The sequence below is a fragment of the Pinus tabuliformis genome, chromosome 3_1, assembly GCF_031772625.1.
Source record: "Pinus tabuliformis cultivar Carrire ecotype Pingquan chromosome 3_1, CPIR1, whole genome shotgun sequence".
NCBI lineage: Eukaryota > Viridiplantae > Streptophyta > Pinopsida > Pinales > Pinaceae > Pinus > Pinus tabuliformis.
The window spans coordinates 218,644,180-218,716,268 of NC_142301.1; the positions used below are offsets into that span (position 1 = coordinate 218,644,180).

General features: G+C 38.6%; 2 protein-coding genes across 3 annotated transcripts; both read left to right on the forward strand.

Annotated features, from left to right (window-relative positions):
• The first annotated feature begins 9,816 nt into the window (after positions 1-9,816).
• LOC149186578 (uncharacterized) lies at positions 9,817-42,111 on the forward strand. 2 transcript variants are annotated; one of them, XM_089411038.1, is made up of 8 exons: positions 9,817-10,090; positions 10,780-11,160; positions 11,277-11,385; positions 39,695-39,762; positions 39,894-39,950; positions 40,564-40,779; positions 40,926-41,189; positions 41,448-42,111. In XM_089411038.1, the coding sequence occupies exons 2-8, from the start codon at positions 11,062-11,064 to the stop codon at positions 41,583-41,585; spliced, it is 951 nt and encodes a 316-aa protein (XP_089267164.1). In that variant the 5' UTR covers positions 9,817-10,090; positions 10,780-11,061; the 3' UTR covers positions 41,586-42,111. The 2 variants fall into 2 exon arrangements, with proteins under 2 accessions (XP_089267164.1, XP_089267165.1); XM_089411039.1 differs by having other exon boundaries at positions 10,786-11,160.
• LOC149186579 (uncharacterized) lies at positions 36,492-38,322 on the forward strand. The gene is made up of 2 exons (XM_089411040.1): positions 36,492-37,579; positions 37,707-38,322. Exons 1-2 carry the CDS (start codon positions 37,121-37,123, stop codon positions 37,908-37,910), a joined length of 663 nt encoding a protein of 220 aa, XP_089267166.1. The 5' UTR covers positions 36,492-37,120; the 3' UTR covers positions 37,911-38,322.
• Positions 42,112-72,089: the final 29,978 nt, after the last annotated feature.

The window sequence follows — 72,089 nt, forward strand, 5'->3', positions numbered from 1 at the left end:
GAACTCAATAAGCTTAACGAGGTAAGAAACCATGTTAATGCACTGCAATCATTTCCCATACACTCATATCGCCATGATTACCCTTTTAAGGCGAAGTGTTGAATCATGCAACCATCTAACATAACCTTGCATGTTGCCTTGATATTATGACATTATACAAATCAAAATGTCACAAAATATGCTTTGAAAAATCACTTATAGCTCACCATGTCACCTTGTGTCACAAGCATACAAAACCGTTTTACATATCTTTATTAGAACTTACACCCATCAACTTAATTAAGTAAACACACAATTTATTAATTTTTTACATTGCAAAAAAAAACAACTTGACATTTTCAAGAAATGATCATATTTTCATATTCATATCTCCTTTCGATCACTTTAATGATTTTTTACATTTGAATAACTACGCACATATACACTTGTCTAGCATATGTTACCATCTAGGTTTGGTTAACGGGGAATTGAGGGGGCAAGATGGCACTAAGATTGGGGTTCTACAAGAATGCCCCTGAGCACAGGAAGCCAGGGAGTCGGGTATTCAAGGCTCACTGAGGTGAACTAACAAGGCCTGTTGGCACTAATTCGTCATGGCAATTGAGGTGGTGTGTTATAGATGACCTGGTAGATTATGGGACAACCAACTAGCTGTCCCCGCAAGCATTTAGATTTGAAAAAGGGTTTCATGAGACTTTGGGGTGTGTAAGAGAATTCGCTGTGAGCATTTATACACTTGAGGTACTAAAGGATGTACCCTCCCATGTGACTTGGCTGGCGAAAACTCCTTCCGTATGTTGGACACATGGCACCGTGGATTGTTTGGATTTTAGCCATGAAGGATGATCCTCATGGGAGGTGGTACGATAATTGAGGATTAATGAAAACTCAATCGGTTCATAAATGTGGCCATCAATAAACAAACTAGAGAAGGGAAAGAAAAACACTAGTTCAATTTCTAATTTGGATAAAGCTACATGCAAATATTTTGTGTGTCAAGCAAGTTATAGGAAGAAACGGGCCAATACGTGTGTCAAGGCGACAAAATATGCTACTCGTTTGGTTTTAGGAGAGGATGTCCCAATGGATCAGTTACTCCCCCTATCCAAGCATGGGCTGGTTGGGAATTTTATGAACATGAGGGCGACAAAGTGATGTTTTATGGAGTGGGTGAAGCCAAATTGGGGGCCTTTCCTAGGTTATGTACCCACTGTTAGTCTCCTTACCAATGGATGGATTTGTGCAATTTTTAAGACGAAGCAAGATATAGAAGCAATAAAGAATAAAGCCTAGTTATGGCGACATTCAAGCTTGGTTTTGAAAAGTTGGAATTCAACCTTTAATGCTAGGACAAAGCCTTTTCTAATTCAACATGTTTGGGCAATGTTATCGAGTTCACATGTCTAGTTCTATATGTGAGAATTTATGGTCTGACCATTTATTACATTAGGGAAATTTGTCTATTTCGATGATGATCTAGTGCATGGAGTTAACAAGAGGGTGGCAAAACTACTAGTTGAGGTGGACCTTAGTAGAGGCACTATTGTTGATCTGAAAGTTTTGGGGCAGGATAGGTTAACAAGAAACCATTTAACTACTTACACATCCCTTTCCATTTCTCCTGGTGTCGGGAAGTCGGAAATGTAATAAAAGTTGCCCTTATTACTCCAGTCATATTACTTGAAAGACAAAAGGGGTGACCAACTTGGGATGCTTAGGATGAGACTCCAACATGAAGACAAAGATAGAGTTGTTCGATGAGTCACCTGGTTTGGAGTCAGCCTAACAATTATTGGTAACAAGGACAATTGAGTCAGACTCCAAATTGGTTGAGGTTGAGCTGAAGCAGAAACAATCAGTGCTCATGAGTTTGTCGGATTCTTCAGACGGAGCTAAGAAATTAGGTATGGAAAATGTCTTTCCTCCATTTTCTTCCTCTCTTTTTTGGTTGGTGGGTTCACTTAGTTTGGGAGGATGAGGTGGATTGAAATAGGTGTCCAGTAGTAGAGGTTATCGACCATTGGGGACAAGACGGTTTGAGGTGGGGGTGGATACCCTTTCTTATTTAGACACTGCAATTGGGGATGTGTTTCGTCTTCTAGTCCAACTGAATGTGGGGTAGGCCCATTGACAAGACTTAGGTTGATTTGAGGAAGGTGGTTTCCCTTCTGATGTCACAATTCTTTTCATGGAATAGTTTATATAAACTCGATGTTAGGAGGAGTTCCATTATTCTTGATGAAGGACTCTCTTGAACACGACCTTTTGTTTCACTGCTTTGTAGTGGAGACATGAAGTTAGCGCACTCGGGCCCGTCGAGAGCTCTGCAATCCAAGGCGAAAATGGATGAGTTTTTAAAGAAAATATGGTATCTTAATGCCTGGAATGTTGGAGGGTCAAGTAGCAGAGGATTTGGTGGGGACTTGACTATTTCGCTTGGTAATTTCAAAGATGTAACATAATTTAATGAACCAAAGGCAAAGTACCATAATCCTTTGCTTAGGATTTTGACTGTTCAAGGCTCCTTCTCACCCAATCCTGGATTCAATTTTAGGGCCTCTCGGGACTGAGGAGTTTGGGACAACTCTCAGTCGGGATTTTGAAGTGGCTTCACCTATGCCTCATGTTGGGGATGGTGGTGTTCAATAAGTTCCCCATCTATTTTCTTCTATATGGGAGAGGGATGTGGGGAATACATGGATTTTCATTCTGGAGATGAAAACTAGACTTGAAAGGGTCGTGTTGTGGAGGCTCGTGGACGGTTGGAGGGCTTGGGATCATATTTTAAGAGGCATATATGAGGCACTATAGTCTGAAAAGTTCTACTACTTTATTTCGAGCGCTTAGAGAGACCAAGCTTGGATGTGAGTGGTTTGATGTTGCTTATCACTTGGAATGTTAGTGGGGTGGGAGGGGTCCCCAAAAGAAAGCCCTCAAAAAGCTAATACAAGAATTTAGGTAGGAAATAGTTCTTTAACAAGCAAACAATATTTGATGGTTTGAACGTTATCAATTTTCTCTCAAGGTTTTTGTCAAAGTGGTAATTTAGTTCAGTTAATGTGGCAAGTCTTTCTGGAGATCTTGTTACAACTTGGAATGAAGGCATAATGAATGTGGTCACCTTTACTTCTTTGGTAGAGATACACTTAGAAGGTTACTCTATTTGTGATCAGTTGAGTTTCAAACTCATTAATTGTTATGGCCCATATAATAATCAAGAGACCTTTTGGTTATTGATGAAGGATTTGAGCCATCTAAATGATCCTTGTTGTATGCTGGGGGGGGATCTTAATCTAATTGTGTCAGATAAAGAATAGTGGGGCACACATGCCTATTCAAAATCACTCTCTCCTTTTTCTATTGAGTTATTTGAATATTTTGGCCCAGTTGATGTGGAACTTAGACCACTTGGACCGATCTGGATAATCAAACAGGCTAGGGAAGTTGGGGTCTCCAAGCATTTGGATATATTGTTGGTCGCGAAGAACATACTTTCATTAGTTGAGCCATACAAAAGATGGATAGTGAAGGCAGGTCTCTCAACGAGGGTGTTTGATCATTCTCTAATGGTTCTACAACTGGGTAAACTTGAGAGGGGGGAGAAAGCTCCTTATAAATTCAACCTTACTTGGATCAAAGGGATATCTTTTGGGGAGCTAGTAAAATTTGTGTGGAAGAAATTTGATCCATGTTCGCCACTTACAACAATAGAGCATATGATGGAGGCTCTTAAACTAGTAAAACAACGAGTTATTGAATGGGACACAAGGAAAAGGTTTGAAAAGGAAAGGGAATTGCTATCTCTAAATGAGTCAATATCAATGTTATTGAAAATATGCCCTTCTGGTTTATTGGAGGAACAAGAGTTTTTGGGGTTAACACAGTGGGAGGAAAAACAAGAGGTTGTCTTGGTGAAGGAAGAAGCGAATTGGAGGATGAGGAGTTGAGCTATTTGGTGAGCTAAAGGGGATAAAAACACTTTTTTTTTCATAGATTCCCAATCATAGAAAGGCGTCACTACTGTTCGGGTATATAAATCAAAGGATGATGGCCTGGTATCTACATAATGGGACCTGCAAAATGGGTGGGGGTTAAACACTTTCAACATATCTTCAAGGAGCTTGCAGTAAATTGTATCATGGAACAAATGAATGTTGTTAATGCATACCCTAGACTTTTTGAGTTGGTGTTTAATCAAATTCTTTTCATGGAAATAACACAAGCAAATATTCTCGGGTGAAAAAGAAGGCTAAGAAATCAAAGAGTCTTGGCTCAGATGGGTGGACGATAGAGTTCTTTCTAGAATTTTTTGAGCTCCTAGGGGAAGACCTTGTTAGAGTAATGGAGGAATTAAGACTGGGAGGGAGAATTCCAAGGGCACTAAATGCCACCTTTCTTACCCTCATACCCAAGATTTCAAATCCTGTGAATTTTGATGATTTTCGTCCTATTTCATTGTGCAATTGTCTTTATAAAATTAACCTGAATATTTTAGATAACAGGTTAAAGGATTTTAGCTGACAGGTTAAAGGACCATCTCTCATAAGCATTGTCCCCATATTAGTTTGGTTTTCTGAAAAACATGCAAATTCTGGATGCAATAGGTGTAGCACAGGAAGGACTCCATACTCTCAAGACAAAGAAGCTAACTAGACTTGTACTAAAATTGGACCTAGTCAAAGCCTGTGACAATGTTAATTGGGCATTTCTCTTACTCATTCTTCTTCAAATTGGACTCTCATTGGAAGTGGTAAATTGGATAATGGCACGTGTCTCATCAACAAACATTATAGTATTGGTTAATGGAGTTCCATCAGATTTCTTCAAAGCCTCGGGGGCATTAGGCAAGGATATCCCCTGTCACCATTTCTATTCTTACTGGTTGTGGAAGGCTTGAGCTTCCTAATTAAAAAAGCGGTTAGGAATGGACACATCAAAGGAATAAAAGTCTCAGCTCTGATACATCTCCTTCATCTTCTCTTTGTTGATGATGTTTTGGTTTTTGGACATGAGACAATGGAGGTGCATCTTTGAAGTTTGGAGTATCCTAACTTTTTTTTGCAGAGCATCAAGGATAAAGATCAGTTCAACAAAATCCTTTGTACTATATAGTGGAATTTCAGACCACGACCTCAATAGCCTAAAATATTTTCTTCCATTTCAATTTTGGCCAATTGAGCAAGATTTAAAGTATCTAGGATTTCAACTCAAGGTTAACAAATATAAGGCAATAGACTAGAATTGGTTGGTGGGGAAGTGGAAGCCTGTATCACTGACTGGTGTAATAAATTTCTTTCATTTGGAGGCCATTTGATACTGGTAAAATTTGTCTTGGAAAGCATTTCGATGTATTGGCTCTCACTCTCTTGTATCCCCAAGATGATACTAGAAAGAATTCAGTGACTTTGTTTCTTATTTCTTTGGAAAGGAGGAAGACATGTTGGATATGCTTTGGTTAATTGGAAAATAATAGTTTGGCGAAAGCGAATTGGAGGTTGGGGGCTAAAAAATATCTTTACTTTTGTGATGGCGGCAAAGAGCCTCTAGAGAGGACTTTTTGACACAAGTTTGTGGGTGGGGGGGGGGGGGGTGGGGTGGGGTGGGGGGATTATCAAAGACAAGTATATCCCACAAGGGGAACATGTTTTTTTGGCTAGGCTCCTATCAAAGACCTTCAAAGGGCTCAAATGTCTAGAAGGCTCTGCTACAAGCAGTCCGAGTGGTGCAAAAGCAGACGGTGTGGCAGATTGGGGATGGGAAGAGAGCAAGGTTGGGGTGGGATTCCTAGTTAGGAGATCAACAAAAAGGCCAGTTGTCTTATAACCTTACACTAACTTTGAACATTAGAGGCCTTATTTACCATTCAGACATTGCCTTATAGGACATATCAACAGGATTGATGAGGTGGATGTTGAGGACCTACTTGGGATTGATAGGTGCACTATTAGAGTAATGGACATGGGTTCTTTTATTACTCAGATAGAGCGAGATTTGGCTACATACTGGATAAGATAAACTGGTTTGGAAAAGGAAAAGGGAGATTGGACAGGTCAAAACAAAGTTGTCATATCTAGCTTTGGAAGAGGAAGAAGGATTTAATCAATCCTACTATTGGTATAAGATTATATGGAAATGGTCTAGTCCTTTTAAAATACAACTTTTCTTGTGGCTTGTGCTACATAATAAGGTCCTTATACAAGATAATCTACATAAGCAGGCTTGGATAAGAGGGTCCTGGTGTGCATTATGTAACCAAAACAACGATTCAATAGATCATCTTTTTGTCTGATATCTGTTGCTTGATTAAATGCCTGGATTTTTTTAGCAAACATTCATTTGTGGCATGTTTTGAGAAGTGGTCGGAAAAGGTAAGTAATTCACCCATACAAGAATTGCCATGCTTTGTTTCTTGGTCCCTTTGACTACACAGGAACAATTATTTTTGATGACATTAAGCCTTATTCAAATCTTTTCATCAACAATGTCAAAGCGAGCTTTCATCCTCTGGAAGACCAAAGATTGTTGGGCATGAAATGTGGACCACATTTTTACAGTGCATGGCCTTGGGGTTTCTTTGATGTAGCCAAATTATTAGAGAATGATGTATGTGGGGCCATGGTAGTACTTCACTTGAACACTGATAATTTATACTGGCTAAGATTAGGAGGGGGACATAGGACACATAAAAAGGTGTAGCTTTTAAGTCTTTGGTGCATCCTTACCTTTTGCCAAGGATAAGGGCATTACAGATCTTCAATTGATTAGGGACTCTTAAGTGGTTGTGGAATGGTTCAATTAGAGAGCTTCTTTGAGGTATATGGTCTTGCAACCATGGCAAATGAGAATTCGACGTCTACAAGAGTCATATGATGGCATCTCAGTTTCTCACATATAAAGAGAATACAATGTGGAAGCTTATAGATGCTCTAAACAGGGAACAACCTTAGTTTCTAATTGGCTGGAGGTAAGAGAGTTTAACACAAACTTTGCCTTTGCCCCTTATACTACTATTCTCTTCTAGGCTAGTTGGGTTGTTTGTTAAAGCTTTGTTGGGCTAACATTGACATAGATAACTCTTTTAGACCATTTTATTTTTTTTCGAGGACTTTAATACTTAACTGAATTAAACATAATTACTTAAAACTAAATATATGTATACTTTAATTCAATTTTATTGAATAACAAATATTAAAATTGAATTACACATATATGATTTTTTTTATGAGGAAAAAAATATTATTGTCATTACTCATAATGGCACATCGTATATACACCTCTTCATCTTAGGAATAAAGCAAGTTAAAATCCATTTTAGTGAAATAAAAACCATAAATGCAATAACAAAAACGTGTTGTATTTAATGTGAAAAAATGCAAAAATAAAAACTAAAAAGCAAACCATGCTGATGATGCAACTTAATGCAAATCAACAAAACCGCATTAATGCAAATCGACAAAACCGCATTCAAGGGCACGAGAGTTGGTCACATCTTCATGATTACAAATGTCCAGTGAGCCCTCTGTCATCTTCAACAAGTATGGAAGTCTTTTGAAGAATTAACTGCAAACAAATCTCAAACGACCAAAGATTCGCCTGGAATAACTTCTGACTGCCCCACGCATTGTGGGGATTCTGCCAGTTGGCGATCAATCATTGTTACAATTTCAGCTACAAAAGGCTGTCGAGGCTTTCAACACGCAGACCCAAAACATCGGAAGAAGATTCTGCAGAGGCTTCTATGGATGGAAACAATGCACAATGCTTCAAAGTTTGACCTGAGAAACACAAAAACCTTGAGGTACTAAGTATAGCGTTAGATTAACTATGTTTTAACGTAATTGTATGAGAAAATGTGTAATAATTTCAATGCATTTGGATCAGTTCTGGAATGAAATTGAATAGACACTGAAATTGCACACCCTGGCATTGCTTTTGCCATAGCATATAACTTCATAGGAATGATAAATTTAGACTTTGTTTTAGTTAGCTGTTGGAAGCTCTGCTCTAAGTATTTAACTGGCAAAGATAGATCTGATTTTTCAACTTGTACTGGTTGGTTCGAAATGCGTAGACAATGATTCTCTGAATGTGATTTACGCCGAAATTTCTTCTTATAATTGTTATGGATCACAGAAGCCTCAATTCAACCAAGTTAATTTTTTTTGACTTTGTTTGTTATGAAAAGGTTTTGTCTAATTATTATGGGTATAAAAAATGTTTTGTCTAATTAATATGTACGGTAGGAATTTTGACTATTTTTTTAAGAAATCTTGATCTTTGTGGTTTAAAATAGGTTTTAGATTCCTGAAAAAATGTTTGATACTTGGATTTTAGAGAGTTCACAAGTCAAACTTGTGATTCCAACAAATCCCTTGCCTTAAGCAAACTAAACAGGAAAATAAGTAAGAAAATCTTTCCAAACTTATAACAAATTCATGAAAATATGCAATTCTAAGGAGCATTCATATTTAATAGTTTTTGCTAGAAAAATACCATTTTGATAAAATTCAGTGGAAATTTTAGAAATTCAAATTAAAATGGTTAAACTTTAAGATTTTGTGTGCATAAATATTTTTAATGGTGCAGAATCTATTTCTATCCAATCAAAAAAAACAAAACACTCTTTACTAAAATTCTAACCATTTTTAGTTATCAGCCTAACTTAACACTTCCACAAACAATGCCCTATTCAAACAAGTCAATAGTTTGACGAGCTCTTTGAAAAAAAATCCCCAGATTTTAGCAATTTTCCACAAACAATGCCCTATTCAAACAAGTCAATAGTTTGACTAGCTCTGGTGTGTAAGAGGTTTCTGAATGTCCCAGAATCTGCAATAAGACTCTTCCACAAACAATGCCCTATTCAAACAAGTCAATAGGTTGACTAGCTCTTGTGTGTTAGAGATTTCTGAATATCCCAGAATCTGCAATAAGATAAGTTGTTTCGGTGCTCTTGCCTTACATTAGATTAGAGAAAGAAGATGCCGTTTGCGGAGCGCATGCAACTGAAAACTTTAAAGACTCAGGTAATGGCTCTGCTTGCATGAAATTGCTGAAGACTCAGGCATTTACTTCAGTTATTCATGTAACTGATGTTTTGTAAAGAACAGATCCGCAAAGTGGCTATGGTTTAGGAGGCGAGCCGGTGTCCATGTCTATGGATAGCATGTTGGCCAGCGATCGAGTGGACGGCTGAGCAACGACATCAATAATGGAGAACCGAAGATGCAGGAATAAGGTAACCATGGCATCATCGAATGGTATCGAGTTCGAAACCACTGCCGTGTAGATTAAAGAAAAGAATGAACCAAATCACAGAAATCTTGGAGCGGAGCCGCGGCCTTAGAATTAGAAAACAATTAAAAATTCTCGTGAAAATGAAAGTTCTAGACGCTTCATATTTATCTTAATCTCTTCCAATATTATATTTATTATAATTCTCATTCGTCAAATTAATGTAGTCGCAAAAGGCTGTTACCAAAAATATCTCTGGCATCGACGATAAGAATTACACGGTCGTATGAAGGCCGGCGGCCTACATCGTCCATGCGACTGCGGGCTAAGCAAACCGATAAAGCCACAAGTTACAACTATTCTCAATGAATCGAGTAGAGCTTCTCCAATCGCAGCTTCTGGAAGCAGTGAATATGTCGACGACGAAATAGGCAACAGCCGGTCAAGGGAAAAGCTTCTAGACGCTTCCGCGATAGCATCCAACCTACAAATTCCAGGTGGCAAGCAAGCCTCTGCCGTACGGACTCGGGCGACCGACGGAGTCAGGTTCAGCCCTAAATTCTAAGCTTCGGAGGTATTTAAGATTCCTTTACTTCAACGGTTGTTCCCCGGCGGGCGAGGGAATAAACGGACAACGCTTCTAGACGCTTCTCCTTTCCCCCACCCATCTCGTTCTCCACCTGCAGCCATTATTTGTGGTGGGGAAGGGCTTTGCGTTGGATCTATGATCGAGGATCTAAATTCAGTCAGCAGGGGCTGAATTTCGAGCTCGGAAGCTTTAGTAAATGAAAATTTCCTTTTTGTGCGGATTTTGGATTTCACGGGAATCTCCTGAAGGCCCTCAGGGAAGAAAGCGGTAAGGATAAAGCTTTTTTGTGGCAGATTTATTAAATTTTTGCATTATAGTCGTTTGAATACGATAGTTATGCTGTTCTTCGAACGTTTTGGCTTGACAATTTGGCTATATTTCATTTGACTTTAGATGAAACCAGCGGACTTTCAAGCCACTTTGAAGGTTGCTATTTCTATGGTCTTTGAAACTGCTGATTTTTGGCATTCGGTGCCTCTGCTGTTTATTTTAACTTTTTAGCTTGATAATTTGGTGATATAAATGCGAGTTAGTTGAAGTATGCCATTTTTACTTTCTTTGAAGTCGATGATTTTGCATTCGCGGGAGCTTTGCTGTTTATCTTAACGTTTTAGCTTGAGAATTTGTTGGTACTTACTGTGATTTAGGTGAAATCAGCCGTCTTTAAAGCCTGCTTCTAAGGCTGCCTTTTTAATTTTCTTTCAAGCTGCAGGTTTTGGCATTCGCTAGTGGTGATCTTTATTTTAACGTTTTAGCTCAAGAATTTGGCCATATTTCCTGCGAGTTAGCTAAAATTAACGATTTTTAAAGCTGTTTCGAAGGTTGCCCCTTTTAATCTATTTGAAACAACTGCTTTTTAGGTTGTCGGAGTGTCTGTAGGGCTAGCGATTTCAATTTTGTTTTGCAGTTAGAAGAAGCTTCTGAAGATGTTTGTGCTTGCGCTGTCGAGTGTGTAGTTGCAGGGCGGATTTAGTTGATTATGCAGAAATCGTAAAGTGACAGGTGGCAGTGGTGTTGTGAGGCGAGACTTTGGTTCTGGGGCTGTAGAATTCCAGAGTCAGGCTGTGTGACATCTAATACGGCGAGGAGATTGGCCGCGGGATTGAGGTGCCTTGTTAGCAAATGATGAAATAATGTCGTTTGCCTTGTTGCCTGGTTGATGTCAGCAAGGCCTGAAGGTGTTGGTGTTTCTTGTGGCCGGGTGGGGCTTGCGCTCTAGTGAAGATTTAAATGTGAAAATGAAGGACGTTAAGGATGATTGTTTTTACTCGGTTTTGGGTCTGGAGAAGACCTGCTCGACCTCGGATGTCCGGTGCGCTTACAGGAAATTGGCCAAGGTACGATCTCAAGTTTGAGCTTCTCTAAAGTCTTTACATAGATGTGTATGGTTAAATCGTTAAGAATCTCTTTTATTAAGTCGTTAAGAATCTCTTTTCGATTTTTCATGTCATAGAAATGGCATCCGGACAAGCTCAATGCCAAGGACTCTGCGGCAGCGGATTCTGGGACAGCGTCAGAGGCTGCAAAGATGCGATTTCAGGCTATTCAGGAGGCGTATTCTGGTACTCATTTTCAATTATCAGCCAATAAACAAAATATTTTTGATGTTCCTTTCTTTCTTTCTCGCACTTGGTTCTTATCTTATACGCATTGATGTTTATTTACAATCTCTATAAACTTAATGTTGTTGAAGGCTTCCATGATTTGTTAAGTTAAATAGGTAGATGCCTTGTCACAGATAACGCACACAACTAAAAGGGTATACATGTGGAATGAAATTTGGCGAGAGAGAGGATTTTGAACACTCTCTCACCTTGGAGAGATAGAGAGGTATTTATTCTAAAAAAATTTGGAAAGAGGATAGTTCAACTGTCTTTCTAGAGAGATGGAGAAACATCTTATTATGAGACCAAATATTTTAAGAGCAGATTCTATTCCCATGAAAACTTTGCCAAAGTCAAAACGGAAGTGAGGAGAATTTCTATTCCAAGCTCTTTCCTAAAAGCCCACCATTTCCTTTTGCTTGAATCTCTTTTATAGCATTCTTAATACACGTCATAGTTCCATAAATGTGATGGGGTGACGTGAGATTTCTAAAGTTGTAGTTGTTTGTCATTATGTTTAAACTCTTCCAAGTGTTAATCTTCCTTACTTCATATATAATATCCCCCCTTCCATAATATTATCTTTGATTTGATTCCTTGGGGTTTTAGTCCTTCCTATTATTTTCTTTGTTCCCTTTAGTCCTTCCTATTATTTTCTTTGTTCCCTTAATAATATAATATCCTCTTTTTATAATTGTTGTCTTTGATTTGATTCCTTAAGCTTACATTACATGACCAATTTTTAAATTAGGTGAAAATCTTGCTTAATTAATTTGAGGAGCAATATTTACAAGTTTCGTTGAATATTGATAACAAAATTATTTGTGATATATATGCCTTAAGTGGAGTTTAAAAAAAAAACATATATAGCGCTACATTTCTCAATTCTAGCATCTAGATCCTAGTTGCTTACACATTATAAGCTCATACTTCACCACCCACAATGTCAAGAGTTTCAAAGGTCTAGGGCTGTATAACTTTTATGTTTCACCAAAGATTGGGGATAGGTGGATATTATTGGGTGAGTAGAATCATAATGGTGGAGATTGGTGTAGGTGCCTTCTATGGAAAAACATGAAAATTGAGAAAAAAACTAATGAAACAATTGTTAATTTGTAATAGTAAATTAGTTTGTTTTTACCAATGCTCTATCTTAGTTACACTTACTTGTCTTCATTTTCATGGAGAGTGAGTTGGGTTGCGAGCTCGCTGGCATTTAGCTTTCTAGCAGATTTTTCAATCTTACTATTGTAAGAGTTGATAATGGGAACTTGAGAAAGGTGATGGTGTTACTCACAAGTGTCAAAAAAGCTCATACATAAGTTCTTGAGTTTGACACAATTCCTATAGATATTATAGCTTCTAAATGTGAAAATATATGTGGTGTTTGAGGAACAAACATTGACAACTTATTTTGTGGTCTAGTTCCCCTATACCCCTAGAAACTATTGTTAAGGCAAAAGAAGTTTGGGATCTCTGTTGTTGGTGATGCAATTGTATTCTTTTTTGGAGTGCATTTCCATGGTAGCTTAGGTAGTCAAACTAAATTATCTTCTAAATGTCGAGGGGGTTTAAAGAGCTATAGAGATCTAACTATGATCTTGGTTATATTAGATAAAGATGAGGATAAGCCAACTAAGGCCTTTTTCAAAGCTTTGGCCAAAGAGGCTTGCGGAAAAATGTCTTCTACGAAAATTAAATTGAGTTGAGAAATGATTGAAAATGAATTTTTTGGTTGTTTTTTTCAATCGTAGGGGCATGGAAAGAGTTGTGTGATTGTTATGTAAAAGTGCTTGTTTATACTATTGCAGTGTTGAGAAATCAATGCTAGTAGGATTAGGGTTAGATTTCTCTTTCTTGATAATTACTTGTGAATTATGTTGGCTTCTTTTACTTATTTGTTATATTATCTTTCATCAAGCAATTACCAAATTATGTGTGCATGAAGATCACAAAAACACAAGACACAAGATGTAGGCACTCTACGAGGGCAAAACCCCTATCTAGGGAAAACCTAGTCAAAATCTCTTCCTTCTATAGTTTTCCTTGAGACTCTTCAAGTTAGACAAAGACCTCCTCCACACCAAGCCAACCTCTCCTTCTTCGATCCAACCTTCGGCAGCAACAACACTTCGACCCTAACAACTTTGACTTGGCAACTTCTGGCATCAACAGCAATTTCGACCTTGACAGAGAGACTTTGATCTCCTAAACCAACCCACACGAGAGAGAGAGAGAGACCAAAACTTTGATTTTGTTCTTCCCTTTCTTCTTGACCAAACTCCCACTCCATTTAGCCTCTTCCTTCAACTTTGCACTTTTCCTAGCTTCCAGCTTCAGATATCGAACTATGTGTGAGAGAGTGGGATCCTCCAAATGAAGTCGAATTGCCTTGTATATATTGTTGAAGAAAACGTAACTAGGTTTTAATATTTACTAATGTAATTTTGATCTTTGTACTTGTCAAGAAAAAGAAATATTATTTTGTAAATAATAAGAATGAGTTTCTTGCTCATTTCATAGGTCTAGGAAAGTCAAAGAGTCAAAGTCATGTATAAGAAGCTCTTCTTGAGCCTATGTGTAAATATATACTAGTCTAAAAGGCCCTCCATGATAAGCACAAACCTCTAAGATAAGCCCAAAGAAGTCTACAAGAAAAATGTTGAAAGAAGGCAGTCATGTTGGCCTCAAAGAATATATTTAATGACACATCGACTCATATGTGGAGACAACAGCTCAAGATGACATGTCGGCTTATTTATGGAGACACAACAACTATATATACCCAGCGAGGGTCACCACAAGCTCAGATTTTTGGACAAGTCCGTAATCTCAGATGAGTACAGGAAGGAACAAAATTTCGGTGATAAGCTCAGTGATCTCCTCATATACGTTACTGCAGTTTCGGTCTAGCTAAAGGGTCACTGTGATATAGCCTCGACATAATTGCAGTGGACCTCGGTACAAGAAGAACAGGGCTACAATCTTGGTGAAGGTTACAGTGCAGAAGAAGATATGATCATGACCTCGAAATTCATGATAGAGGAAGGATCTCGGTGCAGTACATATATCCTAGACACAGTCATCATTGTGATTATGACAACAATCATGATACTAATGAAGATGAAGATTTTCGTACAATTGTATATATATATATATATATATATATCTAAATGAAGATATCATTGATGAGATAAGGTTCTTAGTGAAGGTAAAGCATTGGTGCATCAAGGTCTCAATGAAGGAGTAGTCATGGTGCAACAATGATCTTGCCGAAGAAGCAGTCATGGTACAACAATGATGATGATTATCTCAACAGTGACAAAGAAGAGGATTGGTGTTTTAGTCTTGGAGTGGCCTAGTAGGTCAAGGGTCACGGTCTTGGTATTCGTCAATTGGAATCTCTATAAGAAGAATTTTGTGTTGGTTTTCCTCTTCAAGAGGGAGAGGTTTAGCCCTGGCAGGATGCCAATATATATTGTGTTCTTGTCTCTTTGTTTTGGTAGCTATTTGATGATAAATAAGATACACTCTAATAAGTGAAGATTGGTATAAGAAGAAAAATTGAAAACACCTCACAAATAGTTATCATGCTAAGAAGAATCTAATCAACTCTAATTGCACTAGATTCTTTAATATATATAGCTTCCAATGAGGTCGATTCGCCCGCCTTGAGGCCGACTTGATCTTCTTGAGGCCGACTTGGTGTGGAGTTACCTAATTCTTTTTTGACTCGAAAATAATTCTTTTTGCATTGTTCGAAAGTTGTCTCATAAAATATACAATGACTCTAATGACTCTTTATTAATCCTAGGAGTCAACAATGGGGACTTCAACTAATTAAAAGATGACGCAATCATGAAGCCCATGCTTTAATAAGTCATTGTAATAATAATAAAAATTCTTTTGACAAATACATTTTATGAAGACCGAACTTAGTTACTTTTTTCAACACTCCCTCTTAACTAGGGAGTTATTCATACGGAAGATCTCAAACTATATGAACTAAGAAGAGTTTAGGCACAACAATACCATGGACTAGATTCTTGACCTGGGCAATCTATCCAAAATCTCTCAACAGTTTAGGCACCACAATGCGATGGACTAGATTCCTGACTAGGGCAATCTATCCAAGTGGGACTAAGATGGGCTAAAGCCTTCAACCTCTCTTGGTACCATCAAGCTTACTTGCTAACCATCATCCCAGGGATCTAGGTGCGTATTCGAGGTCAGAGCTCCATGACCAATGCCACCCTTCCTACTTCGGGAACTAAACATCAACACATAGTGTCGGCGAAATGTCCTCCCAGGCAGTGTGTCTCACACACAAGGCCTTAACAAATCTTTTCCAAACTTTTATCATCATCAACAAAATCAACAATATCAACTAAACCAAGCATGCTTCTAAGATATTCAAACTTCTTATTAGGAAGAGACTTTGTCAGTGTATCAATTACCTAATCGTCTGTTGGGACAAACTATAGCTTCATGATCCCATCTTGCACCAAGTTCCTAATATAGTGGAACTTATTGTTGATATGCTTCGTTCTAGCATGAAACACAGGATCTCCAGACATCTTGATACAACTTTAATTATCACAATTAATCAGAGTAGAATCCAGAGGCTTCTTGAACAAATATGTCAGAAGCTTCTTCAACCATACAACCTCCTTTCCTACTTCATATGAAACTACGTACTCTACTTCAATACTACTCACAACAACAAGATTTGGCTTTCGACTCATCCATGAGATCATGGCAAATCCCAAACTAAAGCATCCTCTGGTAGTGCTTCTTCCATCGGTCTCACTACCACCCCAATCAGAATCTATAAGGCTAATCAACTTGACTTCCTTGCCATTATACTTTAGGCAGTGATGTATCGTACCATAAATATATCTCAATATATACTTGGCAGCTATCCAATGATCATGACGAGGCTCCAACTGAAATTGATTGAGGATGTTCACAACAAAGCATATATCCGGCCTAGTATTTACCACATATGTCAGAGAACCCCTACCAATTGACGATAAGAGGTAGGATCTACGAGACTTGAGTCAGAGTTCCTTTACTTCTTGAGATTGGTGATCATAGGAGTAGTTATGGGCCTGGAATCCATCATCCCAAATTTATGCAACAACTTGATGATGTACTTTCCTTGACCCAAATATATCTCCCCAAGATTTTGCCATACTTCCAGACCTAGGTAATAGTGTATCAGTCCTAGATCCTTAATCTCAAATTCAGTTGCCAACATTTTCTTACATTCTTGTATTCTTCTCTCCACACTTGTGATGAATAAATCATCCACATACAATAGAATAATGACTGGCTCATTATTCACAACCTTGATGTAGAGATTAGGATCAATGGAACTCTTCATGGACCCATTTCGTAGAAGGTATGCATCCATTCTTGTATACCATGCCCTAGGAGCTTGCTTCAAACCATACAGGGCCTTCTTGAGTCTACAAACACGAGTATCCTTGCCATTTACCTCAAAGCCTTCGGGTTGCTCAATGTATACTTCCTCATCGATGGTTCCATTTAGAAATGTTGTCTTCACATCCATTTGATGGATGTTCCATCCCATTGTAGCAGAAAATCAAACCAAAGATCTTATGGTAGTATACCTTGTAATGGGTGCAAAGGTTTCTTCATAATCTATGCCTTCCTTTTGAGAGAAACCCTTCGCAACGAATCTGGCCTTGTATTTATCTATGCTTCTTTCAACAACGTGTTTGATCTTGTAGATCCATTTTGAGGTACAATCAATTTGTCACTAGTTCTAGAGGCAATGTCTTACAAACCACGTGTTGAGTCCATCCACATGACACACATGTAGCCTAATTGAATTTTAACCCTAACCCTAACCTAGTGGCTTTCTAAGAGGTTGGAAATCTGAAATGTATAAATAAATCAAAATTTGCAATGGTTAATGAAATCACATTTAAATAAAAAAACACAAATTTCTTCTACTAAATTATGTGGAAATGAAAACACAATAAAAACACATGCAATCATTCAATAACAATGAACAAAATGTTTTTACTGGGGAACCCAACTGGGAAAAACCCCTCCTTTGTTTGTATTATATCAGTTGAGGCAAATGATCTATTATAATGTTAACTTCAATCCTTGAAGTTCAATCTGCATTGCAATATTGATCTCCTCCTCCTGCAATTGCTATGTAAAACACTGAGCTTGCACTTGAGTCCCTGCACTTGCTCAGCTTGCATTTGTGTCCCTACACTTGCTCTACATGCACTCGCTTTGCCTGCGCTCGCTTCCTTGCACTCGCTCTGCCTACACTCGCATCCTTGCACTCGCTTTGCCTACACTCGCATTCTTGCACTCGCTTTGCCTACACTCACGTTCTTGCACTCACTCCTATTTCCTTGCACAATTATATGAGGAAATTAGCTCATCTTTTACATACCCACTTTGTACGCTCAATACTATACGATAATAATTACATTGATGCCTTTTTCCTCTACTCAACTAGGCAATTCTGTTAAAATTGGCAACTGGTGCCAAACTCCATGTGGGTCATCTTATTAATGGAAGCTGATATTTTTCTTGGATCCTTCTCATCGAGAGGTGTAGGATTGATCTAAAGATCATCCGATTCCAATAAGTATTCATGGAGATATGAATTTATTTGTGTTATGGGACAATTCGTCAAGGTCAGCTAGCAACCAAATAAACCCCACATGTGCTCAACGTTTTAGTATAAATAGAGGTGGCATTCATTTCATTTCAACACACTTGAGATCTCTTCCTCTCTCTACTTGCCTTTGGGTTTTAGTACGAGGAGAGATCCTAAGGAATAACGTTGCCTTGATCCAGAGGGCAGAAAGCTGAAACTGCCGGAAACGCCGGAAAAGCTGGAATTGTCAGAAAAGCCGAAACTTCTGGAATTGCTGGAACTGCCGGAAAAGCTAGAAAAGCTGGAATTGCCAGAAAAACCGAAACTTCTGGAATTGCCGGAAAAGCCGAAACTGCCGGAAAAGCTAGAAAAGCTGAAAATGCCGGAACTGCCAGAAAAGTTGGAAAATCCAGAACTGTCGGGACTGCCGGAATTGCTAGAATTTCTGGGAACAACCGAAACTGCGAGAACTGCCGGGAATTGTCGAAACAGGCAGAGCATTTGTCTCTGAAGGAGAGCAACATGCTAGGGACAACTAACTAACAGTGGGACAGTTGTATGGTACTTAGCAGCAAATACACTAAGCATGCAATGTTACAGCTAACATGCAAGGGACAACTAGCATGCAACAAGAAGCAAGCAAGGGACAACAAGCAAGCAAGGTGTAGCCAACACATAGGTCAGGATGGCAACATGGTGCAGCAATGGCACATAATGCAGTACAGTGATGGGTACAGTCGTGATTAATGACGCGTGATGAGATGCAGCATAGTGATGATGGGTGCAGCATGATGAAGAAATGCGGCACAATGATAGGTGGAGTCACCTTGGAGAATTAGTTGAAGTAGCATGTCTTCCACTGATCTCATGTATCATCTTCTTAGAGATGATCTATGCTCTTATCTAGATAAGTCAAAGTATTGACTTTTGTTGTAAATGTACTATCTCTCTCTCTCTCTGCTGAACTATTGAAGAACATATAAGAATTGATCAAGGGTTTCCCCACATTGGGGTTTATCACTGGCTAGCACCACATCTTGTGTCCTCTTGTCTTGGCTTGTCTTATGTGATTTATGTTATGTTCTATCTGCAGTTTACTTTAATGCTGATGTGATTGCTAATCTGGAAAAGATATGGAGCTAACTGTGAAAATTGAAATAAATTGCTCTAAGCATAAAACATACCTAAAATTAACATGGTATCAGAGCTGAGGTGAAGACAATGCCCAAGCAAGAGTGAAAGAGCAATCACCGAAGAGAGTTGGGAAAGGACAAAGGATCAGTGGATTCCTCATCCCTCTTCAAATTCACCGAGAATGGAGTTGAAGCAGAGAATATTATTAGAATGGCGCAGTGGAAGTTTCTCATGGCCTACCTAAAGATCACTTCATTGGGAAGTTCGGACTTAAGGGTGGAAGGAAAGACGAATTCCTTGGTTGCAGTAAGTTCGGCCATTATGCGAAGGAGTGTGCAAATGGCATAGACACATCTCTCGATGAAGATAACAATCATTCCAGGGACATCTTCAATGATCGAAGGAATGACAGGCAATGGTCATCAAGGAAATGGTCGACTCTACAAAGAAAGCAAGGAACCCCAGGTATGAAGAATCAAATGTTGTTTCTGATAAGATAAAGAAGCGTTATCTTGTACTGGCCCTGTCCTTCAGATTCTTTGGGAATCTGGCTTATTGATTGTAGTGCTTCAAGGCACTTCATCAGATAGATGTTATCCCTCAATTGAATGAGGGTAATTGTTAAAATATGGTATGTTCTATGCTTAGAGCAGTTTACTTATCTTCTTTTATTATTCGCAGATTAGCAATCACATGTACATTAAGTAAAGTGCAGATAGAACATTTAAACGATCAACAAAAAACAAGCCAAGACACAAGATGTGGCGGCTAGCCAAGGACAAACCCCAATATGGGGAAACCCTTTGATCAAATCTTCTTTTATCTTCAATACTTCAGTAGAGAGAAATAGTACAAAAATTTGATTTATATCAGCAGCAGAAAACTCTAAATCGGCGCATCAGCATCAACGACATCGACATCAAAACTAGGGTTGTCAAATCTTCCAAACTGGAGGTCAGATCACCTTGATTCCTGTGCCAAAAATTGCGGATTTCCAAGGAGAGTTAGCTTCACCTACTGCGCAATCAAGAGAGGGAGAATGTTAGTCAACGCTGGTCAAAGTTCCAATTTGCAGTTTGTAAACCCTTAGAAAACTGCGTCCTTCCCTCTCACGTGAGAGAGAGACCTATCTGCACAAGAGAGAGAGAGAGAGAGAGAGAGAGAGAGAGAGAGAGATGGATGGATGAGAAATGTGTGTCCAAATGAGGAGGAGACATCCTGTATTTATTTGCAAACGTTAATGATGAATGGATGTGTCTGTTGGGCTTCTGAGCCTACATAAGTTGCTGGCCGACTTTGACAATTTGTCCATAATCAAAATAAATTCATATCTCCATAAATACTTATCGGAATCAGATGATCTTTAGATCAATCCTACACCTCTCGATGAGAGGAATCTAGATAAAATATTATCAGCCATGAATAAGGTGATCTTCACGGAGTTTGGCCCTAGTTGCCAATTTTAACACTCCCTCTCAACTAGGGAGAACTCCATCTACAATTCGTCTGACCGTCGCTACTATTCATCCATCAAATGCATTGTCCTGTACAGCTTGACCCCTGCTCTGCCCTGCCCTACTCTACTTTGTTCTACTCTGCTCTGCTCTGCTCGAACTATGAAGAAGAAGAAGAAAAAGTGATAGAGGAGGTATCATACCATCCTCCATTGACCCAAAGTCAGTCTCAGAGTGTGTACCACTGGTCCCAGACCAGTCCTCTACTGACCCGAAGTCAGTGTCATAGTGGGTACCACTCTCACTGGTCCCAAACCAGTATCATTGATCCCAGATCAATGAAGGTCATCCTAGCATAGGGAGTACGGTAGATACAACGATGCATCCATCGATACTACTATGGTCCCTATCCTCATTTCCCTGCTCATTGATCAGATGAGAGGTACTTCCCATGAGTCCCAGACTGCATGGGTAGGATGCCTCGACAGGAGAACTAATCATCCTGTCCACAGGAGAGCGAATCATCCTGTCCAGTGGATGCCACGAAGAACTAATCATCCTGGCCCACAGGAGAACGAATCATTCTATTCCACAATCGCCATGGAGAACACATCATCCAGGCCCACAGGAGAACTAATCATCCTGTTCCATAGTTGCCACAGGGTGTCACAGGGGAACGTTGAACCTTTTACCTTGTACAAAGTGCACCAACAGGGGATGGTGAGTCACCCTGTGGTCATATGTCACGAAGTACCCTGCGCCCCCCTGGAGCTCCCAGAGCTTAGTACGTCATACTTGACCCTCATCAGAGGGTCTCTAAATGACACCAAGTCGTTCTTGGAAAGTCAGAAATTTGAACCTTCCTAGGGGCTTTGTCAGAATGTCGGCGATTTGTTCATTTGTATCGATATGTTGGAGACTTATTGGTCCTCGCTGCACCATATCTCGAATATAGTGGTACCTGATATCGATATGCTTGGAGTGATCATGAAATACGGGATTTTCTGATAAACGGATCCCGCTCTGGTTGTCACATAGAATCACGGTGGTATCCAATGTAAATCCAAACAGCTCACTGAAGAGCTTTCACAACGAGAATGCCTCATAGGAGGCCATGCTAGCAACAATGTATTCTGCCACGACGATGCTCAGAGCCACCGACTTCTGCTTCATGCTCATCTAGGATATCGAGGTAGATCCCAAAGAGAAACAACACCCGGATGTGCTCTTTCGATCCTCCACATTGCCTGCCCAATCAGCGTCAGTATACCCAAGTAGTCTCACATTTCCGGCAGTGTATCTTAATCCATGAGTGATTGTGCCACGAAGATATCTCAACAGATTCTTGGTACCAATCCAATGTGAGTGACGAGGTTCAACCATATGTTGGCTCAAAGTGTTGACTGCAAAGCATATATTCGGATGGGAGTTCGCCAAGAACATCAATGCTCCGACGAGTTGTCGATACTCGGTAGCATTTCGTGAAATGGGTCCGACAACACTACCACTTAACTTCTTAAAGTTAAGCTCCATCGAGGTAGTTACGGGCTTGCAGTCCACCATGCCGAATCTTTCCAGTATCTTCACCACATACTTTCCTTGAGATAGGAAAATATCCCTTGGTTTCTGCCAGACTTTGAGTCCTAGGAAATAGTGCATGAGTCCTAGGTCTCTCATTTCGAATTTAGAAGCCAGCTCCCTCTTGCATTTGTGAATGAGAGGGTCTGCACCTGTTAGAAAGAGGTCGTCAACATACAACACCAGTATGAGAGGTTTGTCATCTTCAACCTTAAAGTAAAGGTTAGGATTGGCTTCACTCCTAGTGAATCCCAGCTTCATCAAGTAGCTATCGATCCTCTCATACCATGCTCGGGGTGCTTGCTTTTGCCCATAGAGGCCTGCACACATGAGATTTTCAATCATAAATCTCAAATCCTTTGGGTTGCTCCACATAGACCTCCTATTTGATCGAACCATGTAAGAATGCGGTCTTGACATCCACCTGATGTAGGTTCCATCCTTGCGAAGCAACGAGGGCTATGATTGAGCGAATAGTGGTATATCGGCAATAGGTGCAAATATCTCGTCATAGTCTATATACCTTCCTTCTGGGAGAAGCCTCGAGCGACAAAATGAGCCTTGTACTTTTCCGTACTTCCATCAGCTGCATGCTTTATCTTGTAAAGCCATTTAGAAGTGACAACTGTCTTGTCTTGGGGTCTGGGGACCACATCCTAGACATTGCTCTTCATAATAGACTCATATTCTTTAGTCATAGCATCCTTCTGTACTTGATGCTTGATGACATCTGTGAATGATGAAGGCTCATTTTGGATGATCGTGCTCATGATAGTCAGGTATCCTTGATACCTGTTCGACTTCTTACTTTCACGGAAGGTTTCACAGGGTGCGGTGTGTCCTTCAGCATCATCAAGTGTCACCTTAAGCCATGAAGGCCTCTTCCTAGAAGAGGAAGGCTCAGGTGAAGGAGGATCAGTAGGATCCATGGGTTCTTCAACATCGGGCATTGTCTCATCTTCTTGTTCTTTCGGTTCCCTGGTGTCAGCTTCTTGAGAGCTCCTTAAAGTAGGAAGATTGTCCACCTTGCTAAGGGCCATATCTTCGTCAAAGGTGACATCATGACTAATCATGACTTCCCTTTGATCGGCTACATAGATTTTATAGCCCTTAGTATTTTCACTATAACCCACGAAGATTCCTTTCTTTCCAGATGCACCCAATTTATTCCTTTCCTCTTTCGGCACATGAAAATATACAGGGCTTCCAAAAATTCTAAAATGAGAGATGTTAAGTTTCTTACCGGTGAACATTTCTTCAGGAGCCTTGGAACCCAATGCTTGATAAGGGCATCGGTTTTGTACATATACAACGGTGTTTGCAGCTTCGGCCCATAGAAACTTCATAAGTCTTTGATCATGAAGCATGGTACAAACAACTTCCATGATCATACGATTTTTCCTTTCCGCCACACCATTCTGCTCAAGACTATATGGTGTAGTAGTCTCCCTCTTAATGCCAGCCTCTTTACAAAAATCATGAAACTCATTAGATTCATATTTAGTCCCATTATCAGTGCTTAAGATCTTGATATTCTTTTCGGTTTGATTCTCGACCAAGGGTTTGAAGTGTCGAAACCAGGAGAACACTTCATCCTTCTTTTTCAAGAAGTATATCCAAGTCTTGCGAGAATAGTCATCTGTAAAAGTGAGGTAATATGAATATCCTCCCAAGGAGTTCACAGACATCATACCAGATATGTTTGAGTGAACCAATTGTAATATATCGGAGGTCTTGCTTTGGCTAGAGGGGAATGGTCCCCTTTTGAGCTTTCCTTCGGCACATCCTGGACATACACCTTCTTGCTTTACTCGGAATTCGGGCATCCTTGTCACCATTTGTCTTACATCGGGTAGAGCTTTATAATGAAGATGAGCAAACCTCTGATGCCATCGTTCGGACTGAAGAGATGTGTCACAAGACATGACACCTAGCGGACTTCCTTCGATTTGATATAATGAATCAACTCGAAACCCAAGAGTGAAGGCATCTTTAATATTGTTTTTCCATACATGTACCTTGCCATCGCTGAAGGTCACCTTGTAGCCTTTGTCTTCCATAGTCGAAATGGACACCAGGTTCTTTTTAAGATCAGGTACATATAATACATCTTGTAGGTGGATTGTATTACCTTGATTCAATTTAAGAGAGACATTTCCTACACCTTTCAAGGGATATTTCATATTGTCTCCAGGGACAATTTCCAGGTTAGTTTCTTTCTTTATCAGATTATGGAGAACTTCTTTATAACTAGTGAAGTGCCTTGAGGCACCACTATCAATAAGCCAATTTCCCAGCGAGTCCAGAGGAGCAGAGGTAGATAGAGCAGCTGGTAGATAATATTCATCTTGCTTATTGTTAACAGTGTTATATTCATACTTGGAATTTCTTGCCCTTTTGAATGGTTGTCCTCTTCCTTGATTTCCGACACTTCTCTTGCCTTTGTTATTAAACTTGCCATTCGTTTGATTTCCATGAGAGGGATTTTGATCATCATCCTGATGTGAGTCCCTTCTATCAGGGCACTCCCTTGCGTAGTGACCTGCTTTATTACAAATATAACATCGTCCTTTCTTTCCACCCTTAGGTCCGGCCTTTCCTTTGAATTTAGCCCCAGAATTATTTCTTTTCTTAGCATGAGAAGAAAAAGCAGTGGGAGGGCCTTTAGGTATGGGCATTTCTTGCTCTTCCATCCTTGTTTTTTCTTGAATGCATCTTGCCATTAATTCCTCGAATCCAGGGATTACGTTATTGTTGAGAAGAGTAGTCTTGAACACGTACCATTCAGATGGTAATCCTCCAAGAGTTCTGAGTGCCATTTCCCTATTAGGAATTATTTCCCCAATAGATAGAGATTGTTCTTGATCTCGATGATGCTTAAGAAATATGCTTGCATACTCTCATCTTTGCTCTTCTTAATTTTCTTCAGCTTATTTCTAAGACACAAAACTTGATTTGCATCATTAACTTTAAATAAACTCACCAGTCTATCATAGATTTCCTTGGAGGTGTTTAGCTCAGAGACATAGGCCACCAAGCGCTTGTCGATAGAGTCCCGGATGATCTTCTTTGCTTTGACTTCTCCGGATTTCCATTTGTTGCTGGCAGCCTCTCACATGGTCCAACACTCCCTGATCTTCTAAAGTCAGATCGAGAGACATCTTCCATTCGTGATAGTCAGACTTCTCACGGAGCTCGTCTTTGGCGGGGAAGAGTGTTGAGGACCCCATAGTTCTTTTTAGATAGCCTTGCCAACCTTCTCTTCGGTGATTGCTCTTGCTCTTGCTTGGGCTTTGTCTTCACCTCAGATCATCTTTCTCTTATTATTCACAGATTAGCAATCACGTGCACATTAAGTAAAGTGCAGATAGAACATTTAAACGATCAACGGAAAACAAGCTAAGACAAGAGACACAAGATGTGGCGGCTAGCCAGGGACAAACCCCAATATGGGGAAACCCTTTGATCAAATTTTCTTTTATCTTCAATAATTCAACAGAGAGAGATAGTACAAAAATCTGATTTATATTAGCAGCAACAAACCCTAGATCAACGACATTAGTGTCAAAACTAGGGCAGTTAATATCTTCCAAATCGGAGGTCAGATCATCTTGATTCTTGTGCCAAAAATTGCAGATTTCCAAGGAGAGTTAGCTTCACCTACTGCGTAGTCAAGAGAGAGAGAATGTTGGTCAAAGTTCCAATCTGCAGTTTATAAACCCTTAGAAAACTACGTCCTTCCTTCACATGTGTGAGAGAGAGACTTATTTGCGCAGGAGAGAGAGAGAGAGACTCTTTTCTGTGCAGAAGAGAGAGAGAGATGGATGAGAAGTGTGTTTCCAAATGAGGAGGAGCCATCCTGTATTTATATGCAAATGTTGATGATGAATAGATGTGTCTGTTGGGCTTCTGAGCCTATATAAGTTGCTGGCCAACTTTGACAATTTGTCCATAATCAAAATAAATTCATATCTCCATAAGTACTTATCGGATTCGGATGATATTTAGATCAATCCTACACCTCTCGACGAGAGGAATCTAGATAAAATATTATCATCCATGAATAAGGTGAGCCTCATGGAGTTTGGCCCTAGTTGCCAATTTTAACAGTAACTCAATTCATTTATAGAATCTCTTTTATGTACCTGATTGCAAGAAGAACTTAGTGTCCATTTTAGCAATGGAAGTCAAAGGTTTTAGGGTGGCACTTATCGCTGGAAAGGTACGTGTTTGAAAATAGAATTTTCAAAGATGTTTTTGAGTTCAAGATTGTATCAAGTTGCAGCAAGTTCACTGGGGACCATGTCCATTGACACATAGCACCGAAGGTATGTGAGTTAGATGGTGACAGGGATGCCTGAATTCAAAAAGAGCATGAAAGTACATGTCTGAGATGTACCAAAGGAAAATCTTACAAGGGAACCATTCCCCTCATGTAGCAGGTCCACAGGTTTGGAACAACCTTAGGAGTTTGAGATTCATGATTGGGAATCTCATGTATACAGGTGGAAGAAAGCCCTCTATGGCTTGAAGCAAAACTCCCTGGGCATAGTATGAGAGGATTGATAACTGTTAGATGAAACTGAGATTCGCTAGGAGTGAAACTAATCCAAACCATTACCCGAAGGTTGTGGATGATAGACCTCTCATACCGGCACCTTATGAGGACGACCTATTTCTAATAGGTGCAGACCCTCTCATTTGCAGAAGTAAGAGGGAGTTGGATTCCGAATGTGGAATGATAAACTGCAAGCCTGTGACTACCTCGAGGATATTAACTTTCAGAAGTTATATGGTAGTGATGTCGAACCAGATTTGGGAAATGCCTCTGAGTTTCATAAACTCATTCACGTTGATGTTCTTGGTGAACTTCCGTTTGGACATGTTTTGCAGTTAGCATGGTGAGCTCATATTTGGTTGAGCCTCATTGGATTGGTGAAAAGAATCTTCTGAGATATCTTCGGGGCACAATCTCTCATGGATTGAGATACACTGTCGGAAATATGAAATTGCATGATTATTCGAACGCTGAGTGGGCAGACAATGTGGAGGATCACTAGAGTACTTTTTAGTGGTGGTTCTCGTTGGATTCTGCTTCGATATCATGGATGAGCAGGAAGTAGAAATCGGTTGCTATAAGCACTGCCGAGACTGAGTACACAATGACGAGTATGATCTCGTGTGAAGCTGCATGGTTGTAGAAGCTCTTAAGTGAGCTGTTTGTACACATGATGAATACCACTGTGATTCTCTCTGACAACCAAAGGTGGGGTTCGATTATTGAGGAATCCTGTATTCGATGATTGCTCCATCAATAGACATCAAATACTGCCTTATCTAGGATATGGTAAGTTGATGAGCGAGGAGGCTCCATCGCATTGAGACTGATGTACAGGTTGCAGACATTTTGTCAAAGCCTCAGGAAAGATCAAATCTGTGATTTTCCCAAACGACTTGGAGTCGTTGAGAGACCTTTGTAAAAGGGTTCTGCATGTTGCATACATTGAGCTTTGGGAGCTCTAGGGGGCTTGGGGTACTTCTTGGAGCGACATGTGACCACAGGGTGACTCACCATCCCCTGGTGGTGCACTATGTACAGGGTAAGAGGTTCAACCTTTTCCCTGCGATACCCTGTGGCGACTGTGGAACAAGATGATTTGTTCTCCTGTGGGCCAGGATGATTTGTTCTCTGTGGCGACTATGGAACAGGATGATTTGTTATCCTGTGGAACAGGATGATTTGTTCTCTTGTGGGCCAAGATGATTCGTTCTCTGTGGCGATTGTGGAACAAGATGATTCATTCTCCTGTGGGCCAGGATGATTCGTTCTCTGTGGCGATTGTGGAATAGGATGGTTCGTTCTCCTGTGGGCCAGGATGATTTGTTCTCCGTGGTGGCTGTGGAATAGGATGATTCGTTCTCTTGTGGGTTGTGGAACAGGATGATTTGTGATCTTGTGGGCCAGGATGATTTGTTCCCCGTGGCAACTGTGGAACAGGATGGTTCGTTCTCCGTGGCATCCACTGACAGGATGATTCGTTCTCTTGTGGATAGGATGATTCGTTCTCCTGTCGAGGCATCCTACCCATGCAGTCTGGGACTCATGGGAAATACCTCTCATCTGATCAATGAGCAGGGAAATGAGGATAGGGACCATAGTAATACTAACGATGGATGCATCGCTGTATCTACTGTACTCCCTATGCTAGGATGACCTCCATTGATCTGGGATCAGTATGAGTGGTTTGAGACACTCTCTTGTGATATTGATCTGGGATCAATAAAACTGACTTCGGGTCAGTAAGAGGGATGTGCCACACTCTCTTCAGATGAAACTGACTTCGGGTCAGTAGAGAATGGTATGAGACATTCTCGATCAATTCTTCTTCTTCATGGTTCAGCAGAGCAGAGCAAAGCAGAGCTCAGCAGATCAGAGCAGAGCTCAACAGATTAGAGCAGAGCAGAGCAATTCAGGGCACTGATGGCATAGATAGTACAGTCAGACATATGGATTAGCGGATGGAGTTCTCCCAAGTTGAGAGGGAGTATTAAAATTGGCAACTAGGGCCAAAATCCATGTGGGTCATCTTATTAATGGAAGCTGATATTTTTCTTGGATCCCTCTCATTGAGAGGTGTAGGATTGATCTAAAGATCATCCGATTCCGATAAGTATTCATGGAGATATGAATTTATTTGTGTTATGTGACTATTCGTCAAGGTCAGCCAGCAACCAAATAAACCCCACATGTGCTCAACGTTTTAGTATAAATAGAGGTGGGCTTCAAGTCATTTCAACACACTTGGGATCTCTTCCTCTCTCTACTTGCCTTTGGGTTTTAGTAGGAGGAGAGATCCTAAGGATTAACGTTGCCCTGATCCAGAGGGCAGAACGCTGGAAAAGCCGGAACTGCTGGAAAAGCCGGAAAAGTTGGAACTGCCAAAAAAGCTGGAAAAGCCGGAAAAGCTGGAACTGCCGGAAAAGCCAGAAAAGTCGAAAATGCCGGAAAAGCTAGAATTGCTAGAAAAGTCGGAATTGTCGGAAAAGTCGGAACTGTCGGCACTGCCGGGAACAACCAGAACTGCCGGGAATTGCCGGAACAGCCAGAACTGCCGGGAATTGCCGAAGTAGCCAGAACTGCCGGGAATTGCCGAAACAGCCAGAGCATCTGTCTTTGAAGGAGAGCAACATGCTAGGGACAACTAACTAACATTGGGACAGTGGTATGGTACTTAGCAACAAATACACCAAGCATGCAATGTTACAGCTAACATGCAAGGGACAACTAGCATGCAGCAACAAGCATGCTAGGGACAAAAAGCAAGCAAGGGACAACAAACAAGCAAGGTGCATCCAATGCATAGGTCAGGATGGCAACATGGTGCAGCAATGGCACATAATGCAATACAGTGATGGGTACAGTCATGATTAATGAAGTGTGATGAGATGCAGCGTAGTGATGATGGGTGCACCATGGTGCAGCGCGGTGAGGTGCAGCATGATGACGAAATGCAGCACAACGATAGGTGAAGGAGTCACCTTGGAGAACTAGTTGAAGCAACATGTCTTCCACTAATCTCATGTATCATCTTCTTAGAGATGATCTATGCTCTTGTCTAGATATGTCAAAGTGTTGACTTCTATTGTAAACGTACTATCTCTCTCTCTCTCTCTGTTGAACTATTGAAGAACATATAAGAAGAATTAATCAAGGGTTTCCCCACATTGGGGTTTGTCCTTGGCTAGTGCCACATCTTGTGTCCTCTTGTCTTGGCTTGTCTTCTGTGATTTATGTTTACGTTCTATCTGTAGTTTACTTTAATGCTGATGTGATTGCTAATCTGGAAAAGATATGGAGGTAATTGTGAAAATTGAAATAAATTGCTCTAAGCATAGAACATGCCTAAAAGTAACAAATTTGAATTCCATGCATGGCTAGGGCTATTTTTAGTAAATTGACTAGTTAATTGAGATATCAGCGAGTTAACAACAGTTACAACTATTCAACTAAACTCATATGGACTCTATTCTAGACTAGAGCTCAAATAACTGAGTTTCACTAAATAAAACTCCACTAGATAGTTAGATCTTAGCAATCAACTCATGCAAAACTCTACTTCTTGCCCACAAAATTGAATTGATTGACTTAACTAAGTGACTTGGTCATGTCACTCCTGCTAACTGCAACTCAAGTCATCCTCTTAATGTGGAAATTTGAATTCCCTCATTTGACTAAGGCACAAGTCAAATGAAGCCTTTTCTTGCTACAATTTAACACTCCCTCTTATCAAGAAAATGATTCTTGGAAGAACCTTGTCCACATGGGTTTGTTTTCAACTCTACCAAGTTTTTTGCTGATGCAACTGCTCATGAACTAGAAGACTTTTCTAGTTTCCTCTGCAAAACTTGATCTAAAGACTTGTTCTTTCCCAAAATGCTCTATGAGCCCATTACCTTTCTATTTGTACACAATTCGCCTTGCTGCTAAAAGTTGCTCCCTTTGAAACCGTGCACCTCCAACTCCAAAATTTGCTAATATCAATGATCACAACTCCTTTTTGTGTCACTAAACATTGGCTCACTAATCTACCCACTAGCAACCTTCTAGCTCCATAAGAAGTTTGCACATAGGGTCTTTTGGATCTGCCCAATTTGCCTCCTAACAGTCCATGGCTCCTTTCATGTGTACTGTACTTGAGGTCTTCAAGATGCTACATACTGTATACAGAAGTCCCTGTTCACAGCTACGTTTGTGAACAATGCCTATCTTTCCAGATTTGCCATATGTCTATGACATATAAATTGTTACTGTCACTCTTCTTAGGCCTTTTAGGTCTGCTCACATACAGTCACTCCTTGACTGAGTTAAGGCTCCAAAGAACATTGCCCTATTTTTGCAATTTGTTCCTCAAATTGCCCAAATCTAGGGCTCTTTAGATCCACCCTCTTTTCTTTGATTTCTTACACAAATTGATCTTTGTATGTTGGTCCTTATTCTGCTCACTGCTATGTTGTCAATCCATAAATTGACATGATTCATGCATTGAAGAAATTCCTGCACTACAAATTTGCTATTCGAAATTTCATTGAGAGAAGATCAGGGATATGGTTTCTATTTAGTTTTCAATAACTCTGATACCATGTAGAAATAACTCAAAATTGGCAGCTGCTAATGAAATCACACTGAAATCAAAAGACACAAATTTCTTCTACTAAATTATGTGGGAAGGAAAACATAAAATAGAAACACGTGCAATCATTTAATCACAATGAACACAATATTTTTACCGGGGAACCCAACTGGGAAAACCCCCCCCTCTGTTTGTATTATATCTGATGAGAAAAATGATCTATTACAATGATAACTTCAATCCTTGAAGCTCATTCTGCACTGCAATACTGATCTCTTCCTCCTAAGACTGCTCTGGAAAATATTGAGCCTGCACTCGCTTTGCTTACACTTATGTTCTTGCACTCGCTCCTATTTCCTTGCACAATTATGAGGAAATTAGCTCATCTTCTATGTACCCACTCTGTACACTCGATAATATACAATAACAATTACATTGGTGCCTTTTTCCTCCACTCAACTAGGCAATTTTAATTGCATGCATGTCTAGGGCTATTTTTAGTAATTTGACTAGTTAACTGAGAAATCAGTGAGTTAACAATAGTTACAACTACTCAACTTAACTCATACTGACTCTATTCTAGACTAAAGCTCAGATAACTGAGTTTCACTAAATATAACTCCACTAAATAGTTAGATCTTAGCAATCAACTCATGCAAAACTTTACTTCTTGCCCACAAACTCTAATTGACTGACTTAACTAAGTGACTTGGCCATGTCACTCTTGCTAACTGCAACTCAAGTCATCTTGTTGATGTGGAAATTCAAATTTCTTCATTTGACTAAGGTACAAGTCAAATGAAGCCTTTTCTTGCTATAATTTAACATGAAATAGGAGAGAAAAATGAAATTTATGGACGATAAAAGGTGTGATTAACAATGTGAATAATACTAGTGCTCTTGACGTTGGGTGATGGAGTCTAGAGGGAGAAAAATAAACCCTAGAATGGAGTTAAAGAAATATGAAAACCCCGGTTTTATACCCTAGCTATAATTTAAGGAGGGAACAAAGTCATTGATCACTCAAGGGATTGTCACACAAATCTGAAACGAGTAATGCATACAATACCATTGCGAATATTTCATAGATTTTTTTTGATAACACTAGCACATTGAAACCTAACAATATCAATTACATGCAATAGCCCTAAATATATTCAAATTCATAGAATATTTACAACAAAATGCATGAACCAATCTTTTATTGTTCCAAAATGACATCTCCAAAGTAAGATAATAGCTCTATAAGCAAAAACCCCACAATAGATCACATTCCACAAGATATAATGCAAATTTCAGCTAGGTCGAAATCTCTAAGAAGGCCAAATTGATCCACAAGCGATGATGAAATTGAAATATGCCTAATGAAGCTCCAAAATCAAGTTTGACATAAAATAACCTTGGGTTACAAGCCAACCCATTAGCTAAATGACAAATTAAGACATAAATGCCCACACGTGTGAGCTGTAGCCTCTTGTAATATGCTAACATCATGCCCTTTTGGGCTACAAATGCCATGCTAAGGTGTGTTGAGGTGTCCAAAAGTGTCAAAGTACCTGGATCATCCAAAATTTGAGGGAATGCCCTCAAATCCTCTAGGGTCCCAAGTGCAACTGGGGTGCCATTATGTGGTCTCCATGGGTCTCCAACTGTCAAAAAGAGGTCTCCTTTCTTTAGTGCTAGGGCTTCTCCAGGAGCAACATTCCCTCCCAAGTCTCTTAATGGGATATCATTTTCATTTGGGCTCTAAATCAGGTCCTTCCCATCAAGTTGTGTCAAGGCGAACTTGGGGGCACATTGGTTCCAGTGGTTCTATCTTGAAAAATCCTCGTTGCTAGGTCAAAGTAGACCAAGTCTTGGACCTTGAAGGTCCTTCGGGACATGCAACATTTGCTTATGCTGTCAGGAGGCTCAACTATCTCAACGTTGCATATGCTAAAGCCATATAACTCTATGAAGTGGCTTAGGTACCTGTGGAGTGGGTGCCCTCAAGGCTTGGGCTATAATGGACCACTTGACAAAAACAACATGAACTCAAGTGAAAGCAACCATCCATCAAAGACTACGATTGGTCTACTTTGACCTAGCATGAAGCCACGAGGGTATGGGATTGGCATTTGATCAAGTGGCATTTAATAAGTTGAAGTAGCAAAGCCACGAGGGTATGGGATTGGCATTTAATCAAGAGCATGAAGCCCTTTATGTATCTTGGTGTTGGTGATATTGATTGTTGAATTTCTTTGATGTTGGTGGTATTGATTGTTGAATTCCTTTGCTAGTGTCTAAAATCATAAATGTACCCGTCACTCAAATCAAAATGATTGGTTTTGAATGTGTTAAGCTTTTTCTACCATATTTTATAAGGTTGGGTAGATGAAGCCTTCACTCAAACCAAAATCATTGGTTAGGGATATTAAGATTTTTCAATTTCTACCATATTATAAGGTTGAGGAATCCCAGTATGAAGACTATGAGCTATATGATGTTTATGTAGCTCTTGCTGATGATCCCATTTCCAGTAGTGATGAATCAGTGATGAGTTTGATAGAGAGATCACGTTGATCAGTGATTTGTGGTAGCCCAATGGTCCTGTAGCTTGTAGCATTGTTTTTCCATTCTAAAGGCCATTTACAGCCTTATTGATTAGGTATTTTGCTGTTGGGATGTACTGCAATCAGTCCTATTTTGCTATATTCACATTTACATGGTATGTAGATGAACAAACTTAACATATTTTGTCTCTAATGTTTTCAAATCTTAAAATTATTTTTACATCGAAGGTGTTCCTTTCGGAATTGTTCACTTGCCACTATCGTCTACCCTTTTTCTTATTGGGTGACTTCTGTCCTGATGTACATTGATGACATTTGTACCCGTGATATGTTGATACTTGTCGGAATCCTTTTTCCAATGGGCTTGTTACTGCTCAAACTAGTAGGGGTCCTAGGAGGGGATCCTAAAAGGAAACTACTAAGTCAAGGGTAACAATGGAGCGATTGCGCACTGTCACCTCAGCTAACGCTCCCTGCTCTTTATGGACTTTCACCGATGGGAAGAGTCCCGGTATACGAGGAATCACAAGAAAATATAGTTAGTGGTTAGGTGAGGAAGTGATTCCTAGGCCTATTCAAAAGAGAGATTCAATTAGATAGGTTGCTTGCTTTAGAAGCAAGGTGATAGGTTCTCTAGGAAGGGATAAGAGGATCTTTAGGGCTAGGGTTTGAGAGTGTCTTGTCAAGAAGGCAACTACTAGGTCAAGGGCAACAATGGAGCGATAACAGGGCCTTCACAGGTACGCAAATCATAGTTGCAGGAATCGCCCCCCCCGATCCTAGGCCGGAATCGCGTCCCGTACGGAAGCGTTCCGGAACCTCCAGGCGAAGCGCGATTCCAAAATTTATGAAGCGCGATTCCTGTTTTTTTAAGCGATTCCTGGAATATAGGTTGCGTTGGCCCGGATCCGCGCTTCGGAGGGCGCTTCGGGCCTCCGGAAGCGCCTCGCTTCGGCCCGGAAGCGCACGCTTCACGAGCTCCGGATCCGCACTTCCGGAAATTTCCGCGGGTGCAGCAATGTAACTCGAATTTTTTTTAATTTTTTTTAAAAGTTAACTTGAGTTTGCATGAGGGGGTGGGTTAGGGTGAGGTTAGGGTGAGTTTAGGGTGAGTTTAGAAAAGAATAAAGCCCCCATTCTCTTCTCATTTTCTCACTTTGAGTTTATGAGAGTTGGAGAAGAGAAGAGAGGAGAAGAGAAGAGAGGAAAGGAGAGGAGAAGAGAGGAGAGCTTGGAGGAGTGAAGAAGGAGGAGCTAGGAGAAGGAGGAGGAGCTTGGAGCAAGAGCTTGGAGGACTTCATCCACAAGAGCTAAAGAGGTAAGTTCAAACCCCAAACTCCCTTGTTTTTTTGAAAAAAAAATTGTATTTTTCTCCTCCCTCTCCTACTCTTTCCCATTGTTTCTACTTGCTCCTTTATTTACAGGTTGTCCACCACCTATATCCATATTCCAAGATGGTGTTCTTTTGGCTTCTATGTATCATTCCACTCTTGGTTTTAATGATGGCAAGGGTGAGGAATAGAGGGGAAGAGGAAGAGGATGAACTTGGTCCTAATAGTAGTGACCCAATGTATGATGAGGAGGAAGGGTTTGAAGAGGAAGGGGATGAACTTGAAGGGGACACTGAAGCACAAGATGGGAAAGGTACATCAACACCCTTGTGGAACTATGTGACCAAACTTGAAGGGGGAAAGGGTGGTGGATCTTACAAATTTGTGTGCCCTCATGGTTGTCATGGAGGAAAACCATATACGGGTTCATATACCCGTCTGAGGAGGCATCTTTGTGGGGTGCTGGACAGTGATGAAAAAAAGGGTTCTGTGGGGTTACAAATTTGCCCAAACATTTCAACTGAACAAAGAAAAAAATACATCCAAATAGAGATGGCTGCACAACAAAAAAACAAGAAACAAAAAACTCATTCTGAATCAAGTGCAACCTCTAAATTTGGTAGTTGCCCATCTCCTCATGGTACTTCTGCAACCTCTGGAGGTAGAAAAACAATAGGGGATTTCCTTAATGTTGCTGGGAGGGATGATGTGGATGGAAAGATAGTCCGTTTTCTTTGTGCTTGCGGTGTACCATTCAATGTGCTTCGCTCTCCCTATTGGCATGACATGGTAAAGGCCATCAATGAAGCCCCAAAAGGATACAAGGCCCCCAACTATGAGAAAGCTAGAACAGTGTTATTAGAAAGAGAAAAAGCTAAGGTTCAAAGAGCTTTGACACGTTTTACACATGAGTGGGTGGATTCTGGGGTATCCATTGTATCAGATGGGTGGACAAATATTAGAAACCAACATTTGATAAATGTTCTTGGTGTTTCTTCTAGTGGTGCAGTATTTATTGCATGTCATGACTCCTCCATCAGTGCAACTGCACAAAACATTGCAGATCTCCTATTGAAATCAATCAAAGATGTTGGTCCGAATAATGTGGTTCAAGTGATCACAGATAATGCAGCAAATTGTAAGGCAGCAGGAAAAATTATTGAGCGTACTCATCCACACATCTTTTGGTCTGGGTGCCTGGTTCACACATCGAACCTTTTGATGCATGATATTGTGAAACACAAAGATTGTGGGTGGATTGCTGAGGTTTACAGGAAAGGGAAGCAGCTCATTAAATTCATCACAGGGCATACAAGGGTAAACTACTTCTATGGCACTTACTCCAAGTTGCAATTGCTTAAAATTGCAAAGACAAGATTTGCTAGTTATTACCTCACCTTTAGGCGGCTAGTGAGGGTGAGACAAGCTTTAACTAATCTGGTGTGTGCTGAAACATGGGATGAAATTAACACTGACACAGATGGTGCTAATGTAGTCAAGGACACTGTTCTTGACAGTTACTTTTGGTCACAGGTTAAATATGTTTTGCAATTCACCAAACCAATTTATTACATGATCAAGTTTGCAGATTCAGATCGACCAGTAATTGGGGAGGTGTATGAGCAAATGGATAGCATGTTGGGGCAGATTAAAGACATTGTTGAGCCTAGAGATACCACCTTGTACAATTATATTCGTGTATAGGTGCAAAACCGATGGGAAATGCTAAATATTCCATTGCATGCATTAGCATATGTTTTGACACCTAAATACTATCATCCATCATGGCTTTCAACACCAGCACCTGGGGGGGGGAAGCAGGAAAAAACCACACCAAGATAGAGAGGTTCACGAAAAATATATGGCTGCATTGAGTAGATTAATCCCTGATGATGAGGAGGCTGCATTGGTACGGAGACAGGTGAGCAACTATACGCTCAACACTGGTCCATTTGGGAGCATGCATGCAATTCAAGATCGAGAGACTTTTTCTGCTCTTGAGTGGTGGAACATGCATGGAGGGGGTACTCCACTTCTACAGAGTTTGGCATTGCGGGTGCTATCACAGGTGGTAAACACTTCTTCTGCAAAGAGGTGTTGGAGCTCTTATTCTTTCATCCACAGTGTTAAAAGGAACAGGTTGAATTTAGACCGGGCAGAGAGCTTGGTTTATGTTCATTACAACTTGCGATTGTTGTCCCATTACTGTGAAGATGCAAAGTCTAATAAAGACTTGTTGATTTGGGACAAGAATCCAGAGGAGCCCAATTTGGAGGATGGAGTGTTGCGACTAGAGCAATTAGAGGATGCTCTTATCCAGGTATGTCCATTGTGGTATGAATTTTCCAATTTTTCCCTTATAAAGCATTTCTCTAATTCATGTTTTTAATTTTTTTGTTAACTAGTGTTTTTTTTTTTTTTTGCATGAATTTTTTGAGCGATTCTAGGATGATGATGACCGTGTTGATATGCCACCACCCCCACCCCCATCTGGTCCCTTGGTTCCTAGGTTCCATGGTTCAACACCAACAGCAGGGGGTTCTTCTTCATCAGTTCCAGTGCCACGACTTACACACGGACCATCTTCTTCATTGCCACCACGTGGAGGCCTGCCATCACGTTCTATTCGTGGTGGAAGGAGGAGAGATTAGTAGATATATTCACAATCTACTTCTTTTTGTCATAGATTACTCATTAGACTTGTAGACTTGTGAATTTGAATTTTGAACCTTTTTGGCTTGGCGGTGACCAAGTGACATATTTTGTAAACATTATTATTTGAATTTTGGACATGACAAATGTTGACAGTTGCTCACTTGCTAGATAAATCATAATATGCTCTATGTTTTATGTTTTATAATATGCTTAAATGTTTTATGTTTTATAATATGCTTAAAAATTTGATGTATGTTTGTAATAGCTAGAATATAGATGATTGTTGTACATACTAGTAACTACAATGGAATCATGGATGCCATATCTATCTTGATTTATGCAAAAATATGCATGTTTTCATGTCTTCTACAATTAATTTGGTATTTGGGATGTTTGTTTTGAGTATAAATGCAAAAAAATATAAAAAAATATATATATATAGCAGACGCTTCCGCGGACGCTTCGCTTCCTAGATTTTTGGAAAATGACGCTTCCGCTTCGCTCCCGCTTCGTGCAACATTGACGCAAATATCATGGCGCACGAGGAAACAACTATCATTACTTTTGTTTTCCACCATTGGTTTGAGCTTTTATGTATCCTTTTCAAATCTGGTTCATTGAATTTGGTTCAAAACCCAGTCAGATAGGTGGGCCAGTTCAAAATCTGGTTCTGGTTGTTTAAAATTATGCTCAACGGGGGACAGAGGGTGCCAGGTATGCTACAGCCCAGAAAGGATTAGAGGAGAGATTGTTTAAGAATAACGACCTAGGATATGGTCTGAACAAATTCATGAAAACAATAGAAATGCTACAAATTAGCAGAAATAGGCAAGATTTCTATTTGTTAACTTCAATAGGGATTTACAAAAGGATTTATGTCAGGGGTGAACATCTTGACATGAATACAGTAAACTCAATACTCAAAATTGGCCAATCCCTTCTGAGTCTGCTATCAGCTTTATAATGGAGCAAAGTCATTACATTTGTCAGGGACTGAACCTAGTCAGTTCCACATTTGAGTAGCCCAGACTGCACTGACCTAATGGTTTGCATGAAGCTGTTATGTAACGGGTTGCACGCTGAACAGTGGACACCTTCTATGCAGAAAATCCAATGCTCAGATCAGAGAATTGACGCTCAGAGATATGGGTTGACTCAGGTAGGCAAAAACGAATACTTATCGGTAGAGGACTCCAAATAATGAGTAATATAGATGTCTCATTGACCTGATAGAAATGTGACATCAACTGCCACACATTTTAACTATGCAACACGTTCAACTCTTGGATTTTTGTATTTCAAAATATGTGGCTGTAAATAATGAAGACTCGGAAGAAGAGTGTGAAAGGAAATAAAAAAGAAATTATTAATCTTCAAAGGGAAATAGCATCTTAGTAGTATAAACGGTGGTGGTGCAGAAAAACATTGCTCCAAAAGCTAAGGAGCTGTTAAATAATTGAAGAATAGCGCACAACAAGTGGATAAGTAATTAAGGATCTTAAGAAATGAGGATGGAACTTTGTTGGATTGGTATTTTGTGGTCCATTTTGTTTTGTTGCTTCGCTAAAACATATACCAACAGTTTTAGGCATTTGTCAGATATATAGATGGAGTATTGTTGCAATCAATGCTTTGTTTACATCCTTGTTTCCAGTAATTCTACCCCTTGTTCCGAATGATCTATACAATAGGCATACTTGATATACCTGATTTTTTCTGCTCACAAATTCTGTTCTGTTTAAGGCACCTTCTAAAGGTTCTATTGCCATTGTTTTTGCAGTCCTCTCTGACAACAACAAACGCCTGATGTACGATGCAGGAGTTTATGACGATGATGACGATGAATTGGTATGTATCTGTTGTCTGTAATCTCTGGAACTCACTACAAGGCAACTGTTTTCTGTTTTGAATATTCTTCTGGAATATGTTTTCTTTCTATATTGCTAACTCTAATTTTTTAAGTGTGTACACATGGACAGGGAATGAGCTCCTTCGTGGGAGAAATTGCTACAATGATGGCAGGCTCAAAACAGCAGGTATGCTTTTCTATCAATTTTGGAAAGTGTCCTTTTAGATAACCCCCTTGTTATGATGGTGAAGCAAGCACTTCAATGCATGCATTTTAGATTCTTTGATAGAAACTCAGGGTCAAGCTTTTTGACTTGAATGAAATGAGTCAAATGTGGGATCGCATTTTTTTCAGAATTATTATTATTATTATTATTATTATCTAATTTTAAGGTCATGGCCAAGCCAGAGACCAAATTGGTGTATGAGACCTCCTTGTATGTGGGACAAGGGACCGACCTCCGTACAACGATTTGACTGCTAAGTCTACAAAAGCATACATACTCTACCCCCTCTGGTTTTGAACCTGTGACCTCTTAGGAGGAAACACATGCTCTTAACCATTAGGCCTCACTAACAAAGCCGTGTTTCATGTTATATTCTTTGAGTAGCTGGCAAGTCATTTTAACGGTCTGTCTGAAATATTTTGTTAAATAGATTTAGGATTAGGTGAGGCTTTAGCTGGTATTTATTGATCCTTTGGCATTTTCTTTCACAGTTTGATATTTTAGAAATGCAGATTTATCATTTCACAGTAGTTTGAACCTGAGGAAGATTGTATTTTATCATGGTTTGCATCAGGACGATGCTCCAGAGAACCTTGATGAATTAAAAGCAATGTTTCTGAACATTGTCAATGATGATTATTGTAAACCAAGCACTAGTAATAAGAGGTCAAGTTCTTGCTTAAATGGAACCGTCGCTGGGAAACATCAGAAGGGCGCAACTTCCTCATCTTGTGAATTTAACGAAGATTTCTTAATGAGCGGGTTGCGTTCTGATACTGCCTGCATTGGGGTGAGTATTCATGTCTGCAACTTTTTTGTAGATTTTTGTTTGTTTGTTTTACATTCAAGGGCTTAGTCTTGTAAAGTTCACCACCATATTTATATTCTTAACTTATTTGGGGTGAAAGTCCATGTTCTGACCACCATTTGTAATAGGGTGATGGTGTAGATAGCCTTCAAGACCTAAAGGAGGTGTTCATGAACATAGTTGATCCAGAGTTTTATGCGTCTCCGTGTACTAGCAAAATGACATTTAGTATGTCATCGAACCAAAATGATAACAAAAATCATTGGATGAATGGACCAACTACTTTCGATGAGCTAGTAGCAGAAACCCTGTTTCCCGAAGGTGGAATGATGGGCACTATGTTGGACAGATCAGCATCAGGGAATAAAAGTAGTGTTGATTTATGTGGTGAGGTATGTATGTGCATACGGCCTATCGATTAGTGTCTTGGATTTATTAGGTTTGAGATGTTCCCTCACATCGTGGGAAAATTCGTTTCAGATGATGAGTGTATGTTTTATAAATAATATTTCTCAGTGAATACATCTATCGAAACAGAATTTTAAGCTCAAAGTCTGGATCGATGTGATGAATTCCATTTTCCAGCCTTTAATGAGACTGATTATCGCTAGCAATGGGTGTTCATCAAGCTGCATGTCTGATATTTTCAGGTCAGCAAGACCACCTCTTCAGCAACAGTGGATAGCAGGCACAGCAAGAAACTCAAATTATGTCAGGAGCAGAGAGATGATTCTAATTCATTGTGGGAATCTGAGTTTACCTATCATTGGAGTTCAGGGTTTTTCTGAGTTCCTCATACATTAAAGATAGCAGCTTCTTTGGATCATTTAGTACCAATTTTTACCTTCCCGCTAACAAAAAAAATGCGGGTGGTATATCATTCATTTCAAGGGTCCGTTCATTTATTAGCTTTTCTTAATTTAGTCTTTAAGAAAAAGAGGATCCTTGTCTGCATTGCTTTCGGAGTGAAGTCTTTAACCATTACCACATGCAGACATTCGTGTATGGTGTTAGGGGGAGTGTGATATGCTTTAAAGAAGCATTTCTAACGTCAAGTGTTAGGACAGGTAGTCTGGGATTGTTTGGAAAATCACTCTTTGTCTGGTATCCCAATCACTCGTTGCATTTGGTTTGAGTATTCATTGCCTCTCTATTTATATAGTGGATGTTTAGAGATTCATGACATGGCCTGTACAGTAAGATTGCTCTAGAATTTGCAGGAGAGCCCAGGAGTAGCTGGATTCTGTTGGCAAAACCTTTCTTGTATTTGAAGACTTTGGACTAAGTTCTGGACTATTTATTATTTTTTGGTGAGATTTTGCTTTTTATATTTGTGCGTAGTTTTCTGTTAGGATCACACAACCTCCTCTTTATTAACCGGCCTGCTTCTTTGCCTCTGATTAGGTTTTATTCATTGGCTGACCTTCATAACTTCTGACCATTTTAAAATCAAGTAGATGGATGGTTGGTTGAGTGATCCATTGATTTAAGATTCTCTTGACAAACAGCTCTGTGCAATCATGTTTATGTGTTTGGATGAGATGTAATCGTGGTTGTTCAGTTATATCTTTTTTGTATTCACCATTTTTTCTTGTTACGTTGACATTCATCGTTGTCCAAGGTAGATTTTGAATCTGTATCACAGTAGCTTGGGCATTTAACCAGCTGCGTCACTGTATCAGTTTACAAGATGTGGTGGGTTATGGCAGGAGAGAAGTATCTGCCTCCAGGTAGAGCAATGTCATTTTAGAATATTTGGGAGCTAGCTAGGCGATGTCTGTACTGTAAATGTTTTATGAAAATTAGGGATGAATCCTTGCCATACTCGTACATACACATATCTCAGAAACCTATTTGCACGCACGCAAAGCCACACGCGATTTGGTGCTAATTGTTAGCAAATATTGACACATGCATGTCATTAGTAACACATGGTGCATGAAAGAAACTACCAACGAGTAAGAGACTATCATTTCATTTTTATTTTAGTATTATTTAAATTTTGTAAAGGAAAATCTAGTGGGAAATTGAAGGATGGTTTTTTTCTTTCTCTTTTTGTTTGTTTATTATTGTTTAAATATTATATATTTGGTTGATATCCCTAATAACTTCGTTGTTGGTATAGATCAATGTGTTAATCTAGCAATATCATCCGACCATTTGTTTTTATAACTTATAAAATAAGTCAAATTCCCATTAACATTCAGTATTGATAAAGAGGTTTATATAAATGTTATACAATAACATAGAACTGTAAAAACGTTTATAAAGTAGAGATGTGATATATTCGGAAGATATTTATGATTTTGCTTTATTTATATTTATGCTCATATTTAAAAAGTCAAATGTGTTTTTAGAATCAGATTATCATTGACATTTAGTATTGATTAAGAGGATTATATAAATGTTATACAATAACATAGAAATGTAAAATGGTTTATAAAGTAGAGAATCAGATTCTCATTGACATTTAGTATTGATTAAGAGGATTATATAAATGTTATACAATAACATAGAAATGTAAAATGGTTTATAAAGTAGAGATGTGATATGTTCAGGAGATATTTATGATTTTGCTTTAATTATATTTATGCTTCAAATGTGTTTTTAGAATCAGATTTGTTTAAATTTTATGTTGATATGTACTTCAAATGTGTTTTTAGAATCAGATTTGTTTAAATTTTATGTTGATATGTACTTCAAATGTGTTTTTAGAATCAGGTTTGTTTAAATTTTATGTTGATATGTACTACAGAGTCAAGGTCTCTATATGGAATGTTGAAAATATGGGTATTTTAATTCCTTTGAGATATGATCCAGATTGTAGACTAGATTTTGTGCCTTTGCTTTTTTTTTTTTTTGTTAATTATGGAGTATTTTATTTCTATGTTAATTTTGTGGTTGGACTATTTGTCTATGTATTTAATGGTCCTCCTTTTGCATGGAAAAGGTCCATATAATCAGATGGATTGGAGAAGTGTTTGTAATTGGACATTGGAAATGTTTTCTGGAAAAAAACAAGTGTGCAAAGACTTGAATATTTTGTTTCACAATTATCTATAAAATCATTGATAGTAGATAACTTGCAAAGGCGCAATGTTGCATCTTCCTATTAACAATATAGCATAGTTTCTAAATTATTAATATAATAATATAGCATGGTTTCTAAATTATTAATATAGCATAGTTTCTAAATTGAATAACGGATAACATAATAACTAATATCAAGTGCCAAATGCGGTTGATTGTTTCAAAGTAATGACACTGACTATGAAAAGACACCACTTGAACTCTTTCTACAATTCAAACAAATCCTAGGTTTTTATTTTATTTTATTTTAATTGGTTTGTTATGGGTAATGATATTCTTTTTCACTTCGCTTTGCCCTCTTCTTTCATTACTTGATTCACTTTATAATTCTTAATTCTTATCTTCAACCAAATACTTTTAAACTCATTTCATCTACATTGTTATTATATTTTTAAATTAATGGTAGACCTTTGAGAGGTAATGTGTTTGTGTGCTGGTTACTCAAGTATTGTTGCTTTCAAAAATATAATAGGTGTGATTTTGATATTCATCTCTCTTTGATCTCTTTTTGAATTTCTTCAACTTAATGATTTCTTCTTTTGTGAAAAAAAGGTATCTATTTTTAAAAAAGAGAATACAATTTGTATATGCATATTGTTTGTCAAGATCATCTCATAAATTGATTTTACATCAACAAACACAAAATGGTCCATGTTTTGGCACATAAAAGGTTCTATCAACATTTTATATTAATGAACACAAAATGGTCTAGGATTTGACACTTAGAAGGGCTTATCTGTGCATTTGAAAAAAAAATGAATTTGAATTTGACATTATAAAGGAGTCAATATATTTGGAAAAATTAGTCCACAATGCCAAAACTATAATTGTTTGACATGTCTATGCGTAAGTTATTTAAACTATTATAAGAAATCATTAGAAAACCCCAAACAATGATTAGACTTGGGTCGAACCAAAATAGATCATATATGTGAATTGCCACAACGCTTGACGATGGTGCCATTTTAATAAGCTTGAATATTTGATGTGCATGTTTTAAAAGCTTATTATTTCCTTTTTAATCAATGATATATAAGTAGAATTTTAGAGTTACGAGTTTTCCATGATATTTTTTGTCCTCTCTCTTAGCCGTTAAAGGTAGAGAAGTGAGATATATTAAAACAATCTCTCTTTACCCATAGTTTGGTGGGTTGGCTTGGGATACTTCATCAAAACAACATTATCTTTTAGATTTGTCTACACAAGTGATGAGTGATGAGTGATTTACCATGGAGATGAAATATTAGGATGAGATTTGAAATTATGGGAGTGGAGTAGTTGCATGTTAAAAATAGGGCATGTTTTAAAAAAAGCTTGCAACATATTGTGATGGGTTGCCTTGAGAGGCTCCATCAAAATAATGACATTCGTTAGATTTCTTTGGGGGATGAGTAATATGCCCTAAATAGGGATGGGACTAGAAATTAGAAAAATGGCTTTGCTTTTGTTTACATGTTAAAAATATAGGATGTGTACTTGAAAATGTAAGCGTTTCGTGCCAATTGAATTCCCCATTTAACCATGGAAGAAAGAGATTTGTAGTATTTTATTTATATATTTATTTGTTAAGATTTAAAATATTATATTGATGTCTTGCCTTGGCTTATCGTCCCTGACATGTATGAATTGGTCCATTCCTCCCAAACATTGTAGAAGTGATCGCAAGTGATTAGTGGACCATTGATAATATCCTTCTCCATGCAAAGGGTCCATGCCTATTCCTTTTTTTTAATAGATCCTTTCTAATAAAGTCTAGGCTTTTTGTATTGTTAGTCACATGAAGATTTTGGATTTGAGAGAAGATCAAATGTTTTATAGGGGCTTTCACCACAATTTGATGTTGCTCATTGATGTCTTGCCTTGGCTTATCGTCCTTGACACGTATGAATTGGTCCATTCCTCCCAAACATTGTAGAAGTGATCGCATGTGATTAGTGGATCATTGATAATATCCTTCTCCATGCAAAGGGTCCACGCCTATTCCTTTTTTTTAATAGATCCTTTCTAATAAAGTCTAGGCTTTTTGTATTGTTAGTCACATGAAGATTTTGGATTTGAGAGAAGATCAAATGTTTTATAGGGGCTTTCACCACAATTTGATGTTGCTCATCCTTTTTTGTGGCAAGCATAACTTTGTATCCTAACATGAGAAAGTATAAGAATTAAGATTCTTAGATCATGGTAATTGATCCTTTGTCTCCCTTATACAAACATGACTCATCCATAGTTTCACTATACGAGCCTCGCTTCCATGAAGGTCTAGGTCTATCCTGTTTTTACACTCCTATGGTAAAATGTTCAATTGTTCTAAATCAACACAATGAACCACATTGAGGTTACGCTTATCTTGTAAGACAATACTCATGTTTTCGGAAGTGTAGAGGTTTCACTATAACCTACCCAAGGAACTAGGCCAATTCATCATATATTGCTTTTCACACTACGGCAATTCTTTTCGTAATATTATGCAATAAGACAACACAAGAAGATGGGTATAAAAGGCTCTAGTTATTGTCAACAATATATTCATCTCATTGATATTAATATATAACACAAAGGATGTAATGATATTAAGATTTATTTATGCTTCCAAAGTAAGAACTTATCAATAAATAATGTTGAGACCTCATCAAAAGATGAGGCTAGTAACTCATGAAAAGGTAACTTAGAATTTTGTGATTGTATTAGGATCCATATGTTAAGAATTCCTTTAGTCGTAAATCCAAATGACTATACCAACGACGTAACAAATACTATTGTATAAAGTGGTGTGATTTCAATTTTCATTTAATATTTGAACTTCAATGAAGACACTTGAAAAATGTCGAACTTATGGAAAATTCTATTATTTGAAGATGTTGATAATGTGGAAAATTATATATTTTGAACATGTAAATTCCAATATTTGTAATTGTCCAATGATATAATCTCACATGTTTGATGAAAATGAATTTTGAGAACTAAGTGAAATTAAAGTTTGATTCTTCTTTAAAAATGCTTGCTAACCTTCTTGTTGTAAAATCTAGCAAGCTTAGTGCAAAGCCCCACTGGGTAGAACTAGACCTTTGGGAAATAAGAAAATCAGTTGCCATTGTCACTTGAACAATCTTTTGCATGTTCTTTAGTCGTATTGAACCACAGGGGAGGTGTTCCTAAATTCTCACTAAAAGGATATTCAATGAGTATCAATGTAATTAATATGAAGTCTACTAATTGGGATATAGTATTGGCGGAGCTTAGAAGGCCTGAACAATCTATCCCAAAGTTCAAGTACTCTATTTCTAGACCAATTATAAGGTTACTATCAATTAGGGTTTTATATATTTTTGATGATGAAGTATGCGTTGCCATATGATAACCTAGGGAAAAGGCTTTCTAATGAATAATCGATAAAGGACGCAAGGCCTTCATATAAATACCAAGGATTTAAGGTCTTTAATGGAATTTTATGGTTGAAATAATGTGTAAATAACAAATAAATGATGACATCAGCCCTAAAGAGGAGAGTTTAACATGCAAAAATTTTAGACTATGTTTTTGTATTATTATTAATGCATTGCCTACTTTAAGATCCAAAAAACATCAAACATAAATTTACTTTATAACATTTTTCTACACAAAACCTTAGCCTTAATCCTAAGTATCTTGGAAAAGAAAGAAAAAGGATTAATTTGAAATTAAGGTTGATCAACACTTATATGACAAGTGATTTGTCCTAAATAAGCTATGATGGAGTCTTCCAAGGTAGAGATCAATGAGAACGACTTTATTGGATTAACAGTGGGATGAATAGGGCATACACTTTTAAAATCCTAGCTATTTTCCTTTTGAGAGAGGATTTTAAATTCAAGGGATGCACATTCGGAGTTCCCTTAAAGGTTTCAAGGAAAATGATTTTTCATGTCATAAAGGAGTAATATTTCAATATAAATTCAACAATATGATCATGGTACACTTAGAAACCCTACTCCACAAATACAATATACAAATTATAGAAAATATGCATTTAAATTGCAATTTTTTTTTTTTGAGAAACACTTTAATCAATCCCAAGTAAACATCTCCAAGAGAACTCAAACCATGAAAAGTTCAGATTATGGTCCAAAATAGAGATGAGACTAATTCACTCTTTTGGAAGAGAATAATTATGAATATGTGATGATCAAAAGTGGAATGAGGCGTTATCTCAATATGAGGACTATCTTGCCCTATCTCCATTAATTTTACAAGCAAAGCCTTAACAAGTTTGCTTAAGTGTTCAAAATCATGAGAAATTTGCTGAGTTCAGACTAATAGTCATGGATATGGTTGTAATTTAATGACTTACTCTACGCAATTAATATCCAAAAATGATATATATATATATACATTTTTTTTCTTCTAAGTAATACTATTTTATTGATATGAAACAAAATAAAAATACAATGAGGCGCCGACCTCTGTGGTTCTGAACAGAGTTTTGTCAAAAAATATCACAAACCTAAACGCGATTGCCCCATCGAGGGGGAAACCAGTTTGTGAGAACATAAGAAAAGACCCACGCAGGGGTCTCAAGTTTTAACATCAAAAAACCCGCACAGGGGACCTAGATTGAAAGCTAGCAAACCAAACTAAAAGGAATGTTTACAAAACAAAACATAGCAAAAAACCTCAAACATCAGCATATGAAACCTCCAGCTAGCGGCAAGGCGACACTTGGCAACCCAGTCGTCAGTCAGGATGGACCCCTTGGAAGTCGTCTGTAGGAGGTTCTTCAACAATTCGACACGCATACTTGTACCAATCCTGCTCCTCTACTGACGTGCCGCGCGATATGCCACGAACTAGTTGAGTGCCAGTAGAGCTGCCCTCTGTTGCATGCTTGCCTGACGTGTCGCCTTGGCAGTCACCAATTGCCTTCGTGTCTCTTGCTCTGCCATCGGTGGCACGCTGGCTGCCAACCAACTCCTTGCCATGCGGGGTGGCAGAGTTCTCAACCATTTGCTACTTTCCTGGATCTCGGGCATTCCTGTTCTGTTGAGCAGCCCTCTGCTGTTCACCGCTGTTTCTTGTCTAAGATTCCTGCGAGTTAATTTCCTCGGTTACGGTTATGGTGATAGTGGCGGTGATGACAGACCGTGGTAGAGAACAATGGAAGCGGAATTGAGTCGTATAAGGAGAGGGATGAGGGGGAAGGGGAAAATTGGCAGTATGGACGACAACATTCATTCTGCGGTCACCTTGGAGTTGAGACCACCCTCTACCACAGCGTGTCTGGGTATATGCTAGAGAAGGTGCCATGGGAATGAGTATTGGATGGATAAGAGGAGGGAGAAGCAGGTTCAGGGATGGGCGTAGTGGTGGGGGACGAATGCTTCCACCACGACTGGCCCCTCTTCTGCTGCGCATGCAGTGTCGAATGTGCGCCATGACTGTATTAATCTCAGAGCTAACACTTGGGGAAGCAGAGGAATTTCTGGGACTGGAATGGCTGTTCAGAGGGAAAACAAAGGGGTTTTGAGTGTGATTCAACTTACAATGGGTCGTTTGGGAGAAGTGATACCCATTTCCCACATCCACGCATCTGAGCAACCAACATCGTTTGCCAATGATGGTTCCTGAGCTCGGCTCCACAGCCTGAGGAGGACAGGAGCGGTTAATCAGGGGAGGGAAGAATGAATTATGGTCTGTAGAGGCCATATCCTTATGCTCGTTGTAGATTTTTCGACTTGAGCACCATAATAATGGTTCTTGCCAATTGCAAGGAATTTGCTATAAATTGGCCTGGGAGGGGACGCGGGTGGCCATGTGGCCAAGCCGCCCGCAGTCCTCTAATCTAATCGCCATTAATTGCTTCATGATCACTTGCATCCGGGTATGCTTCTTCACTCTGTACCAATTCATTGTAATCCTTTATCTGAGATCCAGTGGCAATAGTGTTAAGCGAGCCAGTATGTAGAGTCTGGCCACTATCAACCCCTATATTAGCTAGGAGATCAGCCACTTTGTTGCCATCTCTGTGGATGTGTTTGAAGGTGATTGCTCTGTTGGTGGAGAGCCATTGTTCGATGTGCTCTAATCTTTCCGCCAATCTCCAGTTGCTGACCACTTTGTATGACGGGGTCCCATGCAAAATCTGATTAACCATGTTAATGATAATCTGAGAGTTGCCTTCAATTAATAGGGGAAGAAATTGTGAAGTTGAGCTAAAAGAAGCCCTTGCAATAGCCCTTTTAATTCGACCGAATTGTTCGTATCCCAACCAATTGAGCCTAGGAAAGTTAGAAGAGGTTTGCCTGTATGATCCCTGAATGCTCCGCCATATCTTGCTTTTCCCAGATTGCCTTTGGATGCTTTATCGAAATTTAATTGTATCATATTATGGGGCGGAAGGAGCCATTTGTTTGGTATTGTGTAGTGTGAAGAGAATTTACTATGATTTGCCTGTATCTGGTTCCACTGAAGATTTCAGTTTGCCCATATATTCTTCTCCTGTGGAAGGGTAGGAAAGTCCTCTTCATACCAGGTTTGGAGCATTAATGTTTCCTGAAGATTTTGGCAAACATTGTTCCATAGGTTTTCTAAAGGTGTGGATTGGTCTTTGAAGATGCGACGATTTCTTTCTTTCCATATTGTCTACATGAGAAGACTTGGGATGATTTTCCATAAAGAGTTTAACAGTTTATTCTTATATGGATTGATTGCCCAACTACGTATGGTGTTGGTAATATCCTCTTTCATTCTTCTTTTTTATTGGCATTTGAAACTTGCTTTTTCCCAGAGTCTGTTTGCCAAAGGTCAGGAGTTCATGAGATGCAAAGTGGTTTCTTCTTGTTGTTTACAGTTGGGCCAAATGGAGGGCCCGTGAAAGCTTCTTTTCCGCAGACTGTCCCAAGTGAGTATTTTGTTTTGACATAACAACCAGAGGAAAGTGGAGACTTTTGGCCAAATGTTGGGGGTCCATACTTTGTTCCAAAGAGGATCCTTGACTGTGTGATTCCTTATTATTAGGTTGTATGCCTCTTGGGTGGTGAAAGTTCCTCGTGCATTGTAACCCCATCTTATTATATCCTTCTTATCAGAGAAACGAATTTTCCTATTAAGAAGCTCTGCCTCCAATTTTTTTTGAATGGACTCTGTGCCTTGCCTGATGATGTGGTCCGAGTTTATCCATTGTCTGTATCCTTGTGTGAGAGTAGGTAACCAGTGCTGGCTAACCTTGTCCATCTGATGCTCTTCCCATTCTTGTATTTGGTGGGGTTTGATCAGGTCCCTCAGCTTTGGTCTTTGCTGCCATGAGTCATCCCAAAACCGTGCATTATTGCCATCCCTTATTTCCTAGAATATGTGCTGTTGGATTATATCTTTGTGTTGATTAGTCGCGCTCCAGATTAAGGATCCTTCGCCTACTTCTGTGAGTCGGATTAGATCATCTATTGGTCGGTTGTTTTCATATTTGGCTGTTCAGAGGATGGCCCGAGGAGCATGCGGTGTCGAGATCCATTTCCACCAAAGACGTGCTCCCATGATTGCATTATTGTGCTGAGGATCACAAAGTCCAGTGCCTCCTGAAATTTTTGGAAGGCAAACTGTAGCCCATTTCACTAGTGCCCACTTTCTATTTTGTCCTGATGTTCCCCATAAAAAATTCCTCTGAGGATTTTTGATTTTCGAGTACCCATTTTGGCGCTGCCAGTACTGAAAAAAGATAAAGAGACATGGATTGCAGGACAACTTTGATTAACACTAGACGACTAGCCATGTTGAGGGCTTTATAAGTCCAAGAGGAAAGGCGAGCTTCCAATTTCTCCAAGAGTAGTTGCCAGGTAGAGTGCTTTAAAGCAGAGTCAGTCATAGGTGCACCCAAATATTTAGAGGGGAGAGTGGCTATCGTGAATCCAAAAATACGGGCTATGGAAGTCTGAGTGATGGGAGGGGTATGGAAGAAAAAGATGTGGGACTTAGCCTTGTTAGTGCTGGCACTAGAGGCATTCGAGAACTCATTTAGAAAGGATTTTAATTTGAGGGCTTCTTGAATCGAGGGATGGCCAACCAACATGTTATCATCCACAAATTGTTGGTGGGTAAAAGCAAGGGTGTTGGGAAAGGAGAGGCCTCTGAGCTGCTGGGATTGAAGAGCCTTTTTAATACTTTGTCCAAGCCCTTTCACCATTAAAATGAACAAAAATGGGGAAAGAGGGTCTCTTTGTCTAATTCCTCTAGAATGATAGAAGGGGATGGAAGGGATGCCATTGATCAGAATGGAGAAGAAAGTGGAGGTTATAAGACTCATAACCCATCTAACCCAGGGAGGGAAGAAGCCAAAGGCAATTAGCATCTTTTGAATGTAAGTTTAGCTTAAATTATCAAAAGCTTTAGAGAGGTCATTTTTTAGAAGCATACCTGCTTTTTTGAGCTACTTCAGGGAGTGTATAATCTTGTGGGTGAGAATTATGCCATTTGTGATTTGCCGACCTTCCACATACTCTGATTGCTGTGGTGAGATAAATAATGGTAGCAACGGCTTCAATCGAGAGGCAATAACTTTGGAAATGATTTTGTAAGTGACGTTATAGAGAGTGATAAGCCTGAATTTGTCAGGAGTTAGAGATTACGCTTCCTTGGGGATGAGGGCAATAAAGGTTGTGTTCAGAGAGGGAAGTATCGATTGATTAGTCTTGGATTCCTCAACAACCTGCTAGACCTCCTCTTTAATTAGATCCCAGAAGTTGTGAAAGAAATTTGAAGTAAAACCATCATAGCCAGGCGCTTTTCCTCCTTTGAGTTGTCGCATAGCATTCTCCACTTCCTGTAAAGATATTGGCCGAAAGAGGAGCTAATTGTGTTCTTTTGTTATTATTTTTGGGATGTTCTTGATAATCTTCTCTATGGCTGGCTGTCTATAACTTGTGGTTCTTGGTGCACCTATTTGAAGTAAGTAAGAAGCTCTTGTTCTACATCCTCATGTTTTTCTAATCGTTCTCCTCGCTGATTCTGAATGTGAGTGATGTTGTTGTGAATTCTTCTCTGTATAGTAGTGCGATGAATTTTTTTTGTATTTCTTTCTCCTTCCTTAAGCCATCTAACTCTTGATTTTTGTTTCCAAAGTATTTCTTCTTGCTTTTCTCTTTTTGCTATTTGTGTCTGAAGGAGTTTTTCCTGCTTTGAGAGTGTTTCGGATCTCCCCTCAGTAATGATCGTCTGCTAGATTCTTTTCATTCCCTGATCTAGAGCATTCTAAGCTTGGAAGATATTGCCAAAGGTCAATTGATTACATTGCTTGATATTTTTTTTTAGATTTTTGAGTTTTTGTTGGAATTGGTACATTGTTGAGCTGTGCGGGGGTTTGAAGCTTTTCCAAATTGCATTTATCAAATTGTTAAAGTCTGGATGCGTCAACCAGAAAGCTTCAAAGCGAAAGGGTCGCCCTGTGGTGCTCCCGGGTCTTTGCCATTGGAGCGAGATAGGCTAGTGATCTGATCTTGTGAGAATTAAGATTGAGGCTGAAAGATCTCCTCCAAGAATCATGGATGGCGTTGTCTGAAAGCTAAAATCTATCTAGTCCAGAGGCAATTTGATGTGTGCAAGCTATTTTGTTATTCCAAGTATAGATTCCATTATTGAATGGCATATCTATAAGCCAATTATTTTGGATGAAATTTTTTAAATGGATACTTTCACTATCCAGCTTATTCCTACCTCCACTTTTTTCTTCCAGCTTAGTAATCATATTGAAGTCTCCCCCTGTGATCCAGAGTGGATGTGTTTTGGTGGAGCTGATCAAAGATAAAGTATTCAAAATGTCTATCTTATGTAGTGCCTCATGGGGGAAGTAGACATTGGGTAGGTGACCATGCACATTTGTCCCTACGATATGAAAGGTGGCTTGAATGAAGTGCTTAATCGCATGGATATTAGTAAGCGTGATAGCTCGTTCGTCCCAGACTACTGCTAGACCTCTTGGAGCTCCTAAGGCATCCACTATTACTGCTTGATTGCCTGGCCATGCTTTTGCAAGGGTTTGACTAAGTGTTGTAGAGTTACATTTTGTTTCTTGTATGAAGCAGACTTGGGGTTCTTCCTGTTGAATCATGTTTTTTATCATTCTGTATTTCCCAGGGCTATTTAGCCCTCTTATATTCCATGAAGTGAGCTTCATGATTCATTGTTGGGTAGGGGACTGTAATACTTTTTAAGCTTGGAATATCTTCCTGATTCCACCAACATTTTCCCAATGCGGATGGTTCTTTGGAGGTTTGTTTTCCTCCCCCGTTTTTTATTATCTTTAGGAATGTTTTTGCCATCCCATTGACTTCCAGGCTGAATGCCCAGGGTTCTTTGCTGTTGTGCTATGGACAGGACGACTTCCAAGTTTTCCAGTTGTCTTTCTAGGATCTTGTCAAATTCTTTTTCCTGCTAGCTTGTTCTAATCCGAATATGTCCAGATCGCCTATATCTATGCTTTCAGGCTCTTCTTCCATGTGCTGGGCTTAGCGCCTTTCCTCTATGGTCTTTGTTGCAATCGTGGTTTCTTGCTGCAAAATGTCTACCTCCATGCCCTGAGATTTCCATATCGGTATCAGACTAGGTGATGAGGTGGTAAGATCTATGGATTGCATATGCTTTTGGGGTTGCTCTGAGCCGGTGGGGTGAACTGAGATGATGCCTTGGGAGACTCCTCGGAGTGTAAGGGGATCTCATTGGTATTCGAATCCGGCTGGGTTAAGATCTCAAAGCTATTATAGTGGATGGCATTGAAGTGTTGGCGGAAGGCTTTTTAGGGTTTGATGTAGGTTTTTTCTGGTTCTTTTTGTGGTTGTTGACCTTGGTGAATCCGTCAGGGTTAGGATTTTCTGAGGAGGTAGAAGTCGGGGGTTTCAGATTTAATGGACAGTCACGAAAGAGATGGCTAAGGCATGACATTTTCTGCATCGAAATGGGACATGTTCATAATCTATTAACTGAATCCATTCAAAATCATCATAATATAAACTTACCGCATCCGGGAGAGCTTTGCTTAGATGCATATAAACGCAAATGCGGGCGTAGGAAGTGTATCTTCTGTGTTTTGTATCCTCCACAATTGTGATGAACTCCCCCACTGCATTTCCAATATCTTGTAGTGAATCTTCATCCCAGTACTCCAATGGAAGGGAATAGAGATGGATTCAAACTGGTGCCCAGCTTAGAATGGAATAGTGATGCAGAGGTTCATGAATGGATGCAAGATAACGAATTTATATGGCACGGGAAGAAGTCAACAGTTGGATGGAGGAGAACCACCAACGATTTCGGGGGGGAGGGGGCGATGATGGTTTATGGTTTCGAGCCTTGGGGGTCCGAAACAATATGGGGGCGCCACGTCGCAAAAAGGGGCATCCGTTAAAGCTGCTTTTCGGACCCCCCCTCGCGTTAAGGGGAAACAACCGAAGGGGATCCGAAAAGCTTCCTTCGTCGTTGTTCCGGGCGGAGTGAATGATCTCCGTTGTAATCTGCTTGGTGGTTATTGGCGCCTGACGTGATGTTTTGTCATTTCTGTCGATGCGACAAAAGCATATAATATGACTTATTTGCAAGGTTATCAAACCTTATTACAATAATTAAATCCTAATTAAATAATTTAAGCGTTGATTAATCTAAACAACATTTTTAAAGACGCATTTTGAGCTAGCAACCTTAATTTTATTTTCTAAAGAAAATATTTTTCTTTTATTGCTTATCTAACATTTTCATTTTGCCTTCCTTTTTTAAAGCAACTACCCTATGGCATATAAATTCGTTATCTTGCATCCATTCATGAACCTCCGCATCACTAGTCCATAGTCCATATCAAATAAAATGATAGGTTTAGAAAATATTTTTCTTTTATTGCTTATCTAACATTTTCATTTTGCCTTCCTTTTTTAAAGCAACTACCCTATCATTTTATTTGATATGGACCTGAAATAATAATCACTCCTAACATTTTTATTTTCCATTTTGTTTTTGGTCGATATCATAATTTATCATTTTTTTCATGGCATTTTGATTTTTTCATCTAATAGCTAACTTACTAAAAACAAGAATGTTACAACATCGGCTCCAACTGGGGACTACTTTCTCCTGTAGAATGCAGAGAACTTGTAGATCCATGTGCCTTCTCGGGCTATGGAGTCTTAGCTATAAAAATCACACTGACAATTGAAAATGTAAAATAAACCAGACTTTTTACAATGATGGTAGTAAAATCTACTCCTATTTCTCAGTACTGAATGTAATGCTTTAGAAATATTCCATTAAGGGGATATGTGGAATATTTTCCTTCTAGATTTTGTAACTCAAAAGTGTTGTTTCCTTTTACTTTAGCAATAGCTAGAGGTCCAAACCATATGTTGTCAAACTTCCCATGTTTTCCTTTGTCTTCTCTTTTGGAGTCCCATCTTAGAACTAGATCTCCCTCCTTGAAGTCCTTTTCCTTGGCTCTTCTATCAAACAAGATCTTCATTTTATTCTGATATTTTTTCAATTGTATTGAACTTCATCTCTGTTCTCATTTAGTTCAATGATTTGATTTATCCTCCTTGAAAAATCATCAGGTTCATCAGTTGAATCCTGCAGAAACTTTAAAACAGGGAAGGCCAAGTTGGTAGGGAAAATTGCATCTTTCCCATAAACTAACTGAAAATGAGATTTTCCAGTTGATCTCTTTGGAGTGATACTGTTTGCTCAAACTGCATAAATTAAATGAGTGTCTCAGCGCTTTTTATGATCTGCTAAAGTTTTTCTGATAACCTTTACCAGACTTTTATTAGATGATTAAGCAAGACCATTACCTTGAGGATAATATGGAGTTGAATGGTGTAATAAAATCTGATATTTCTTGAGAAACTCAGTCATTTTAACACTGGAAAATGTTGTGGCATTTTTAGTAACAATCTGGGTTGGGCAACCAAACCTAGATAAAATGTTCTCTTCAATGAATTTGATTACTATTGAATCAGTAACATTTCTTACTGGAATTGCTTCCATTCATTTAGTAAATCCGTTGCAGTGAGGATCCATCTATGCTAATTGCTTGAAGTAGGATGAATCTCTCCAATAAAATCTAATCCCCATTGGAGAAAATGTGTTGAGACTATTGTTAGGATAAGTGGAAGAGCTGCTAGTTTTTGCTTACCAGCAAACCTCTGACAAGGGACACAACTTCTAACCTTTTCTCCTACTTGTAAGAACAATGTTGGCCAATAAAATCTTGCCCTTAATATCTTATACGCTGTTGCTCTCCAAGCATAATTTCCTCCACAAAATCCTGCATGAAACTGATCAATGATCCCTTCAGTCTTTGATTCTATTAAACATAATAACAAGATATTGAGTGGGTCTTTCTAGTACAGATTTGCATTTATGATGCAGTATTTCACTGCTTTCAATTTGAGAGTTTTACATTGACTTTTGGAGAATGATGTAGGACATTCAAAATGGATCAAGAAATTTACAATATCTTGATACCAATTTGATAAAAGAAATTTCTCATCAATGTGTACAGAAATAGTCTGATTCGGAGGTAAATGTTCTTGTGGACTATTTTCTTCAGGATGTTGGGAGGGTTCTTGTGGATTCTTCTCATTCAAATTTTGGGAAGCTTCTTATGGATTCTTCCTTTCTTCATAGATAGAAGGTTCTTGAGGATTCTTCTCATTCAAATTTTGGGAAGGTTCTTGTGGATTCTCCCATTCTTCATAGATAGAAGGTTCTTGAGGATTCTTCTCATTTGAATTTTGGGAAGTTTCTTGTGGATTCTCCCCTAGTATTTCTAAACAGAGTTGATGCCTAGCACTTTATAGTTGGATTCAGCTAGAAGCTTAGCTAATCCTCGACCCTTTACTAGCTTTGTGGTTTTGATAGTTAGATCATACTCCAAAATTTGGGTGATACATCCACCTCTCCTCCCATTAGTATCTAGTTGAGTGAGAACAGTTTTAACAACACTGTTGGGGATGCAAGCTATAATGGTTGAATGTAAAACATACATCCTAAAAGATTTCAAGGATTGGATTAGGGCATAACCCTGCTTCTCAATTATGTCATATTTGAGCTCAGCATCTCTCATGACTTTGCTAAAAAAGGCTCTAAGTTGGTCATGAGAATCTTCATTCTTTTGTAGTAAAACAACAACAAGGGTTGTTTCAGAGGCAAAGGAAAAGATACTGAATGGTTTGGTATAATCAGGAATGGCCAAGGTTGGAGCTTCATATATAGCTTTCTTGATTTGATCAAATGCATGTTTGGAAGAGACAATCCATTTAACTTCATGACCCTTCTTAAGCATATAAGTTATATCTTTAACAATTTCAGCGTAATTGGGTATGAATTTTCTTAAAAAGTTGATTTTACCAAGAAAACCTTGAACTTCCTTTTTATTTCTTGGTAATGTTAATCTCTGAATGTGTGATACTCTGTTTGGATCAATAACTACTCCATGTTTAGAAATTATATGGCCAAGCAATTTCCCTTCTGTGATAGCAAATAGAGACTTCTTTGGATTCAATGATATCCCAAACTCCCTGCATCTTTCGAAAACCTTCATCAAGTGCTTTAAATGTTTTTGATGAGAATTAGAAAACATTCTAAGGTCATCAAGATAAATAACAAGAAAATTATTTACATGGTATACAAAAGATATATCCATAGCTTACTGGAATGTAGCTCCTACATTTGTCAAACCAAAAGGCATCCTTGCATACATGAAAGTACCCCAAGGTGTTGTGAAGACAGTCTTTTCCCTATCCTCTTTGTCAACCATAATCTGATTATATCCAGAAAAACCAACTAACATAGAAAGCTTGTTATCTCCATAAACTTGTTGAAGTAACTGATTCATCTTAGATAATGGGTAGTTATCCTTTAATGATGCTTTATTTAAGTTTCTAAAATCAACACAGAGTCTAATTTCACCATTCTTTTTCCTGACAGATTCCAGGTTGGCAATCCAATTAGAATATCTTAGTGGAAGAATAATCTGTGCATCCAACATTTTCTTAAGCTCTTTCTCAATAGTTGGTAGAAGAACTGGATTAATTCTCTCGAGTTTTTGCTGGTAGGTTTTTGCTTCAGTTTTTAGTGGGCTCTTGTGTTCAATGAGGGATGTATCATAAGTTTTAAGATCAACATAAGACCAAGCAAAAACATCTTTGTATTTTTCAAGTAATTTAACATATTCATTTTTAACTTCTGGGGCTAAATATGTAGAGATTTTTATATTTTGCACTTGTTCTTGGGTTCCAATATTGATTTCTTCTATGTCATCTCAAGGAGAAATGGATGGAGGGTTTCGAGGGACATCATTATAATCGAATAATTTCTCTAAAGGAATTAACCCTTTAGGAATTAAGTTGTTTGATAATTGTATGATGTCATGATTTTCAATCTTGGAATTTAGTTCAAAATCATCATTAGCTTGAGGGTTAACCATATCAAGATTGTCTTCATCAATTTGTAGAAGAGAAAATTCATCTACAAGTTAAAGGAAAGATTTTAGTTGTTCATCATCCTCAAACACTTGCCAATACTTGTGGCTATCTGGTATAGATGGCCTATATTTGACCTGGATTTGGTATAACACTTGTGTTAGCTTGCAGAGATAGCGAAAGAAGTTGCATGTATGTTTTCATTTCTAGGGACATAAGTAATGTTGAAGGCATCAAAGAAATTTTCATTGGAATCCCAAACCTCATATTGATAAGACCTAAGCCTAGGTTGCTTTGTTTGGCAGAGATTTCTAACTTGTCTTACAATGAGTTCGGAGTCAGTAAAAACACTCAGGTTGTCTACCTTTAAACTCTTGGCTAACTGTAGTTCTAGAAGGAAAGCCTCATATTCTACTACATTATTGGTAACTTCAAAATCAAGTTTACATGATTGTGTAATGTTTTCCTTTTCTAGTGAGATTAGTACTACCCTAGCCCTTGCTCCATCCTTTGTACAAGAACCATCAAAGAACAACGTCCATACATCAGTCTAATTTGTTATAGGGTTTTCAATTACATCTTCAATTGTTCCTTAAGAATCATGTATTTGATTTGAAGAGAGTTGAAAATAGCCAAAATCTCGATCAATATCATAGATGGTGTGGTTCTTTGGTTGATCTATTTTGCATACAGTGTGCACAAATCTAACCTCTCTATACAATCTAAGTTGTTCTCCCCCATAAACTGGGATAGTGGCATAAGACATGTCCATCCCCCCTAATTTGGCACAACAAGACCTTGAAAGGAGCATTCCAAATTTGGGAGGGATGTCAGTGACAACAATATTTAACACTATGCTCTTTACTGGGATTTGGGCAAGAGTGACTACTAAATCCTTAATCAATCCTAGACAAAGTACCCTTTTGGAATCAAAGGTGTACAAATCATGATAGGATCTAGTTATGTCAATATTTAAATGATCCATGATGGTTTTTGGCATGAGATTATGCGATGCTCCAGAATCAAGCATACAGTTGTATAACATGGAGTCATTTGTCTTTACTGTAACATAGAAAGGGGGTACTATTTCATTTTTCATATCTGAGCTAGGTCCAAAGACAACTGTTGGTTTTTCATCTTGAAGGTTAATAACATCACTTTCAACATCAACATAGGTGTTTTGTATCCATTTGGAAACTTGATTTTTATATCCAGGGTTTTTTGAAAGTTCTGAAAGTGGTATAGGGATCTTAACTCTTTCTAACTCCTTTTCAACATTAAATGTAGTTAAGACAATTTTTTCAATTTGAGCTATATTAGTTGGCTGATTTAATGGTCGAATAGTAGTTGTCTAAGTTTCAACAACTTTGGTATGAGGTTCAATTGTTGGAGGTTCCTTAGGAGGTCTTCCAAGGCCAGGTCTAGGTCTAAGATCAAATCTTTTGTTCAGATTTGTAATTAGGAATTCAGAGAAGGCATGGTATTTGGAACCCTGTGAGGATTCTTGATCTTTTTGAACTTGCTTATTTTGTGAAAGAGGAATAAGAGTGGTCTGAATAGAAGAGGTATCCATATTGTTAATGTCTTCAGTGATAATCATGTATTGTCATCGGGCTGTTGATCATCTATCAGTAAAGGAGTTGGAACCTGCTGATCATTACTAGGTTTTTGGAGAATTTGTAATTGTGGATTTCTTTTGTATTGACCTTGATTTTGATTTTGAGGTCGAGTGACCGTCTGTTGAACTGTTCTGGGTTGAGTCTCAATCTTGGAAATCCTATTGGATAGATTTTTAAGAAGTGAAGTGATCTCATATATTTTAAAATATTTAGTTTTAGTCTTGGAATAAGTAGAGGCCTCTTAACTAGATTTAAGCTTTCTTTGGGCCTTTTCCTCTTTAGCTTTTAAAGTGGTTGAGGCAGCCTTGTTTGCTTCCACTTCTATAGCATTAGTTTTCATGTCTTCAAGAGTCCTAGAAGTTATATCTCTTAACATTACAACAAAATCATCTCCAAAGGCTTTTGAAAACCTAGATTTGGCCACTGCTACAGGGGGTTTACAATCAGGGGGCATCTTATGATAAAGTTTGTTGAACCTTTTAATAAAATCAGATGCAGGTTCACAAAGGTTCCTTTTAAGTTCTTCAAACTCAGTGAAAAAGTAAAGAGCAACTTTCTTCACACCACATTGGATTTTGAATATATTTGTTAACTCCTCCCAAGAACTAATGGAATTTGCAGGTGTTAAGATTAGGTATGTTCTATGCTAGAGCAATTTATTTAAATTTTCACAGTTAGCAATCACATCAACATTATGATAAACTGCAGATAGAACATAAATATAAAACACAGAAAACAAGCCAAGACAAGAGGACGCAAGATGTGGCGCGAGCCAAGGACAAACCCCACAATGTGTGGGGAAACCCTTTGATCAAATCTTCTTTTATCTTTAAAGTTCAGCAGAGAAAGAGAGAGAGAGAGAGAGATAATACATTTACAACAGAAGTCAACACTTTGACTTATCTAGATCTAGCATAGATCATTTCTTATAATGATGAGATCAGTTGAAGACATTTTGCTTCAACTGATTCTGCAAGGTGACTCCTTCACCTATCATCGTTCTGCATCTTGTCCATTTGCAGCACCTGATCGTGTAGCACCATCATGTTGTATCATGCTACATCACGCTACCCATATATCATGTATCATTGTGCTGCCCATCATGCTACTGCCCATGCTCCATGTATCATTGCGCTGCCCATCCACAATATCTCATACATCATGTTGCTGCCCAAGACTGTGTTATATATATGTGTCCAGATCACACAACATTCTTATCTCTATGCCACAGAAGTTTATATACCTAGGCAATATCACTTTATGAACACTGTATGTAATCCCTGATGATCCATTATCTGTCTATATACAACTGTTGTCCAATAGCATATATATTCACATTCCAATATATGTCTGCATACAGCGGCATTCATATATGACTGCGTTCCAATAGCATCATGACTGCGTTTCTGAACAGCGTATATATATATCTGCGGGTTGCTATGTTGCTATGTGCCATGCTGCGTTCCATTGACCGGGAATATATTTCTCATGAACAACGTATATAGCGTGTATAACATGAACAGCGTTGAATGCGTTGTAATGACGTTCCAGTCATCACGTTGACTGTCCATGAACTGCGAGTAATCCATGTGACAATGGATCCAGGGTTATGGCATGATCAGCGTTCCATATATAATACAAACTGAGGGCTTCATATCTTGGCTGTAGTGTTCCATATATAACTGCGGGTTATCTATGACCGCATTCCAAACAACAGGTTCTATATATATCTGCGTTCCTTCCACGAGCAGCATATCTTTACATGAACTGCGTATATAACTCAGGAATGAACAACGTATTGATGCATATGGGACAGCGTGTGAGTGCTAGTTCATAATTGTTCTGTTGACTGTGTGTGGGCTTCAAGACAACGTATGAATGCTCTCCATGAATTATATGACCAGCGCAGAACAACGTATAAAGACAGCGGATCCACAAAGAACAGCGTATACTTGAACAGCGTGTATATATATATGAACTGTGTATGTATATATGAACAACGTGTATATATATAACATGAACAACGTGTAGGGTTTCTGTAACGGTGTGTATATTGTCTTCATGACAGAGTATACACTGCGTAGATGCCTTAACTGCGTAAGGTCTCCCTCCTTCACTGCGTATAGACTGCGTTAGATATAGTCATGACAACATGACAGCGTATAAGTGCCTGCGGAACAACGCTAAGATTGTACTGCGGCGCTTCCATATGACAAAGAAACAGATACGTTGAATGCCTTGTGGAATGACTGTCTCCATAACCTATATATATCAGCGTTTTACCATGACTGCGTTGTACTGCGGCTAGGGAATTTTCATAAGGCCAACATATCACTCTTGGTGTATCACTCCTTCTCCAAAAACCCAAGACGTGGAGAGGAGGAGATCACTCAAGAATATCTGTCTAAATGACATAAAATCCTCATCTATTTATACTAAAAATGTAGAGGTTGAATAGACACGTCGGTTTGGCTTCTAGAGCCTACATATGTGCTGGTCGGCTTGATAATAATTACATAAACAAAATAAATTCATATCTCCATAAATACTTATCGGAATCGGATGATCTTTGGATCAATCCTACACCTCTCGACGAGAGGGATCCAATAAAAATATCAGCTGCCAGAAATAAGCCAACCCACATGGAGTTTGGCCCTAGTTGTCAATTTAACATAATTGCCTAAACCAGGTTCTCACATTTCCCTCAAGGGATTGGACAAACAACCTCATATAAACATTTTCTTGTTCTATGTTCATAGCATCTGCAAAATCTAGAAATGCTTGAAGATGGTCTTCAGTTGAAGAAACAGTTTTTCCATTATACCTAGGAATATGTTTCAAATATCTAGGAGGGAATGCATCGAGGTTTTGAGGTAAAACTAAAGCTGCATATCTAGCTTGTACAATAGGTTGGAATGCCATAGTATAAGATGGTGTATGAGATGTTTATGTAGACGTTGAAGAAGAAGAAGATGTATATCTATGTGGAGGTGAGGAAGGAGGGGATGAAGAAGGAGGAGATCTCCTATATGACTTTAAGGGAGTCTTAATAACTAACTTCTGGACCTGTGGCTGAGTACCCTATTTAGTTTCAAAGAGTGGATTTGAGTATATAGAAAAGGTCCCTTCAGGTTGTTCAGAAGTAGAAGGGAATGAATAAGTGGTAGGGGATATGAAGTCTGTAGGTTTATATTCAGGTAAATGAACACTCAAGTCAGAGTCAGATTTAGGTGATCCTATTGGTAGTGGGGGTTTTTGACATGTTTCAAGTGAGTGAATGAGGAAAGCTGATTTGAAATCAACTCCCTTATCTAAAAGTTAAGAAACCTTAGGTGATAATTGTGTCCAATTAGGATTGGATGGAATGTTGCTATGGGGATCAAATGATAATATATCTTCAGATTGCAAGGTTGGAGAAGAAGAAGATGGTTGAAGTTTTCTTTTGGAATTGGCCCTTCTCACAAGTTTTTCTGGATCTGACAGAGGACTAACTGTGTCAGATTCAGAATGAGATCTAGTGTGCTTAAATGGTTCCAGTTTGGCACAGTGGAGTCACTAGGTGAATAATTTTGTCGTATCTAGACCTTTAGTCACCTTTAAAGGAATAGGATTTATATCGTTGTCCCAGGAAAACTAATCAATTTCGAATCCCGGGAAATGACGCCACATTGATGTTGTTCCTCTGAGACGATAATGGTTAATTGATCATGCCAGAGCATCTAAGATATTTGTTTTGGGGTTTTGGTTTTGGTTTTTATGGAGGACCAATACATAGAACAAACTGTAAGAATGATGTATTAACTCTTTTAGATAGTACTAATCAATGACCAAAGCGCTGTTATTTAACTTCAGATAATGATTTGCATTTATAAGGTGTGCAAAAAGAATAGTAAGGAGATATGATTAATTTAGATTTCAAAGAGAAAGATAAATCATCATAAGTGGAAAAACTTTTGTCTAATGTTCAAAAGTTAAACCAAATATGCTTAAAATTACATAAGATGCTGACAATTTTATGATTTAGACGGAGTCTTTCAGACAGACAATCCAATATCTCAGTCTCTTTATGATAATAACTTCAGAAGGAATTTTAAGAATCACTGTAACACATTTATTCTCACCTGATATCTTTGTAAAACTTAAACATATGCAAAATAAACATATTGAATGAAACACATGAAAACTTAGAGAAGAAAATGAGACTGTACCAAATTCAGAATCCTTTTCTTTATTATCAGTGATCTAGAAAAAGCTTGTACATCAATGCTTTACAAAATTGCTTATGGAAAGGTACCATCTTTAATAACTCATAGAAGAGAGTTATTTATACAAGTTTAGATAGTAAACAAAATATCCTAAACTGATTACAAAATAGCTTGAAAGAAGATAGGAAAAGAAAAACTGTTGCATGATGTGTCCCTATTAGATAGGAAGTTGTTGATGACTATTCCTTCAAAATATGTTGTTGCTGTCTTCTTGTTGGAATGGAAAGTTAATCAATTGTTTCACACAATTGATCCCACCTCTTCTCACTTGGTATCTCGAGATTTACCATTCTTCTAAATATTTCATCAACTTCGGTATATCTCTCAAAATTGGGTTTAGTGAGAAAAAGGTGTCCAACTTCATATTTGATTGTGAGGTCAGAGCTCAAAGCCTCCAAAAACTCTTTGCTAGTAATATGTCTTTTTATCCATGCAAATTGACTGCGGTCTGCTGCAATAGTATGTAGTATTTCACAATGATCCTCTAATTTTACTCGCTGATAATTTGATGACACTATCTCTGGTAGCCCTTTGTTATGCAACATACTGAATTTAGAATGAAACCTTCTAACTGTAGTGTTCAATGCTTCACCTTTTCTTTTCAGCTAAGTTAACAGATTCTTCTTTATTAGGACTTTCTTAATTTCCCTATCTGGAATGTTCATCTCTTGTAACTGTTGCTTAGTTTTAGAGTTTAGTACTTTGATAATCCTTGATGCTTCTTTTGGTTTTGTGCCCAATGCTACCTTCTGGGTCTCTATCTCTGCCCTGCATTTAGTAATCAATTCTTGCTGCTCAAAAATGATTTGTATGGATGGCCATACTTTTGTTATGGAGTGGTTAATATCTAACCATATGTCTTCTGTGCTTGGGCCAAAGTGTTTGCCATTAGAGTCTTGCTCTCTAACTGTTTAACCTTGAGCTCTAACCTGTGTGAATTTTGCATTTCCTCTACATACAAGGTATCATTATTTACCTTCTGTGACTCCAGGGTTTGGAACTTCTGGAGTAACTTCCCATTTTGTTGTTTCTGTGCTTGTAGCTCCTGTGATTATCTTGTTGTTTCACTTGTTGCTGAAGATGAAGCAATGTCAGTAGGAGATGAGCTTAGGTTTGCACCTGTCATTGGAATTACTATCATTGAGGTCATAGCAAGTTGTGCTGCCTCTTTTTCCTTGAGCAATTGTTCTATCTGCTCCTCCATTTTCCTGATCTGTATGTTTTGCTCAATGATGAGTTTCAACATCTCCTCCATGTGCTGTTCATTTTCTACCATTTGTTTGGTATGTGGATCCTCAGTTGAAGGCAGCTTCAACAGTTTTTTCAAGGCTATAATCTCTACATTCTTCTTTTGCAGTATTTATTCAATTGCTTTACAGTCCTGCGGATCATATCCAATTTGAACAATAATAGCTTCTAAAGATTTTAACTTGGTATCTTTAGATAAAGATGACAGTTTTTCAATCTTGAGCTGTGACTGCACATTTGACAGGGCAGTTCTGAGCTTGGAAAGGGACATGGAAATTGTAGTCGAAAATAACATCTCACCTGATTGCCTATGCAAATCCATTTGATCAATAGGATGTATTTGATTGACATTAAATGAAAAGATGGTCTTCTTGTAGTCTGCTGTGGATTTGGGAAATGGAATTTGAGCTTGCAAAAATGCTATTTGCATCCTTCCTCTTTAACTGTCAAAGGCAGAGAGAAGTCTATGCTGAGAAGTGGATGTCTGTTTTCAAAATTGACTGTATACTTGAGATTTAAGACTTTCATTCTTTTGCTTGATTTCCAAAAATGTTGAGAAGATATTAGTATCTCCTATTGAGCTGGTCTTAGTTGACTGAATAATCTCCATAGTTTTAGTTGAAGAAGGAGTTGAAGAATTAGAAGGATGCTTGGGATCAGTGGTCCCTACTGATGAAACATCTTCCAATTCTCCAAGATCAATTATTTCTAGTGGCTTGCTTCCTGATGACATTGATAGTCCAGTTTTCAACTTCTTTTGTAAGATATAGTACTCTTTACCTGATTCTGTAGCTGACTGAGTTTCCTCTCTGGCTCTTTTATGCTGAGTACTCTGAGTAGCTGGAGTCTTTACCTATGGAGTAGAAATAATCTGTTCATCTGCTTCTGTGAGAGTTCCTTCAGACCACTGCTCCTGGTTCATGAACTTCTCCAATTCTGGCCTGGGAGTATGGTTGTAAGGTGTTGCCTTCAACTGCACTCTTAGAGCTGAAATGATCCCAAAAGGATCATAAGACCAAGTGAAGCTTGGCTGGAGGTTCATGTTCTTTAATAATCTATCTGCCTCTGTACCTGCAGACCTAGTGTTACAAATGAATGTCCCTACCTTGGCTTTGAGTTTGAATTGTGATTTCTTCTTGCTTGAGACAAAATGGATTTCATCCATATTTATCGTCTGCTTGATGTATTTCAGTGAGAATATCCTCATTGGCACATACTTAGGCAATTTGTATGGAGCCAACTCACTACCATATATCCTAATCTCAGTGTAATTCTGGTAGAGGTACCAGTCACCAGTCTTGGTCTGTTCTGATAGGTGCAATGTTTTCTTAATCTCTTCTCCAATTCTGGGCTCTGCCTGGCTGTTGAGTAATTGGAGAATTGGATGTACAAAAGAGTCAATAAACTGAGAGAATGTAAAGTTGGATGATCCTGCTCTTACTAACTCTGTCCAATGAATCACTGATTGATTCACTCCCTGCTCATCTTGTCTGTTAAGTTGAATGGGCAATAGATCTCCCTGTTGAAACAAAATTAAATGGATTATGACTGAATTGTACTTGAAAACTCCTTGAGTGGTCAAATTCATAAACTGTTCATGTATATTATCAACCAGAAAGTGGCTATAATTATACATGAAAGCAGGTTGATATTCTTTGCTAAAAATGGAAAAGAATCCAAGGATGGATTCATCAACAGATTGGTCATTTTCATAGCCTAGGAGGTATGATAGCAGAGAGATAATATGTCTAGTGGCTTCAGGGAACATGGAAGATGAATATGGTGGATTTCTCTTAGGTAATTCAACATCTTCTGGTAAGAAAAGTTCAAAGATAAGGGCTCTTTGTGGGAAAGTGAGTTTATTGTAAAGGTCCATGAGAGCTGTTGGTGAAAAATGGCTAAGGGAGTCAGATGGAGGTATCATTAACATTTGATTTATGCTCTGAGAAGTAATGGTGATCAGGATTTTTCCATCCTGAGTCATCACTGTTCTTTGCACAAGATCATACCTGGCTTGACACCAAGTAATTAGATCAGGGAAGTGATGAGTCTTGGGAAAATAATATAATGGCAAAAGTGTCTCCCAGAAGCGAATGGGGTCCTCTTTATCAGCATATTTCAGTTTTAACCATGAATGTAATTCATAAAAATCGAATTCACATTCACAGTCATTGATCTTGAAAAGGGAGTCTACAAGGGGCATATGATCCAAATCAAGGGAGACAGTGGAGGGATTCCCTTCTTCAATAGTCTTCTGTATTTTCGCTTTAGGAGCCATCCTGCTGCAGGGGAAATTCAGAAACTGTTTTAATTAAAAGATGGATGACAGTGGCGAAAATACACACAAAGTGACAAATAACGCTTTTGGTATATGAATGGAAGCGAAAAGTGGCAAATATTGGAGCCATGGGGTATTTATAGGTGCAATTGGGCTTAATTGACTGTTTAAATGTAGCCGTAGGCAATTAATTTGTAGAGGGATGCGAATTAATGTTTAATGGGTGATTAAACAGTTAATTAGGCATAGCAACGACTTTAGAGCGTATGGGCAACGACATTATAATGTGGCAGGTGGTGAATGGGTGAGTGAAAACGGACTAGTGACGTGGAGGTTCGTGAATGGATGGAAGATAACGAATTTATATCGCATGGGAAGAAGTCAACGATCGGATGGAGGAAAATCGCTAGCGAATTTCGGGGGTGGGGGGGGGTTGGGGCATGATGATTTATGGTTTCGAGCCTTGGGGTTCTGAAACCCTTTGGGGGCGCCACGTCGCAAAAAGGGGCAACTATTAAAACTTCTTTTCGGAACCCCCCCCCCCCCCCCCCCCTGTGTTAATGGGAAACGACTGAAGGGGGTCCGAAAAGCTTCCTCCGCTGTTGATTCAGGCGGAGTGAATAATCTCCGTTGGAATCTGCTTGGTGGTTATCGATGCCTGATGTGTCGTTTTGTCGTTTCTGCCGATGCGACAAAAGCATATAATATAACTTATTTGCAAGGTCATCAAATATTATTACAATAATTATATCCTAATTAAAGAATTTAAGCGTCGATTAATCTAAACAACATTTTTAAAGGCGCATTTTGAGCTAGCAACCTCAATTTTATTTTCTAAAGCAAATATTTTTCTTTTATTGCTTAACTAACATTTTCGTTTTGCCTTCCCTTTTTAGAGAAAATACCCTATCATTTTATTTGATATGGACCTGAAATAATAATCACTCCTAACATTTTTATTTTCCATTTTGTTTTTGGTCCATATCTTAACTTATCATTTTTTCTATGGGATTTTTTTTTTCATCTAATAGCTAACTTATAAAAAACAAGAATGTTACGACTCAACTATCTAAATCACTTGTCAAGCTTAATATTACCTTCACTCTCCCTCAATATGAGCTTGAGTCCAACTAAAATATTTCTGCTCGTTCCCCTTGCAACATTAATTCCTTAAACCACATAATAAAATCGACATTGTTATCTCTCTTAATCCCTTCTAAACAACTTCAACAGACTTTTTGTTCAACTATCAAGCTTTGAGATTGATGACCATGCTGAGAGCCTTCCAGAGAAAGAACTGTTATTGATCCATATTGGATCATTATATTGTTTGTCATCCATATTGGATCATTATATTGTTTTTCATCCATATTGGATCATTATATTGTTTTTCATCCATATTGATGTATTCAAAGTGGAGGAATCAGCTCATTGGTTTGTTCTTACCAGTTGGACCCAATTTGGCAAAACAGGGCCTGAAACCTTCCAGGAGAATTTTGAGGCATCAAACAACATTTTTTGGGTGTAAAAATTTTCTGCTTTTGTGCGACACTTTTTCATAATATTCTACACACAAAGATCTTTCCAACGGTGCAAGAAGTGCGTCAATTAGAGTCTATATGAAAAAGTTATGCCACTTAGAAGTTGATCTTCCTTTTTTCACACCTATAGTTTATGAGGATGTTGTGTCAGCGCCTATTATTCATTGAAAATGGGCTAGCCACATGTTTTTGATGTAAAATACTCTAGAAGAGTCTATATTATAACTCTAGTTAAGAGTCAATGTAGTCAAACTTAACCACTAGTAGGCTATAATGCTGTGTTATAATCAGGCCACTAGGAGGAAGAGGCATTCCATTCTTTCGAGAGCATTTTTTGTTCCATAGTTGAGAAAAGATAGCTAGAAGACATAGGGGGTTAGAGCACATAGAGAGGATTTGTGCACTGTAGCAACCCTCAGTCCATAAACATTACTTCTTTATACCTGCAACCTTTTTTCGAGACAAGAAAGAGAGCGAAGCGGTCTCACCTTCCAGATGGGTTTTCTTCTGAAAGGGTTTCCTAGAGCATATCTTGTGTCTTGTGTGTGTGTGTGTGTTTGAGTTTATTTTTTCGTTCTCTACTTTTCTGCATATTTTCCATTCACATGCATACACTAATTACAATGAAATTTACACATCTAGAAGTTTAATAAAACTGTAATAGTGTAGAAATTCCACATATTAATAGTGATGAACTGTCCAATGGAATATCCACGACAATTTATGGATCATTTGGTATCAACACAGATTTCTTTGGGTATTTTGTGGAGATTACAAGGATTTAGATCGATGCGGCCTAAACTCGTAAAGCCCTAATCATGGCTAACGAATTTGTAAATGAACCTCATGATCCTATAGAGGTGAGGTTTACGCTTTTGGAACAACAAGTCATAGATATCAACCACAATGTAAACCTCTTCATGGCGGGCTTGAATATCAAGATGGGGATATTTGGAGAAGATGGGGGCTCGAATGCAGAGGACAAATCTGAACGGGGATTAGAAGATCAGGGAGAAAAGAAGAACCAGTCGAAGAAAGAATCCAAAAAAAAGATTAACCCGGTTCGAGTGTCGTGAATCAGTGTCTGTTTAAAATGGAAGAAAAAGTCGATATCAAGCCATACCAAGACGAGATCAACGCTCTAAAGCTGAACCATTGGTTGAATCAATTGAAAGTTTATTTCAGTGTACATAAGATTGAGGAAGGACACAAAATCTCGTTTGAGCGAATGAAATTGGAGGGCCATGTACTGACTTGGTGGGAAAGCCACACAAAAACCCTAACATTGGAGGGAGAACCTCCAATGACTATGTGGGAAGATTTCAAAACCCTCATTAAGTCACAATTTTATCCCAATTGGTACATGGAGGACCAGTGGATCTAGTGGCATTACTTCAAACAAAAGGCAGGCTAAAGCATGCAGAAGTACAACAAGAAATTAAGGAAGATGGCTATAATGTTGGGTATTTCTCCAAAGACCCTAGATGTACTCCTCAAGTATTTCGGGGGTTTGTACCATCATTTGCTCGAGAAAGTGATGTTTTTCAAGCCCAAATCGGTGGATGAGGCTTGTGTACAGACTCAATATCTGGAGAACATAGGCCCGAAGAGAGTGCAATCAAGTGGATCAAAGCATAAGGAGAAACATGAAGCTTCTAAGTAGGGGAAGAAGAAGCATAAAGGGGGAAAAGATACAAATACGGTAGCCACAACACAAAAATGCAAAGATCATAGCAACCATTGCAATCACTGCAACACTTATGGCCATACAAAGGAGAAGTGCTGGAAGTTGCATACATAGCTAAACCCAAAGAATAAGAAGAAAG

Excerpts from the sequence above, each read along its gene's own strand:
- LOC149186579 (XM_089411040.1), top strand. The coding sequence starts at position 37,121 with ATGGCTGCATTGAGTAGATTAATCCCTGATGATGAGGAGGCTGCATTG. Across the intron at positions 37,580-37,706 it reads TAGAGGATGCTCTTATCCAG|GATGATGATGACCGTGTTGA; the intron begins GTATGTCCATTG and ends GAGCGATTCTAG.
- LOC149186578 (XM_089411038.1), top strand. The coding sequence starts at position 11,062 with ATGAAGGACGTTAAGGATGATTGTTTTTACTCGGTTTTGGGTCTGGAG. Across the intron at positions 11,161-11,276 it reads CTTACAGGAAATTGGCCAAG|AAATGGCATCCGGACAAGCT; the intron begins GTACGATCTCAA and ends TTCATGTCATAG. Across the intron at positions 39,763-39,893 it reads ACGATGATGACGATGAATTG|GGAATGAGCTCCTTCGTGGG; the intron begins GTATGTATCTGT and ends ACACATGGACAG.